The sequence below is a fragment of the Cricetulus griseus genome, chromosome 3, assembly GCF_003668045.3.
Source record: "Cricetulus griseus strain 17A/GY chromosome 3, alternate assembly CriGri-PICRH-1.0, whole genome shotgun sequence".
In the NCBI taxonomy this organism is placed as follows: domain Eukaryota; kingdom Metazoa; phylum Chordata; class Mammalia; order Rodentia; family Cricetidae; genus Cricetulus; species Cricetulus griseus.
In genome coordinates this window covers 47,966,505-48,027,452 of record NC_048596.1, presented here as the reverse complement: position 1 = coordinate 48,027,452, position 60,948 = coordinate 47,966,505, and the positions used below count along the sequence as shown (strand labels likewise).

Below are 60,948 nucleotides of genomic sequence, written 5' to 3'. Positions count from 1 at the left end.
TGGCACACATTCATTTCAGATGGGAAGAGATCAAACCCATGGATAATCAGGAGATATGAATGCCAGAGGCATACCAGGATCCTTATCCATAAGTGGTAGAGGGAAACTATCAAATCTTCCATTACCCAGCAGGAAGAAGGACGCATGACACCTGGTAGATTTTGGGTCAGTGAGGGAGAAGGAATGTGAGTATCATTCAAGTGATATATTTGAGTTTTTCCCCTTACTCTTTTGACCATATTTGGTAGCTCATTGACAGTTGCATTCACTTCTGCCTCAGAAAAGCATGACACACAGGGTCTCAGACAGCCAAGAAAGGGAGACTTTGGTCATGACTCCATGGCCAATGCCAGCCTTGGGAGACGTGCTAGATAAAGGGTGAGGGAAATGGAGTGGGTAGCAGTTAAGAGATGCAACTGAAATAAGAACCCATGATCATGTCACTGGATATAGAAAAGCATTTGGCAAGACTAAACACTAGTTCACAAGCACTCTCGGCAAAGTAGAAATAGAAGTTAATTTTTTAGGTTGATAAAGAGCTTAAAAAACTCTACATCTATTGTGATAATTAATGGTAGGGAACCTAAATGCCTTCCTGTTGAGATCAAAACAAGGCAGTAATGTTTACTTCCACCACTCCAATTTAATGTCATACTAGAAGTCCTAGCTGGTGTAATACAAGAGAAAGAAACAAATAACACATGGATTAAAAAGGATCTTTTGCAGAATTCATGGTTGTTTATGTAGCTTTTTGAAAAAGTCCTAAATAGTAAATAACAGTCACAAAAATATCCCTTGGACTAACGATTAATGATTTAGTTCATTCTTGCTGGTATAACAAAGTACTTTAGGCTGGTGTACTTTTAAACTGGTCTTTGGTTTTAATGTGTATGGGATTGGAGTTGCATTTGTGAGCAGCAGCCTTGTGGATTCTGAGAATTGAACCTGGGTCCTCTAAAGAGCAGACATCTCTCCTGTCCTGGTATGCATTATGTTCAAATAGTAGAAACCTTGTTACTTACAGCTGTGAAGGCTAAGAAATCCAAGGTCTAAGGACTGATTTTTGTCTCTGGTGAATCCTCAATGCTTCCAAGATGATTCCTTTGAACAAAAGGGCCAGACCATTTGGGGAGCACTAAAGTCACTCATGACAGCTCAGCCTATTACATTGAGTCTTAGGTACCAACATATTAGTTCTGGAGAGATACAGACATTCAGCACACAGTGGAAATTAGAGTAATTATAGAGTTAACAGGTAACAAAACATTTATTTCTTACTTACCAGCAATGAATAATGGGAATTTGATTTTAAAACAATGTTGTTTATTCTAAATTAGTCATATTTACAATACCCCAATATGGCTTATCAATACAGTTTGTGAATCATGAGTATATACTATGGATAGGTGGGCGAACACATAAATCAATGGAATGGGATAGAGTAACCGGTAAAAGGTTCACAGGAATATGTCCAGTTGACTTGATAAAGAAATTTGACTAAAGAAATTCGGAGGAAACTTTTCAGTAAATCACACTGGAGCATAAGTCCTCAAAGCCACGACAGAAGAAGAAGGGAGGGAGGGGGATCTTTTTCATTTAATTAATTTAAAATGTATCATTGATCTACATAAAAATTGTAAAATCATAAACCTTGTGAGAGAAAAAGGGAAAGGCATCAAGTCTAAGAGACAGCCAAACAATTCTTATGGAAAATGGAAGGCAGAAAGTTGCAAAAAAACAAAAACAAAAACAACCCCCCCAACAAACCAAACTTATGAAGGATGTTGTGAAGTTACAGCTTGACAGAAGATATTTTCAAGCCATTTATCCAAAGATTTTTATTGGGAATATTTTTAAAGTTCTCAGACTTCAGTTTTAAAAGTAGCCAAACATATGAGCAAACATTTTGCAAAGAAGATATGAAGATGGAACTCATCACCTAGGAAAATGTTAAACATCACTATCTTCAACACATGATATGTGCATATGTGCGCATGAAAAGCACAAGAAATTATCATCACACCACTATTAGGAACACTAAAATAAAGTATACTGGCAACAGTGTTCACAAGATGTCAGTGGCAATGGAGCTTGCCACTCAAGCCAGAGTCTGCATGATGGAAAAAGAGAACCGACTTTACGAAGTTGTTCTCCCATCTCCACACACCCCATGGTGTGTGCCTCCTCATAGTGATAATAATATGACAATATATAAAATGTCAAGTTTTACTCACGAGAAGGTAGAGACTAGATGTTGAGTACATTGCTAAGTGAAAGGGAAAAATGGCACAACCACACTGGAAAACTGACCCAATCAGTAGCTGGGGAGGTCCCAGGGTAGAAGCTGCCATGGCTATTTCCTAAACAATCTTGTGGTCAAAATTCCTTCTAAGTATTCATGTTTATGCCCCTAGACCTAGGTAGAAGCTTTTGTTTGTTTAAGTGGGTATTAATCAATGTAGAGACACATGCTTGGTCAACGTGTTGAGAATAAATGGAGTTCTCAGTCCTAAATGGGACATCTTTATCGACACCCCTATCAAGTTCTGGAGAGTAACGTAGAGATATGAGATTACATGTAATATTTTGGAGATTCTGTGGGACAGTTCCTAATGAAGTAACTCCATACTGGGTACTAAGCTTTTTGTTTGATAGATAATAGTGTTCGGGGGGGGGTAGCTCCCTTTAAACCACCTTTATAAACGTACACATATTATACAAAATCCGGGTGGATACAGAAAATGGGGTCTATTTCTTTGTTTCATATTTTTTTCAAGCAGCTAGTACAACTCAGACTCTTTAGATTCTACATAGAATAAAATGTATACCATAAAAGCATGCATCCTTTGGCATTGGCTCTCAATGGTTCCAAGTGTGTGGCTTTTGACTTGCACGTGAGGACTCTGACCAGCAGGAGGCGTAGAAGCTCTAGGGCGCTGGTGCAAGGGACGAGGGGGCGTGGCTTCTGCATCCTTGATGGACAGCTAAGGAAGGATTGCATGCGAGGATGAGGCAATAGCGGGCGGAATGAGGAGTGCTAAAGGCTGTGCGTGCGTGTGCGCGAGTGTGGGTGTTCCAGTGCGTGAGCGAGACAAGAGCTTCGAAGCAGGCGCCGCTGACTAGACCGGCTCACAACAGACAGACGCTGCAAAAGTGTGACGCTGCCGGGGAGGGGCGACTCCTTCTGGAAGCCACTGAGCAGAGCCGCAGGCAGGGGGAGCTGTGTCGCCGCGGTCGCCGCGCTCAGTACGGAGAGAGAGGGCGGAGGGCGTGACCGTGCGGTGCGATCCACGCGGACGCCCGCGGAGCCCGAGGCGCAACTGGTGCGAGGCGGCTGCAGCGTCGCTCGGGCGGGCCGCGCGCCCCCGGGTGGCTTTGCAAGGCGGGACGGCGAGTGCGCGGGGCCGGGCCTTTGCATGAAGCGGCTGGACCCTTCGGAGCAGCAGCGGCAGCAGCGGCGGAGCCCGGCGGCGCGCGATCGGAGGCGGGCGGCCCCGGGGTCCGCGTCCCGGTGCCTGCGCGGCTGCGGACTCCCCCATGGGCAGCAGCTGAGGCTGCCCGCGCGGCGGCGGCGGCGGCGGCGGCGGTGGCGGCGGTGGCGGCGGGGCGCGGGGCAGGGGGCGCGGTCCAGGCCCGGAGGCGGCGGCGCCGGAGGAAGCGCAGGAGGCCCGGCCCGGGAGGCGGGCAGTGCTGCGCCACAGCCCCGGGCTCGCCATGCTCCTGGCCTCGGCCGTGGTGGTGTGGGAATGGCTGAACGAGCACGGCCGCTGGCGTCCCTACAGCCCGGCCGTGAGCCACCACATCGAGGCGGTGGTGCGCGCGGGTCCCCGCGCCGGGGGCAGCGTGGTACTGGGTCAGGTGGACAGCCGGCTCGCACCCTACATCATCGACCTGCAGTCCATGAACCAGTTCCGTCAAGACACGGGTGAGCAGCCCACATCCCTTGTGTCTCCCGGGTGCTACCGCCCTCGTGCTCGTGGGTTGTGGGCAGTTTGTCTTACTGGGGTCAGCGATCGGTGTTGAGGGCAGGTGCCTCCTTCCTTAGGTCCCCTCAGGGTCCCATGATCACCTCCAAATAAATGTCCTTCCTAGTATTTGAAAGTGTCTTGATTATGCAAATCCAGCTACAGTCTAGCAGCAGGAGACCCCTTAATACCTCCTTTCGGTCCCTAGTGACTCTTTGTGCAGGAACTCTAGGGTTTTGCAGCCCCCAAGTGATGCTTAGCAAGCAAGACATTGCTGGTGCCCCTTGTCTGCTCACACCTCGGCTGATCCTGCTTTGTCCCAAGCACACTTGGGGCTACCACATGTCCCCCTTTTAATCTTTCTGTCTCTGGCTCTCTTCAATGGATCCAGCTTTCCCAATGTCTCCTCCTGGGTGTGAGACTTGGGGAGGCAGAGGGATCCCCTGGCTCTAATTGCAGTCTAGTGTGTGAAAGTGCTGTAACGTTACTGGGTAGAGAGAGAATGGAGCCAGGGCTTCCACATCATCCTGGCTGTGGTGGCATCCACAGATGCCTCTGCTTGTAGACTCCAATCACTGAAGCAACAGGCCAGAGCAGATGGAGAGAGGAGGGGGGAGGACTGGGCTCTGGAATGCCTGCCTGGCAGGGAAGGGCTCCCTTTGTTCCCAGAGCAGGGCACAGACAACAGAGTGAACAGACAGACTTCGGAAGAATGTCAGGGCTGGGCATTGGCATCTAGAATAAACCCCAACATGGCCCGCCAATAAATTGGCTAATGAAAGGAACAGAGATTCTCAAAAAGAAGAAACACAAATGGACAACAAAGATTTTTTAAAAATAGCATTCTTAGTTACCAGGGGAATGCAGCTAAGCTACTCTTTAGTGTGTACCCAAAGTATTGCATATCCTACCACAGAGGTACCTGCACGTCCACATTCATTGATGCTTTATTTACAGTAGTAAAGGAACAGAACCAACCTAGATGGTACCAACAGATGAATGCATAATGACAATGTGGTACATATATACGATGGAATTTTATTCAGCTATAAAGAAAAATGAAATCATGTAATTTACAGGAAAATGAATGAATATGGGAATTAGCAAAACAACAACCCCCCCCCAAAAAAACCCCACAAAAAACCGAAATCCAGGTTTAGGCAGAAAGCATGCATTCTCATCTTGGGGATCCTAGCTTATGAAGTGTGTCTGCATGTATGTAAGTTGAGGGGAGTGTGTCCAGGAAGCAGGGAAAAGCACAGTGGACACGAATGTGAACTTCATGAAGTTCATGTTCAGGGTTTGTGTAAGGGTACAGTGAGAGGGGCACGGGAATAAGGGGCGGGGGGGGGGTAATGAGGATGAGAGGCAGGTGAGGAGAATCACAGTTTATCTGGAAATGGCATAATAAAACCTAACTCTGTGTACCAATTATTAATTAAAAAATAAAGCTCCAAAAATTGACAAGTATATACAAGATGCCTCTCATGTTGTCCTTTTTTAAAAAAAGATAGTAGTAAGACTTTGGAAGCATCCTAAATTTCCAAATCAGAAAAATGGTTGAATAAATCATGGAATTTCCGTGTCATAATTCTGACTATTATGCTAGCATTAAAGTTAAGTTTACAATATTTTTTCTTTCCCTACTTCCTCATCTTTCCTTCCCAGTCCTGTCCTGCCCCCCCCCCTTGAGACATAGTTACAAGGTTCTCAGATACCTCAATACCCAGACTTCTTGCTAGACATCATTATTCAATGGCTTCACTTAAGGGGTAACAGCATCAAATTTTGAACCCAGAGGCATCAAGTTCAAGTTTTGTTTTTTTTTTTTTTGTGCTTCAGTGGAATTTTTATAGTGTTCATAATAATGTGTAAAAGTACAATTGGAATACCATCCAAACTTTGCTCTGCTAAAGACCACAAGGCAAGTGAAGCATGGAAATTGCTGTGTAACCTTTGGTTTCTGGATCCTGCCTGGCACTACAAAGATGAGCAGTTTTCAAAGCACTGACCGGCAAAACATTGGCTAAAGTTGCTTAGCTAAGACTTTATACTTGAGAGATGGTTGCTGGTAGAGTGCTTGCTGTGTAATTATGAGGACTTAAGTTCTAGTCTCCAGCACCCAGCTAAATTCCAGACACAAGCTATGCATGTTTGCTATCCCAGTGCTGGGAAGAGGGAGACAGGAGGAGCTCTGGAGCTAGCTGCCCAGCCAGTCTCATCAAATTGGAAAGTTCCAGATTTTTTTTTTTTTTTAAAAAAAAAAAGGTAGGGAGCCATTGCAGAAGACATTCAACACTGACCTCTGGTTTCCATATGTATACACATGGGCATAGGCACTTCCTTATATGCAAAGGAACACACACACACACACACACACACACACACACACACACACACACACCTATTTATATTAAGTAACAATGATCACCTTCAGCTACTCTGAGAAAAAACAAAATGTATTTGTATGAAGCTAATAAAAAATACAATGATAGAGATTCACAGACAGGAATATAACCTGATCTCTGAGAAAAGGAATAGATTATTCTTTGTTTTCTCTCTATATACATACAGTATGTGTACATGTGCACACACACATACATGTGTATATGGGTACATACATATGCATTCACATATATCTAAACATATATTGTGGTACAGTCTGTATAACATTGTCTTAATTATTGTAAGTGTGCACTGTAGTAGTGTTAAATATACCCACAGTATCTTGCAACTGTCCCCAATATCTATGCCCCAGCCTATATCATTATTCCCCAAAGTGAACTCTGTGCCTCCTAAACAATAACTTTCCACCTCCTCAGCTCTTGGCAACCTCTATTTTCTACCTTCTGTGTCTGTGAATTTGCCTACTGTACACAGATCTCCTAAGTGGGATCAAATGATATTTCTCACCTGTATCTAGCTTATTTCAATTAGTAAATGTAGTCAAAATTCATCCACATTATAGCACATATCCAACTTTTATGCCTTTATGACCAAATAATATACTGCTGCATGTGTATACCCACACATCCTCTAGCTCCTGGTAGGCTGACTTCAGTTTCCAAGTGACAGTGAGGTTTCTGGGAGCAGAAAGTTGCTCAGTCTTTTGGAAAAGAGCCCCAAATGTACATTGCTAACTTCCCAGTTACAGAGTGGATTCTGGAACAAGGACCACAGAGGGAGGGGCCTGATCTCATGCTGTTTTGAGTTTGCATAGCTTGGTACACATGTTCTAAGAACTTCAGCTCAACAGCTTCCTAGAAACTGGATCAAAGCACCCCATAGTCCATGTACTCTGATGGTAAATTCTCATCGCCACAACCTACTGCTCCTGCTGCGTTTCCGGGGGACTTCTGTGGAGGCTGAAAGAGGAGACAGCTTTGCAGGTGAGGACAAGGAGAAGCTGACACCTGGGGACTCCCCAGCTCCCTTTGGCTCTCTACTTGAAGGGGATGCATCAGATATTCCTTTGGGTGTGGATAGAAATTGTTAGTACTCATAGGTGATGAAAAGTATGTCTGGGGAGAAAGGAAGTTTTTCATTTAGTAAAACTTAGGCAGCTGACACAGCAATTTGCTAGGATCTGTAAGAAATTCTTGATTGAATGGCTTATGAATTGGTAAATGCAAAGAGACTGAAAGCTTGCTATTTGTAGATCTGTGACAGAAAATATAGTTGAGACTGGGAGGAAGTGTGCTAATTCAGGTGGTATTTATTTGAGACAAGATATATACATATATGTATGTGTCTACATGGAAATATTATTTTGTAACACACTAAGGTAGTCAGATTCTTTGGACTACTAATACGAGTGAGTCTCCCTGTTAAAAATCACCATGAAAAATATGCAAACACTTAGAAAATGTGAATTTCTTATTCAAAACCATAAACACATGTGTTTACAAACCCTCATCTATAATGCAACTATATTCACAAGGATTTCTAATTTAAAAATATTTTGTGTCATATATATGAATGTACATAAAGGGTGACATGTCTGTATTTTGTACAGTTTTTCATAGAAAATTCTTCTTCATTTTTTTTTTTTTTGGATAAATCCCAAACATTGAAGCGGTTTCGTAAGCAGTTTCCAAATACCATTTACAAGAGGACTTTACCCATGACCAGAACTGTCAGGTCACCAATGTGTGCCTGTCCCCCTTTTCCCTGAACTAGTTGATAATGTGTTTCTGTTTCAGGGTGCAGGCGCACACATGCTGAAGCTGGTTCCAAATGTGCTAGGCAATACTCACTATTATCCCTGCTGTACTCTGGCACCAAACTCCACCTTCTTCTTCTTCTTCTTCTTCTTCCTTCTTCCTCCTCTCCTCCTCCTCCTCCTCCTCCTCTTCTTCTTCTTCTTCTTCTTCTTCTTCTTCTTCTCCTGGAACTAGCTCTTGTAGACCAGGCTGGTCTCGAACTCACAGAGATCCGACTCTGCCTCCCGAGTGCTGGGGCTAAAGGCGTGCGCCACCACCGCCCAGCCCACTTCGCTTCTTATTTGCATGAAATTTCTGAGGTGCTTCTAGCTGAAATGTCAAATTGGCCTCTTGGAATGTTACTGTTCTATTTTCATGCATCTCTCTGGGACTTGGAAAAAGATGCTGTTTGGTAAAAATCTCCACACTCCTCAATATTTGGCTACTTTGTCTTAGACTCTTTGAGCTGCTCAAACCAAATTCCATAAGAGAGTACACTCATCAACAGCAACAGCTGCACTTTTGACTGTTCTGGATGCTGGAAGGTGCACGATCAAAGAGGCAACCTGTTTCCTGATTCAGGGACGGTGTCTTCTTTGTGTGTCTGTAAAAGAAATGTCCATGAGACCTAGTACCAAAGTCTCATCACTCAGTATATAAGCAGTGGCTGTTAGAATTTCAACTTATAGATTGAGGGAGGTCATAAATATTCATGTTGAATGAAGAATGAATCCTTACACCAAGTGAAATGAGCAAACCAATGTTTGGATTAATATAAATACTTCATAGTTCTCTCATTTAATAGACTTCGACAGCTGTCAACTAAATAAAAATTTGTGTTTTTGTGATTTATTCAACTTCTTATATTCATGATTTCTAAGTAGTATTTCTGAAGTCAAAAGCTAATAGTCAGAGAAATAATATCCTGTATAGTATATGGTTATCATAGGTCTATCCAGTTACTAACCCTGAAATGTTGACACATTATAAAAAATTCACAATCTGATTACATACTACACTGTCAGCTCATGTTAGTAATGGCAACATTTATAGAGCACTACAGTGTTCCAGGTACTGTTCTCACGCACCACAGACATTAACTCATTAAATCAGGTACTATGATTATCTCTTATCCACGAGGAACATGGGGTACAGAGAAGTCATATAATTGTGCAGTCATCCAGCTGCCAGTTTGTTAAACCTGGACCTCAACTCCAGTTATTCAGAATTTTCTCTTAGGAACTGTGCTATTCTGAAGAGATGTCAATTTTTATCTGACAATGTGGTGGACATTTAGGATAAGAATAAACAATTTGAGGATATAACCAGAAGAGTTCCCAGCAGTGAAGGGCAACTATACTCCATTGTCACAAGGTTTGAATATCCTCATCCCTTACCACAGCCCCCATAGTAATCAACTTTTGACAGTATCTCCTCTTTCAAGATGGCATTCAGACACTGTTCTCCAAGTCTCATTTGACAGAGAAGTCACTGCCTCCTACAAACTCGTAACTGGATTTGAATTCAGTGAGGACTACTAGTTTGTCCGCAAGATGGAACTGCCTGTCTCCCACCTGGTTCTTTTGGAAGTGGCTTCTATAGCACAAATAATAAAAACCCAGAGACAGATATTGGGGTTCAAGGTGAAAGATCAGATGCAAAGCAGCTAGCCAGTAGCTCTTACCTCTATCAAGGCTTGGGGAGATCCTGTTCTCAATGTGATTGGAAACTAAATCTCAGATCCAGGATGAGATGCTGGGCTCCTGTCTTTTAGATACCTGTCTAGTGCTGGGATTAAAGGCATGAGCTCTGTTTCTCTTTTAGACTGATTCTCTCTCATGTAGCACTGGGTGGCCTTGAACTCACAGAGATCCATCTGTCTCTGTCTCCTGAGTCCTGGAATTAAGGGTTTGTGCCACCACTGTCCAGCTTCTATGGATGTGGCTAGGTTTGCGATCTGATCCTTCAGGCAAGCTTTATTAAATTTAAATGTATTACCACAGCCTTATTCTTTCCTGCTATCAGGGATCTGTTCATCTGTAGCAGTGTTCTTGCTTCTAATCAATGATCATCCATTTCCATCTCTGACTGTTCAGGTTTCCTTTCACATTCTCTGAATTTCCAAAGGTCTTTCTATCTTTGGTATCTTTTCTTACTCTGATTTTCTCTTTTACCAGCTTATACTGAACCACCTTACCTAGAAATTCAAAACAAGGCATTGAAGATAGTGTTAAATTAATAAAATGAAGAAAAGTCAGGGGTGCTACAGCATGGTGTTGTGTTAAAGAGATTTCCATGGAGTATTCTGTGTGGGAAAGAGATCATAGATATGATTAATAGACCCAAACTTAGTGATTAAAAATTACTTTGAAGCCGTGCAGATATATTTATGCTATGAAACTCACATACAAAGCCCTGGGCTCTGTTACCAGCACTGAAAAAGAGTACAAGACTAAGTGAATTCTCCCGAGCCTACCTTTAGATATGACTCTGCTTCAGTGGTTCTGGTCGAGACTTTCTGTGGTTGGAGTGTACTGTATGAGAGAGGAGTTAAAAAACAAAAGACTTTTCTACACAGAGAACTCAAGAATAAGTTCAATTGGTTAAGAACTTGCTGCAGAAGCATGAGGTCTTCATGTAAGAAGCCAGACACAACAGTGGAGCCTGCCATCCTATTGCAGGGAAGGAAAAAGTAGGAGGATCCCTGGGGCTCATAGCTGAATTGATAAACTTCATTATAGAGCTTGCCTCAAAAAAAAAAAAAAAAAGTCAAGGTCCAGGAGCTGGAGAAATGGATCAGTGGATAAAGTACTAACAATTCAAGCAAGAGGACCAGAGTTCAGGTCCCCAGGATTCACAAAGCAGGAATTGTAATCCCAGCATGCCAAATGGAGAAATGAGGGGAGGAGACAAGAGACCCCAGAAGCTCACAAGGCTAGCCTGGCAGATGCAACAGGAAGGAGCAAGAAACCCTGCCTCAAACAAGGTTGTCCTGTGATCTCCACAGACACTTGTGCTTGTACTTATACATATACACAAACACAAATGTGAGCATCCACACACAGTGCTCACATGTGTACTCACACATATGGAAAGAAAGAAAGTAAGATTGAGAAAAGTTGCAGAAGATACTCATTATCAATCTCTGGTCTCCACAGGTACTCTCTCTCTCTCTCTCTCTCTCTCTCTCTCTCTCTCTCTCTCTCTCTCGTCTGTGATCTACTCTAATTATAAAACTTCATGGAAGGAAGGGGTTTTCAAAATAGTTTTATTCATCCTCCAAAAGTTGACTCCTTACAAAAGCAATCACTAAGTTTTCATCCATGATTTATTATATGAAAGGATGAACATGGCAGACACCTGGGTTCTTATGCTAGTCCCAGGTAAACTTATAATGGGGCTGTAGCTTTTTTTTTTTTTTTTAAGAAGAAGATGAAGAAATAATTCAAGGCTTAGGTAAGGAGAGGAGAATTGTTATACAAAGGATTATTACAAAACAATTTGCAGGAGGTTGGGACGATTGTGATAGAGATGTCGCAGACCCTATGATCTGCAAATATCCAAACATCTGAGAGGCGGGAAAGAAGTGTTCTCTCTGACAGTAGTGAAAGCCAGCCTATGAAGAGTCCTCACGGCATGGAGGAGGCTTCTCTGCGGGAGTGTTGGCTCAGGCTGAGCGTGGGTGAAAGTTCAGTCATGTGATCAGGGCAATATTAACTGAAGTTGGGTCAGGTTGGCTAACACAGACTTTGTTCTTATAGATTGATGTGGGTCAACAGTTTAGTTGTTTATGGCAAAGAAATAAGCAAAGCCATAGAGAACTTTGTGCAGAGACATGGACCAAGCAACAGTGTCTGTTAGGGGTCAGGGAACATTTCACCTGAGTTCAGTTTATTTTGGTGGAAGCTGTTGGGGGAAGGGGTACTGTATGCTGAGCAGGGGTAAGTTGACAAATTTGATCTGTGTAGTTAACAATTACTTTCTAGGTGATTAATGAGTTCAGCTCATCATTAATGAAGCAAAATATGGGGATTTTGAAGGTCTGCATTTATCACTGTCCTGGGTGAACAAGAAGGGCTCATTCAAGACCCATGTGAGCTGGGGAGGATGGTCCTTCTCGTGGGTTGTTTACCAAATACAAATTAGGTTGGAAGGATTTCTTTTTTCATTTTCTTTTAAGAAATTAATAAATAAATAAATTAATTAATTAATTTTACATCTAGACTGTAGCCTCCCCCTTCTTCTTTTCTTACCACCTCCCCGATCTTCCTTCTGCCCCTCCCCATGCATCCATCCATCCATACTAATCTGTATTAGGAGAATTTCTTCAACCACTCTTTTTGCTGATTCACAGTGTTTGGGTAAAATCCAGCATTGCCAATCCTGTGGAAAGTTGATCTGTTGAAATATATGTTGGCCTTAGCCTTTTGATCTGCCTTAGTAATGAGCCCTGTGTTTTTTTTTTCCATGAGGATTTGAGGCTCCAGACACTGCATTAATGGTTCCTGATTATGGCTGCATAGACAAGTGTTGATTATTTTAGAGAAGAGCCAATGAGACTTTCATATGATACAATGACTATGAAAGATTATGCATTCACTTTGGAAAAAAGATAAGCAATTACTTACAAAGTCAAGGGCATACCATGTAGTTCTGGAAATAAAAAACATTCTCATGAATGTGTACTTTTACTAGCATAAGAATTTTATGAACAACTGCCTATAAACTGTAACAGACCAAGTGTCCATAAGAAGATTAAAGGATAAAGAAATGCTCTGATTCATGCATACATGAATTCTATCCACTGATTAAAAAACATAAGAAATAAATTTTCTGTTGAAGTATAAAAAAATTTGGGTTTAATTATTTAAAAATCCAGTGTCAAAATATTTAATATATCATATATTAAAAATACAACACAATTTCAGTATAGACTTAATATATAAGTATATATTAAATAATTCCATTTGATTGGCATTTTTGTTGAAGGACGATTATAGAGTCAGAAAACTACTGATGATTTCTTGGGTCAGAGAGTCAGATAAAGAGATTGGTGGAATCAAACATTTTGAGTGTGTGGAAATGGTCTGCATTATTATCATAGTACTAGTTAAACAAATATAGACATTTACCAACACTCATAAAATTATTTAAAATTGGTGAGTTTTATTATACATAAATTATTGCTAATCCTTCTATGTAGAAAATAAATGATCAAGGTTAAAGAATATTTATCGAATATCTTTCTATTAACCACCTACTCATCCATCCATCCATTTATCCATCTACCTATTAATCTGCTTATTTATGTGCAAAATTCTCATTCTAACACACTGTCACCTTTGGTAATGATGTATGTACTATAGCATTATTATAATCTACATGGAAGAGCTCAGAAGAAACACCTTTTGTTTTTCTTTTTTGTTGCCAGTATCAATAAACAATTCCCTTCATTTAGGTATTAAGATAGGTTGGCAAATAATGAGCAACCATAGAGTTAGGTGCTTTGTGGTAGACTTAAAGGCTACTATCTCATTTACCATGACCTCATTTACCATGTGCCAGCGACACAGATAACCCATCCATCCCAATTCTTTTCAGTTTGTTTCAAATTCACAAGTGTTTGTATAGAAGAAAAGTCAGTGGACTTATCAGTGTATGTATCTCAGTGGTTGAATACTTGCTTACTATAACACACACAAACACATACACCCCTATCAAAAGTTGCCCATATATGCTTCGACCATAGATTTGTTAACTTCATACACCCTTTATTTTTAGAATTGTAGATGTTATGAAATGAAAGCAAAATCTTCAGAAATATTTTCAAAGTTTGAGAAATTATGTTCGTGATCATTTCACACAGTGGCACCTATTCCTTCTTCCACTTAGTGAAAAGTTTAGTATAGGAGGTACCCATGAAACAGCAGGAATATAACTCAGGTTATGAACTAGAACTGCCCATTCTGTCTGCTTGTCTCCTAGCTTTTCTCAGTCTTTGACCCTTCTTTTTGAATTTTTTGAAAATTACTTATATGAGTACTATATTTGCATCATCGTTTCCTCTCCCTCTTCTTCTTCCAACTCCTCTGCTCCATCCCAACTCTTTCTAAATTCATCACTTTTACTCTTCGATTATTATTACATGTATACATGCACACATGAAAATGTATAATTACAACTTGCTGAGTTTATTTAGTGCTGATTATGGCTGTTTAGGGCTGACATAACTCATTACTGGGGAAGACTAATTCCTCCGCTGTCAGCATCAATGATCATCTTTAGAGCATCATCTGGGGGAGAAGCCTTGTGAGAATTCCCCTATCTACACTGGCATGTCAGCTGACACTGTCAGTTTTTCAGGTCTTATTTTTGTAACCATGTTGTTGAGATGTCCTGGGTATAGCTTTCCTGTTATAGATTGTCTTATTCAGTGCTCTTTTGCTGTGAAGAGACACCACAACATGGCAGCTCTTATAAAGGAAAATATTTAATTGGGTCTTGCCTACAGTTTCAGAGATTTAGTCCATTGCGATCACAGTAGGGAACATGGTACTATGCAGACAGTCATGGTGCTGGAGAAGCAGCTGAGAGTTCTACAACCAGATCCACAGACAGCAGGAAGAGGAAGAGCAAGACATTAGGCCTGGCTTAGGCTTTTGAAACTCCAAAGCCCATCTCCAGTGGCCTACTTCCTCCAACAGGGCCACACTTCCCAATCCTTTTCAGTAGTGCCACGCTCTGATGACTAAGCATTCAAATATATGAGCCTATGCTGTCCATTCTTATTCAAGGCATCAAATATATAGAAGATACCATCTCCCAGCAGATATCTTAGACTTTTCTTAATCCTTTCTTTAGGACAAGGCGGCTGCCAAGATGCTCCATTTGCGAAATCCACAGATGTTGCAGATGTTGGAGAAATCCTTAAGGAAACACCTTCCTGAGTCTTTAAAGGTGAACATGGAACATTCTCGTGGAAAGGGGACTATTAAGTGTCTAAGAAAAAGGTGGGAAAGAGAAGGAACATTTACTGAGCTGTGTCCTGGGACAGGTATTCTCTTTGTGGCCTAATATTTAGTTGATATCACCCTGAGGCAAGGGGGCACATACCATACACATTTAACTGAAGAGGGAATGAAAGCCTCATTAGATCACACCGTAGTGAGTGGCAATGTGATAATTTGTTCCAGGTGATATTTGTTGACTCAGGAACATTCTCTTGAGTTTACACAGGAATTGTTTTATATAACACTGGGTGTTTCCAATTTGCCCTTTAGCTCATCATCACCCTGCCTCCATCCCAAGTACGTACATTACAGGTGTAAATCACTACCCTTAGCTTGATCTTCAATAATAGGTACAGAAAGATGTGTGATAAAATGTAATAGTCTTGACAAATATGAAATTCAGCAAAGTAGGAAAAAAGAATTTACTCAATTTGACAAAAAGTGTAGGTACGATGTACAATTAAGATCTTTCTATATAGCAAAGAAATGGAATATTTTGCTTAAGATGGATAACTAAGCAATGATATCCACTTTCCCTAATCCTATTTAATGAAATATTTGGTGACCTAACCAATATATAAGTTAAGAAAGATAAATTAAGGTAATATATATGGTGGGTGGTGCAGAGAGGAAGTAAAATGTAGCATGTTCTCAGAGGTCATGATTGCCTAGAATCCACAAAACAATCTTCTGGAAATAAATTTAACAAGGTTAAAGGATTCATGATCAGTATACAAGTAGCACAACTCAATTCCATTTTTACAAATTAACAATTAATAACTGGAATAAAAAATTTAAAATTGTTACCATTTACAATAGCACAAACTAACAAACAAAAACCAACCAACAACCAACCAACCAACCAACCAACCAAAACCCCCCACCAAACCCCAAGTTCCCAAAATATTAGGTAGAGACTCCTGTTGGTTTACATTTTCTTTTGTTAACCACTGGTATACCTGGATTCTTCTGTACAACAGGAAGAAAATGTATTTACTTTTTATTACTATGATTGTAAGGGTGAGAAATATGAATTGTATAATATTCTATTAACTTTCCCAGATTCTCTGACAACCTGTACATCTGTCATTCATAGACTAAAACATGAGTTTCCTGTAATTCTGTCTCTGCTCCTTCTGATGAGACAGGGTAGGTATCTGTCAAGATAGAGTCTATGGTCCAGGTTTAAAATTCTTTGATCAAAAAATTCATTGGGCGACACTTCAGCAGTTAAATAATTCCCGGAGCTGGTGTGCTTGCATACAAAGTGAGTAGAAGAATCAAGAAGTCAGTATTTTTGCAGTCATTGCCAATAAATATTCACTAAAGTTTCAGGTAGCAGAAAGATGAGTGTATTATAGTTAGAAACAAAGTCTCTCTCTAAACAATGAGTATTGAATAGTTTATCACACATGCCAACTTTAATTCATCCCAAATATTAACTATTAGGCAGTTATAAAACACTGTCATGTAAATTTCTGTTTTTGACATGGAGATAAGTCTTTGTACAGTATATGTGAAATTCATATACATTAGGGAATTTCATTATTTATATAATTATATGGGCATATGCTTATTGGCAGAAAATGGAAATGTATAGGACAAAATTCTATGACGTGAGACTGAGTGATCACTAATCTAAAGTATCTGCATATTTACATATTATAATAGTTTCTCGATTTTGTCTAAAAATCTACCTACTTTGGAGTAGTAAAATATTATATCAAGATTGGGCTAGATATTGTATGACTTACACACACTAATTTCGTAGAAATTAACTTCATTCTGGTCACAAAATCAAGGCTTTTACTGTTCCCATGTAATGAGCTGACCTTTCAATGTGTTGAAATACTTAGGTTTATGGGACTGTCTTCCACATGAACCAGGGAAACCCATTCAAGCTCAAGGCCCTGGTGGACAAGTGGCCTGACTTTAATACAGTGATTGTCCGTCCTCAAGAGGTAAGTTATATCATGGAATGAATATAATTCTAGGTTTACAATTGCTGTGTATCTAATGTGCACCCGGAAATATGTAGGCTCCAAAGTAACAGAGATAAACTCTGGTGATGCCAGGGTCCCTGTTCTTGATGGAAACAGGATAAGCACATTTACTCTAAACTGAAAAACCACAAAGAGAGATAAGAGATGAAAACAGCATCAGATCAAAACCCAAAAGAAGAAATAAATAACAAACTGTCAGCAATACACTCTTATTTTATAATCATCTCAAATGTACATGGATTAAAAATACACTGGATACGAACAGATATAAAAATAGCCCATGGGTATGAATTCTTAGACATATAGTTAAGAATTTTCACAAGGATCAAGATGTCTATTATTTGATGATCATTTAAACAAATACTCACTTAGAATTGAATACTAGAAACATAAAAAGCAAATATTAACAAACACAACGAGAATAATAGATACCAATTCAACAACTGTAAAAGACATCGATAACCCACTTTCAACAAGGAGTAGAGAGGTCAACAAGGCACAAAATCACTAAGAAAACACCATATTTGGATTAAATTTTAGACACAGCAGACCTGACACACCACAGTTTCCCCCAGCAATAGCAGAACATGTTTCTTCTACAAGTGAAAACACTTCTCCAGAATAAACCACACACTAATAAACAAGTCTGAGCAAGCATAGGCACATTGAAATCATATGGTGCCCTGAAAAAAGAAGTTCAGAACAAAGATAATTCTGTGTGGGGAATGATGATCCCAAATAAATAGTTAACATTACATCTCAAGACACTAGAACATACTAGATACAAAGTTAGATGTAGGAAAGAAATAACAAATATAAGAAAAGAAATAGATTGAGAGAATAAAGAAGAGTTCATTTTCTGAAAATAAATTTGCAAATTCTTAACTAGTTTAAGGAAAAAGGAGAAGATACAAGTGAATAAAATAAAAATGAAAGCAAAGATACTATAGTAGACTTCATAAATGAACTGAGCCATAAGAAGCTAATATACATATTTATATGCCCAAGACTGGGTAATCAAGAGTATATATAAAAGTGTTTGGAAAGATCCATCTTACAAAGATTGAATGAGAAACAAATAGGCTGAAGAGACCAATAGCAAATAGAAACTGAAGGAGCAATGAAAACCTCCAAATGTCCTCATCAAAGAGGAGGCAGAAAGATTGTAAGAGCCAGAGGTGGTGGATGACTCCAAGGAAACAGCATTTTCTCTGGACAACAGGACTGACACACATATGAACTCACTGAGACTATGGCAGCACACACAAGACCTGTACAAGTTCAAACCAGTGAAAACCCCGGAACAGAGATGGAGAGCTCTCTCTCTCTCTCTCTCTCTCTCTCTCTCTCTCTCTCTCTCTCTCTCTCTCTCTCTCTCTCTCTCTCTCTCTGTTTTTTGAGACAGGGGTTTCTCTGTGTAGCCCTGTAGCCCTGGCTGTCCTGAAACTAGCTTCTGTAGACCAGGCTGTCCTCAAACTCATAGAGATCTGTCTGCTTCTGCCTCTCAAATGCTAGGATTAAAGGTATGTACCACCACTGCCTGGCTTGTTATCTTGTTTTTTTTTTCTTGTTCATTTGTTTTGATTTTCATTCTTTTGTTTGGCTTCTGTTTTTCTTTTGAGGCAGAGAAATAATGTGCAGTTAGGAGAAAATCTGGAAGGAGAAAGAATGTAATCAAAATATATTGTATGTAAACATTCACAAAAATCAAACAGGCCAAAGCCCAGGACCAAATGGCTTAATACTGAGTACTACAAACATTCCAAGAAGGATCAGAACTAGTATTCCTTTTTCTGTTTTGCTTTGTTAATGTGTTTCAGATAGCATCTTGCTACCTAGCCATTGTGGCCTGGAATTCATTCTGTAGCACAGGCTGTCCCAAATTCTTGATCCTCCTCTATCAGCTTCCCAGATTCTGGAATTACAGACATGTATCACCATACCTAGATTATTACTGCTTATTACAAACTATAGACTTAGAAGATTTTTTCTACATATATTTTATAAGACCACTATCACTTTCACACTAAGCCATTAAAGATAAGAAAACCATTAGTAATTTTCTCTACTGATATTAATGCACAACGAATAAAATATTATGAAGCAAGTTCAATGACATATCAAAAGACTATACTCCATGGTCAAGTGAAGTGACTCACTATCATGCCAGGCTGTCTTGTCATGTGCAATCCAGCAGGTGTGGTTCATCAAAGCTCCACAGGGCCATGTCAATGGATGAGAAAAAATTATTTGATAAAATCTAATACTCTTTTTTTTGACAAAACTTAACAGTCTACATGTAGGAGGAAAGCACCTCCATACAAAAATAGAACTGTTATTTGATCCTGTAATCCCTCTTCTAGGCATGTATAGAAATATTAAAAAATCAGTGCTGCAAGTACCTATATAGCCATATTTATTGCAGAATTTATAAAACCTAAGAAATAACCCTGGAACCCACAGACAGATGAATGGGAAACAGGTATCTGTATAAAATGAAATATTAGCAGTAAAAGAAAGATATCCTATTATCTTCTAAAATATAGATTAACTTGAAAGACATGGTGGTGAGGTAAATGGACAGTCACAGAACAAAAATTATAATCTCACTTACATGTGAATTAAAAAATTCTATGTATCTGAAAAAGTTTTTCTACATATCTGAGCAAAACTAAAACCTATGTAACTGATGGCGATGAGCCAGGAGTTACATACATGCCTAAGACATCAATGATATGTAGACTAAACAAGCCAAAATATCTAATGTTCAATGTGCAATTTTACTGTGTTTACTGCTAAATTAAGTTCTTGCTACTGTTTCCAAAGAAAGAAAGGTAATTACGTGAGACAACAGGTCTGCCAATTGGCTTCAGTATATTAAACATTACTATTGTTATTATGTATGTGCTTCATCATAGCACATGCGCCTTAAACATACACAATAGCATTCATTAAAAACTCATCAAACAACATACAGTCAACTAAATTTTAATATACTTTAAACATAAAAGTGAAGAATATCTGCTTTTCAATTGTCCTGATTAGATGGATTGTCAGTTGTAGTTTTGCCTATCTGCAAGGGCATTTCTGTGCAGTATTTTCTGGCTAGCCTGCCTTAGCTGAATACTTTTCCTTCAGTCCTTCCCTTTATCTGTGAATTTCCCAGCTGTCATTTATTAACTTTGAAAGGAGCTTTTGAACAAATTATGCTATGATTTTGCCAGAAATACACATTTTTTTTGAAGAGTGGTGCTTTGTACTTTGCAGTTTAAAGACATGTTTTGTTTTTGTATGGCCTTATCGTGTATATGGACTGACAGCTGGGGAACCTGCATGGGACCAAACTAGACCCTCTGAATGTGGGTGACAGTTATCTGGCTTGATCTGTTGCGGGGGGGTGGGGGGGGATTCAGGCAGTAGCACCAGGACCTATCTGAGGGGGCATGAACTAGATTTTTGGAGCCCATTCCCTATGGTGGGATACTTTTGTCAGCCTTGATACAGGGAGGAGGGCCTTGGCCCTGCCTCAAGTTGATATGCCAGACTTGGTTGACTCACCAAGGAAGGCCTTATACCCTATGAGGACTGGGGGTGTGTGATGATATCTTATTTATGATTTATTAAAGTTTGCCTGAGGATTTATAAAGCAGAGTCAGCCGCAAGCTATGCAGATCAGGCAGTGGTGTCACACACCATTAATCCCAGGACTCAGGAGACAAAGGCAAATGGATCTCTCTGAGTTCAAGGCCACCAAGGGCTACAGGAGATTGAATCAGTGGAAAAAAGTAATGGAGCTCACACATTTAGTTTCAACATTAAAGAGATAAAAAAGATAGGAGCAAGGTCTTCAGAAGTAACTCTCAGGATTCTCCAGTCACATTGAGAAGAGCATAGCAGTTTGGGATTGCAGTTTGAGATTTGGTGAAACCTGGATCGCCTTTCAGTCTGAGGTAGAGGTAAGAACTAGTGGCTGGCTTTTCTGATGTCCAGCATAAATCCTGAATGTCACCGCCCCCTCCACCCCCACAAGAAAACAGTCTCTGAGTCTTTTATTTATTAGTGCTACTGATAGGGGCATAGGGAGGGGGAGGCATGGGGGAGCAGGAGAAGGGGAAGGAGTGGGAACTGGGGATGGTATGTAAAATAAATGAATTTTTAAGTAAAATATTCAAATACAAGTTCATCTTGTCAATTTTAATAATGTTGTGTTAAAAATATATCTATGGGCTGAAGAGATTTTGCTGTGCAAATTTGAGGACCTGGATTCATATCTCTAGAAGGTCCATAAAGCTCTATAAAACAGTGCATGTGTGTAATCCCAGCATTCTTATAGAGGTGGGACTTGGAAGACAAAGGAATTTCTGGAAGTTTGACAGGTAGCAAATAAGAGTCCTGTCTCAAATAAGGTGAAAGATAAGAACTGACATTCAAAGATGTATTCTAACCTCCATACACACCCCACATCCATGCACAAACACTCTACACACCGGGAGAAAGAAAAAACACGTTTGTTTTGAGGCTGTTTGGAACAAGAAGAGTTATTCTTATAGGGCCTTTTTGACAGTATCACTTTTCTTCTTTTTCCTGAGTACTACTAACTTAGGGAAGAATGCTTCATAAACCATCTTTAATTGAATTTAAATTGTAATGGTACCTATATATGAAATTTAATAAAGTTTAATACAAATTTTCCATAAATAGAGTGGAGTTTTTGACTGGGGTTCATGATGTTAATAATTAAGAGGTGCTGCTGACGTTGGAAGAAAACATCTCTGCTTAGATTTGATAAATGAGTTTGAAAATTCCAGCAAGGATGGGAAAGGAGTTCCTGAACTCCCAGCGCTGACTAAAGCTAGTGGCTGCTGAGAGAAGGAGAACCACTTTTTGTTTTTGTGGACAGTGACCATTGGCAGGTTGCCCATGTTCTGGTGGGTGACCCCAAATCCATATACATCTGGACATCACTAATTGGACTCAATGGTTATTTAAAAAAAGACAAAGTGAAATTGGAAAGGAGATATATTGGGAGTGGTCTTGAGTTTGAGGAAGGGAGTGGGGTGAATATGACCAAATGTGTTGTATATACCTATGAAGTTTTCAAAGACTAAGTTTTAAAATAATAGGAAAAAGAGTGTAATGAAAAATATTGAAATTATATGGAATAATCAATTGCATTTATTCTATGTTGCCCAACCAAATAGATGGCAGATGACCTTGATCCCCATACCAACACTTACCAACTCTATTCTAAGGATCCTAAGAACTGTTTGGAATTCCTTGGCACACCAGAGGCTATCAACTGGAAACAACATCTGCAGATCCAAAGTAAGGGGGCAGGAGTATGCGTCAGCTGCTGGGACCTCCTGCATGAACATCTGGAGGATCACTCTCCACCCTGCAACATTTTTTCTTTCTGTAAACTTCAGAATCCCAATCTAGTGCACATTCCATGGTCTGGCTTCCACTACCTCTATGGCAAAAGCAATTTCAAATATTGCAGGCTATGGTGTTAATAGAAGAAGCAGTGCTAGGTGGTTTTTTGTTAGCTGAATGTATTTTGAAGACACATTCACGAGTCCTTGGAACAACTAGATGGGAGACAGAGCTTGGCCTCTGACCTTCTGTTCCTGGAGCAACAATGGCAGCTTACTGTGACAAGAAGCACTTGCCAGGCCACCAAGGTTTATATCCAGTGTGGTTACAGATGTGCCCTCTGGAGTTAAAGCCACAGAGAACTTCCCAGCTCTGTCTCCAAGTTGTGATTCTTGAGCAAATGACTTTTCCATTGCTCCATGTTCTCATGTGTAAAAATTCTGATTCTAAAAGTTCCTAAAACAGAATCAATGAGAAGATTGATAATGCCAGGGTGAATAACAAGTAGAACAAGATTGGCTATTATTTAAGTATGCTCCTGTTCATAGAGACATGATTTGTAGTATTCTGCTGGACACCAGAGACATGTTAAGGGAATAACTTAAAGATGAACACACAGGAACCATTCACATGAGGCAAGGTTTTCTGACTAAATCTTGTATACATCTTTGGACTACTTCTTTGACCTAGATGGACAGTTACTTATTCCCTGTTTCACTCTCTTCTAGGTTCACAATCCAACCTGAATGAAGTGATAATGGGCCTTGCAGCTGCTAAGCTGGTCAAAGTCAAGAGAACACAGTGCATTCTCTACATGATGCCCCAAACAGCAAAAAAACTGGTTCCTTTTCTGATGGCGGATACAGAGAACTCACATAATAAATCTGGTAGACCTCGGCCCATGTGAGTTGGATTGACAATCCTCTGTTCCCTTCCAATCTCTCCCTACAGCAGCTCTCTAACTTCTCTACACAGGATAATTGTTTTAAAAACATAACATGGACTATGTGTGACCTATCTCTTCAAATGTCACAGTTTGGTAATTGTTTTTAGTTCTTTTGTCTGTGCATGTATGTATGGGCTGATGTGTTTGTAAGTATGTGTACACACATTCGGAGGCCAAAGGATAACTTCAAGGGCTGTTTCCCTTTGGGCACCATCCATTTACTGGTTTTGTTTGTTTGCCTTTTGAAATGGGGACTGTCACTGGGATTTGTCTGATTAGGACAGGTTGCCTGGCCAGCTTGGTCCAGGAATCCACCTGTCTCCTGCTCCCCAGAGCTACGATTTCAGACTTGTACTGCTGTAGCCAGTTTTAAACAAACACGGTCTATGGGGAGCAGATCAAAGACCTCATGTTCTCTGTGCAGTAGGCACTTAAAGGACTGAACTATTCCCTAATCCAGTCACCAATTAATTCTTAGCACATTTTAAATGAAGTTGAAACTCACTTTGGTCCCCATAAGACAAGCAATCATCCCTTGTTGAACATGATCTTGTCCCTGTTTCTCTCCCACCAGCAGCTCTGGCCTTCTGCTAATTGATTCTTATATGTTCACACATGCCTCTGGGGCACTGCATTTGCTTTTTGCTTGTCTGAAATGTCCTTCCTTCTGGTCTTCACAATATTCTCTCTCTCTCTCTCTCTCTCTCTCTCTCTCTCTCTCTCTCTCTCTCTCTCTCTCTCACACACACACACACACACACACACACTATTGTTTTTCATAGTCTCATTTTTATTTCCACTGACACTTCTTTTCAGAACACCCCATCAAAAGCCACTCACAGTTACTATGAAAACTATATTTTATTTCCTTTATTGTAGTTTCATTAGCTTAAATCAGCTTATTTTTAAAGATATATCTACTTGTGTGTTGCTAAAAGGCTGTCACAATATTTAGATGCCCATAGGGGTGAGAATATTGAGTGTGTGAGATGTCTCAGTGGGCAAAGGCATTTGCTTCAAAGCTGATGACCTGAGTTCAATCCTTGGGACCCACATGGTGGAAGGAGACAACCTACTATCACAGGTTGTCATATGACCTTCACAGGTGTGTCCTAACAATAAATAAATAAATGAATAAATAAATGTAAATTCTTTTTAAAAAGAGCAAGAATCCTTTTTGTGTTGTTCAGAGAAAGAGAGAGATCCTCAATAGGCAGAAGAGTACCTGGCATTTAGTAAATTCTGGTTTTAGAAATTAAAGTATAGTTATGTTATTTACACCTTTTCATCTTATGCCTCCCTTGCTCCTAAAATTTATGGACTCTTTTCCTTTAACTGTTATTTTTACACATGTGTGTGTATATGCACACACACACACACACACACACACACACACACACACACACACACCATGCTCAGCCTGTTTAATGTTACTTGTATGTATATGATTTCATGGCTGACCAATATGGTTGGCTAACCAGTTAGGAAGCTCATCCCTAGGGAAGACTATTTCTCCTGCTCTCAACATTGTTAGTTTCCTGTAGTTCTTTATAAGTATGGCTCAATGAAAACTTTCCCCTTCCATGTTAGCATGTCATGTTTATGTTGATTCTTAATAACTATGTGTTTAATCAATCCATTTCACAGAGAAAATGTTTTCCAATTAAGAACATTTAGGCAAATTAATGTGTTTTCTTCCACGGATTTGCAGGGTAGCACAGAGCAGCACTGAAAACCGATGGGAACTTGATGTGCCCATGCTCAATCGGGGGGCCTTCCCTCTGGCTCAGGGTGCCTGGAAGAACTTTGCTCACACTGCAAAGCACATTAGAACTCAGAGAGCACCTTCTCACCCAGAGTAGCACTGGCTCCACTTCTCAGGGGACAGTCAGGACAGGAGGCATTTTTTTTTTTTTTGTGGTTCACAGCAGAAAATAGTCTCTGATGGTGGAGTGGCTCTGATGAGGATAATGAAGGGGGTGGTTGTGACAAGACTCTGGATCCTCTGGTTATGCACCCTGAGAAAAAAATACAGGAGTCTTTTCACTATAGTGTTCATAGAAGGCACTGTTATACGCCATGCTGTTAACCCTTTGAACATCTACCTTATCTTGCAGTCAATATGGCAGCCAAGGACTCTCAGATACCAGCATGGACGATTTCATGATACGAGGGTCAGGAAGAAGGCTTAGTCTATAAAGTGCCTCCCATGCATGCCCGAAGAGTTAAGATCCCTAGAATATTCAAAAGAAGCCAGATGTAATAATGTGCCTGTTATCCTGTTGCTGATAGAGTAGAGTCAAGAGGATCATAGGGGAATTACTGGACAGCTAGTGAATGGATGATGCCAGGTTCAGTGAGTGAGGCTGAGCAAGACTGAGGAAACCAACCAACGTCTTACACACACACACACACACACACACACACACACACACACAGAGAGAGAGAGAGAGAGAGAGAGAGAGAGAGAGAGAGAGAGAGAGAGAGAGAGAGGCGATTCTATGATTTTAAAGTCTTGCTTTGCTGCTTGTTAGTGTATGCTTTTGAGTACTTATTCTTTATTTGTCCATTTTTCTTATCTATATGATGTCATCTGCTCTATTTTCTGTGGGTGCGTGGGTTACAGCTATGTTGAGAAGAGCACTGAGTTTGTGAAGATTTAGTTGTTTATGTTGCACAGCCCCAGGTATTTGTAAGACAAAAGCTCTTATACCACTAATTTCTGTCTTCTGATAGAATAACTATTAACTCATCCCTTCTAAAGAGGACAACAGGGGGACAGAGGGGCATTAAGTTAGCTGCCTGCTGTCACACGGCTAGCCATCACTGCATACCATCACTGCAGGTCTCACACCTCACGGTAGAGTTGTGTGGGAAGGGACAAATATTTCACTGTGCATGATATTTAGGCTGCTCTTTTTCTTTTTTCTTCGACAGCAACCAAGAGATGTTTAAACTCTCATCACTAGATGTTACCCATGCTGCCTTGGTGGATAAATACTGGCATTTTGGGGGCAACGAGAGGAGCCAGAGATTCATTGAGCACTGTATCCAGACCTTTCCTAGCTCATGTCTTCTGGGACCTGAAGGGACCCCTGTATCCTGGGCTCTGATGGACCAAACTGGAGAAATGCGAATGGCAGGCACTGTGCCTGATTACCGGGCACAAGGTCTCATCTCTCACATCATTCATACTCAGACCCTGGTTATGGATGAACTTGGCTACCCTGTGTATAATCATGCAGACAGAGCCAACAAAACCATACAGAAAATGAGTTATACTCTGCAGCACGTTCCTATGCCCTGTGACTGGAATCAGTGGAATTGTGTACCTCTGTAACTCTGGTACAGAATATTAGGCTGTGTTGGGTAGGCTATAATAAAGCTGGAGGAGTGGGTGGTGGAGATAGAGAAAATACATATTGTAATGAACGATAAAGGTGTGGGCACTGTTTGGGTTCTGGGGAAGCAGTGTGAATGACCAACAGTATACCACAGTCCCCACCCTCATACTGCCTTTCAGATACAGCAGATGAAGCATGGCCAGACCTCTCCACTCAGCCACCGACTTTGTTTAGTTCTTCACAATCTGGGTGCCAGTGACACTTCTATTCAGCTTCATATTAGTGTCCTCGTGTGGATTACTGCCCATGATCAGTTGTGTCAGGGTATGGTGCTGACTTGTGAATAGTGTATGCTTTCCTCTCGCACTCTTTCCTTTGTTTAGGAGCTGGAGTGTTCTTCATCAACTGGTACTTTGAACTGATTGCTTCACTTGTAGACCTTTGATTCCTATTTAATAACCATGCTAAATATTACATGAATAAATAAATGATTGTAGTTGGATATCGTTTTTTTTGGGGGGGGGATTTCGAGGCAGGGTTTCTCTGTGGCTTTGGAGGTTGTCCTGGAACTAGCTCTGTAGACCAGGCTGGTCTCGAACTCTCAGAGATCCTCCTGCCTCTACCTCCCGAGTGCTGGGATTAAAGGCGTGCGCCACCACCACCCGGCAGGAAGACTAATTTTTAAGAAAATTTATTGTGTGTGTTAAATGTGTACAACATGAGGCTTTGGGGATAAAAATAGACAGTAACAATGTTTTCTATAGTGAAACAAATTCTCACATCCATCACCTCACATATTTACTTTATTTTGATTTCACCTGAGTGTCTAAAAATCTCATTTAGTATGACTCTCATATACAGTTCAATGTCACTATGATATTCATGCTATAAGTAGATCTCTAGATCTTCTTATTAATATATGGGGAATTTTGTAATCCTCTGATACACATAATATATTTCTCACCTCATCACTAACCTTGGTAACTAGCATTTTGTTCTCTAGTTGTGTTTTTAAATTCCATATCTAAGTGAATTTATGTGTTAGTTTTTCTCTGCCTAGCTTATCTCACGCAGTATTTGCCCAAGTTCATTCACTTTATGGAAAATAGTAAGAACTTATTCTTGTAAAGGATAACATTGTGATATGTATTTTTTCATGCCAGAGTTTCTGCTTTCATTTGTCCATCAGCGGACATTTAAGTTATTTCCCTATCTTGGCAACTTATGAATAATCCCCCAAAGAGTTTGCCTTAATGAAGTAAAGACAGTGGTCTTAATTGTATTATACGTCTCAAAGAAGGACTCACAGAACAGAAAGGACTTACAGATAACATGATAGTTCTTTTTTTAATTTCTTTTAAAGTATCCATATAATTTTCCACAATTTTCACAAGTAAGTAGGCTGAAGAAGACAGAACTTGAGGGGTCTGCTTCTGTAATTGGGGTAAAGGAGGACCCCACTCCTTTGTTGTAGTCAGCCTTTGTGATTTTTGGAATCCATAGGTTTACTCTGTTGATGGTAACAAAACAATTCAGTGGAGTTTTGTTGTGGAGAAAGTCAAGGCTAATCACATTGGCTTCAAACAAGTGATGGGAATGAGAATCAATGTGCCAAGAACACACAGAATTCTAAAGGAAGATAGAGAAAAATATGTGCTATCTTGCACAGTGTTAGTCCATTGACTGTAAGAACACACAAACTCTTTTGCCTTTCTGTGTAGGTAATAGCTGCTAGTTTCTCTGGTGTCCTAGTTTGAGCATCTTTTCTTTCCTTAGCAAAACACACGACTAGCTGGGAAAATGGTATTGATCACAAGAATCTGGAGACCTTCCTTAGTTGTTTCACACAGTGAAGTTGAGACTGAAAAATAAGTTCTCAATTAGTCTTGTCTGTTTTTAGAAAGGTGGATCAAATGTTAATGTGTATTGGAAGTTTAGAAAGAAAAGCCTCTGCTACCAGGAAAATGTAAATCAAAGTTACATTGTAATTCTTTCTTACCCCAGTCAAAATGGCTAGCCTTAAGAACTCAAACAGAAAATGCTGGCAACAATGAAGTGGAGAAGGAACTCTTATACACTGCTTGTGGCAATGTAAACATTCAGTCACCATAGAACTCAATGTGGATGTTTGCCAAAGAAATTAAAAACAATGCCATGTGTTCCATCCATACTAGAGACATACTCAGAGAAATCAAAGCTTACTATAGAGATGCCCACATACCTATACTTGCCACTATGCTATCCACAATAGCCAAGGTATGAATCAGGATAGGTAGCCATCAGTGGATGAATGGATGAAGGGAATGTGTTATACACACACAGCAGAGCTTTGTTCAGTGATAAAGAAGAATGAAATTACATTACTTACAGGAAAATGTACAGAACTGGATGAGATCATCAGTGCAACACGCAGGCTCACAGACATAAGTACAAGTATTTTCTGTCATGTGGAAGACAGTTATGAGAGAAAAGAAAGAGAAGTATTATAAGAGATTCAGATGAGGAAAGAGGGTAAGGGGAAGGGAGATAAGAAAGATTAATGGAGGAGGCAAATATAGAATACCATTTACTGTTGTGGAAAGTCAAAATGTATCTTACACATTATGGGAATATCATAATGCAGCTCCTTTGTGGAATTTAAAAAAAAGAATAAAACATCTCTGGACCGAATACTTTCTTATCTTAACCACAGAAGCCATCTCCATAAAATGAGATTAAGAGTTCTCTTCAATGACTTCCTGTCTCTACTGTTTCTTTTTGGGGAGGTAGGTGCGAGTAGGGGGAAAGAGAATGTCACAGAAGTGTCTCTCATTCTCAAGTATGAGTCTGCGATAATAGATACCACTGAAAAAACTTCCTTAACATTTACAGTCAATGGCAGCATGGATCATGAACTTCTACATGGTTTCTGGTGATAGCATAGGGACCATAGACATCCACACGACCTCCAGCATCCATTAGCATGAGACATGAACCTCAGCATGGTCTCTGGCAGCAGTTCAGACCACAGACATCAAAACAACTCTTGGCCACAGCATAGACCACAGGCACCATTATGGCCCTTGGCCACAGTACAGGCCATGGACATTGACATGGCCTCCAGTGGCAACACAGGCCATGGACATCAACCTGACTTCAGGTAGCAGCACAAACCATGGGCATCCACATGGCCTTTGGTCGTAATCCAGACTGTGGACATCCATATGGCCTCCTGAGGGAGCACAGACCAAGAACCACCCACATGGTCTTCAGTGGCAGCAAGGGCCATGGAAAAAGGGATATTTACTGTTCTAACACTGCAGGCAAGTCATTTCCCTTTATGTTATTCATGAAAAAGAGATATGATATTGAGCTCTATGAATCAGGCCTCCTGTCATGTGCTGTTACTGATATTTGATGGTGAAAATGGGGAGGAAGAAGGTATTGATTCCCTAAGTGTCCCTTTCCACTCTGGTGGCTTACTGTACCTTTGTTTGGCATACTAATGTCAAGTCGGGCAAAGAGCAAGGTGATGTTTAGAAGAGGGCAAATGTTAGCCTCATCTTGCAGAGCCAGTTCCCACAGCATGAGATCATTGAAGGAGGGAAGGGTTAGCTTTCACTAGAGCTGACAACAAGAAGTTTTTGTCAACGTGCTTAGTGCAAGGTCCATATTTTCAGCCTCAGCTCAGTTAATTTCTGAAGAGACACACCAAAGTCCACTCACTCTTCAGGTTCCCACTGAGCCTGCTGCATCAGAAGGAACATTCTCCTCCCAGAAGTCCATTTTTCCAAAGATTGCTTGTGGAGGCAGCTTTCCAGGTGAGGATTTATATCAGAGTATCAGACCTGTCAGATGAGTCTGGAGGCCAAAGGAACAACATAAGAACTTTAGGTCATAAAATGATTGTGTGGGATGCATAGGCAATGAGTAGGTTTTAGCTATTTATTAAAATCTATCAAAAAGCTATCTATCTATCTATCTATCTATCTATCTATCTATCTATCTATCTATCTGTTATCTCTCATTTATCTATCTACTATCTCTCACTATTGATATTGGAGGCATATGGATCACAGCCCTCTTGTGAAGGACAGTGGACAACTCTGTAGAGTTGATTCTCTCCTTTCACCTTTATGTGGGTTTTGGAGATCAGTCATTGGTCACCAGGCTTGTGTAGTAAGCACATCTGTCTGCTGACTCATCTTCCCAGCCCATGGTGTCATCTGTGTTCACCAAATAAACAAACAAAATCTCAATACCTATTGACATAATGGACAATGTTAATTGCTTCAGTCTGGCAGCATACAAACATACACAGTACCCACAAATTTAATATAAAGCTATGCACTCTGTGTGTGTTCTATAAGACCATATGGTTTACCTTAAATATACAAAGCAACATGGTTTGTAAAAGGTCATTATTGCTTTTTAACATTTTCTTCCTTGTGGTGATATATTATTTATGATTTAATAAAGCTTTCCTGGGGGTTCAGAATGCAAAGCTAACTACGGACATAGAGGCCAGGCAGTGGTGGTACACACCTTTAATCCCAGGACTCAGGAGACAGAGGCAGATGAATTTGTCTGTTAGTTCAAGGCCACACAGAGCTACACTAAAGAGAACAAAATGCTCACACAAAGGTGATCTCAGCACTTGGGATCACATGTCTTTAATCCAAGCACTGGGGAGGTGGAGACAGGAGCAATATGGCTAGGTTGTGAGAAGAACATAAGATGAAGGAGACCACTCAGAGGACTGCAGTTTGAGGCTTTTTGGAGGCATTGTACTCTTAGGATTTGTGGAGACAGGATCACCCGTTTACGCCTGAGGTAGAGGTAAGAGATAGAGTGGCTTGGCTGCTTCGCTTCTCTGATCTTCAACTTGAACCCCAATGTTTGTCTCTGTGTTTTTTCTTAACCATCTTACACCTCCTCTCAAGTGAATAATATCAAAATGATCATAATGAGTGATGTACCAAAAATACCCATGGGAAAAATAGTAATTTCACTTGAAGCAACATATCACACGCATGTATTCTGTAAAAGCTAGTTTGTCGAATATAGTGAAAAGTTCTCAGATATTGCTTCTAGTAAATGAGGAAATAGTTTGTGGTTTTTGGAAGTGGGTGAATACAGAACCTACTGTGTAGAGGTACTACACCACTGCGCTCAGTCTTCCCAGTTGTATTACAGGATAGGTGGGTTTCTCTGCCCACTACTGGTAAGAGGGTTGTTGACCTTAAAGTTAGAAAGATAGCAAGAATATACAGTGATGTTACTTATTACTCAGATAGCAAGCAAAAGTTGCAGCTATAGACTACTACCACAGTCTAACTTTTAATTTACCTATGGTTTCTTTTAAACTCTTTCTTTGCATGTTACTTAAAAGCTATTTTATGCCCTGTATGTTCTGATTGTACTTTAATGCTTTTCCCCACACCCACATTCACTGTTCATCATGCCTGTAGTCATGGCGTTAATGATTTAGAGTTATTGTACTTTGCTATTTACATTTCCTTTCCCTATTCACAAACATTGGAGTCCTATTTAGCATGTACCTGTGTTTGCATAGCTTTGTAAAATTCTGTTCGGTTCTTTTAAATTGCCTTTGTCAGATTAATTTCCATTCCTGGCATGGCAGGGTCAGCAACTCCAGAGTTCACTTAGAAATTGCTCAGTGCTACTGGATATAGTGTGTCACAGGCTTCCTGGAAAAATCTCACAATAGATAGCTTTGAATCTGTCTTGTTTATTGGGCACCATGCTTGTTTGTTAGTTTCTGTACATCCTAAAAAGTGGTTCTAAACTACACCATTCAAGAAACTTGGCAATTTGGCACATATCTTTTTAACATACAGCTATTTTATTTATTTAACATACATAACATTTTATTCTCACGTAACTCCTGATGTGACCAGCAGTGCTGATGGAACACATGAAAAGGAGGTAATGCCAAGATTTGGGTGAAAGTGAATAGCCGGACCTGATTCTTTAGTGACTAAGTATGTCAGAAACTTCTAGCCTTTGACTACCGGGAACATAATCTGCAATCTGATAAAACTGGGTTTCCTCTCTGTCCCCATAAGATAAACAGCCAGCCATGACGGAACCCAGTCTGCCTTAGCAAGTGTGTGAGGAGGGCTTGAGGTTAGAGCTTTGGAGCAGCAATCAAGGGGACTGCTATGCCTCCAGGTTGTGCCCTGCCAGAACTCAGGTTGATTCTGTCTAATACATTTCTTCATGAATCAGGAGAGTTATAGAAGTAATAACTGCCTGTGAACTGAGTTGCCAGACACAAGACTGTTGGCTACTTTTACAGATTATGACTTATTTGGTCTATGCTTAAGCTCGAATATTGGATAGGATGTTAGGTTTGTTCTGTTCTTGGTCTGACTCCATTATGGCCGTTTACTGGCCTTGTCTGATCTTACTTGTCTGTTAAAGCATTATGTTTTCTCAAATTTTTAAATATGATAACTGCTGTTGTCAACTTGGCAGAATCTAGAATCATGTGGGAGATAGGTCTCGGAGTATGCCTGTGGGAATTATCTTGATGATGCTAATTAATGTGGGAAGACTTACCTTAACTGTGTATGGGACCATTTCTCCTAGGCAGAGAATCCTAGGAAGTACACACGGAGAAAGAGCTGAGCACTGTGCATTTTTTTCCCCTTCTCTGCTTCTTAAGTGTAACTGCAATGAGATCAACTGCTTCAAGCTTTTACTGTCATGACTTCCCCAGAATGATGGACTGTGCCTTGAACAGTGAGCCCATACAAACCCTTTCTTCCTTCAGTTACTTTTGTCTGGATAGTTTATTGTAGTGACAGGAAAAGAATCTAAGACAACAAATTATGGAAAATAAAACAGGAATCTTTGTTTAGATAAGCGACCCAGGAGACAGAAACAAGTATTAGGGCAAATAGATTTAGTCTTTCCTAAAACCCACAGTGGGAAATTTATCACTGCCTGAGCCTAACAGTAGTCACCCTTCCTGCTGAAGAATAGCAGTCTGCACCAGCTTCTAAGAAGTTTAGTGTCGCACCTCCACCAAATTGCTTAGATGTCTTCATAGAAAACCAAGTGACCACATTGACCATGAAAAACACAGCTGTCATCTCAAAGGGAATAAAAGGAAACTTATTCTTGAGTCATATATATATCCACAACCTGGGAACATGGATTCAGGCTACCCCAGAACACGTTCCAACATGGAAATGACTTCATGAAGTTCTAAAGTCATACACCAAAAGGAGGTCATAAATTAAGGTAATTCCAAGTGGGTGGAAACCTCAGGGAGGTTGGTCACAGCAAAGCTATAGGTCTTATGGCAACCTTAGCTTTTGGGTTGGTAGATGTTAGTTGTCTCCTAAGTTAATATATCCCCAAAGGTTTTCCTGACAGCTGAAACATCAAAAGAATCTTAGATACAATATAAAGGTGAGAAATATGTGGCTATCAAGGGTTCTGAAGATAGCTAGTGATAATTTTGGCTCTAAGTTCTTCACAACCACAGAGTTCCGATTAGTCATCCAGCCTTGTAGAGTTTTTAATATAGTCATGGCTTTTTTCTTGGAACTTTGGTACACAACTGTCCAGTCTGTTCTGGACTTTTGATTTTGTCACATGTATCTATTTGTTTATTCTTATGCCAAGTCACTCTGTCTTGATAACTTTAGCTTTCTATTAATAGTAAGGTTTACACTTAGGTGACTTTCCTCATCAGTTGTGTCCCTTCCCACAAATGGAATCTGAACTGTTTCATGACTGATTTCATCAGTTTGTAGATAAGTAACATTTTATTTATTTATTTTCACTGAGATGTGTTTGTTTATGTGCCACATGAGTCTGGGTCCATGGAGGTCAAAGAAAGGAGTCAGATCCCCTGGAGCTGGGAGTTACAGGCAATTGTGAGCTGATGAGTGCTGGAAACTTGGATTCGGGTTCTATGGAAAAGCAGCAAGTGTTCTTAATTGCTGAACCATCTTTCTAATCCCTATCTTAACAATTAGGATCTTGTGACATCCCCCCCTCACCATGTGCTCCACTGTGGATACTTCTGACACTCTGTCTTCATTGGTATTTCTCTCTCACTGTTTAATCTTCAGGTGATCACATACTGTGTGTTGTTTATGCTAAATATTGCATTGTTTTCATTTCCATGAGTACTATATTGGTCTTTTAAAAATATCTTTTTTTTTTTTACTCCAGGTTGGTTTTTGTTTGCTGTTTCAGCTAATGTTCTCTCTCTTTCTCCCATTTTCTTTCCTCTGTCTCTGTGCTTCTGTGTCTGTTTTGTCTTTGTCTCTGTCTCCCTGTCTCTGTCTCTCTGTCTCTTACACACACACAAACACACACACTACTTTGACCTCCTCAGTCTCCAATCTTTGTATACTCAAAGCTGAGATGCTTTGCTCTCCTCTGTTTCCATCACCCATTGGCTCAAACTGGAGACTTCCTTCAAAAATTAAGCTGATGGCAGTTGGTTGTGGGGATGGATCCCAGGGCCTGGAACATGGTAGACAAGAGGTTTTGCCAGTGAAACCATTTTTTTCTAGCCTCTTGTTCTTTCCTCTCTCCAAGACCAGAGCCTTACTGGAAACTTATGTGTCCTAGTTCCCCTTCACTGTCAACTTCACACAGCCTAAAGCAATCTCAGGGAGAAATTGCCTAGATCAGATTGGGCTGTGAGCATGTCTATGGTAAATTATATTTGTTGATTGATGAAGCAGGGCATCTTTCTGTGGGCAGCACCCACTGGTCTTGGGCTGGATAAGAAAGCATGAGCCTGTTAGCAAAACAGCAAATAGTGTTTTTCCATGGTTTCTGCTTCAAGTTCTTGCTTGAGTTTCTGCCCTGACTTCCCTCAGCTATTGACTGCCACTTGGAAGCTGAAACAAAACCTTTCATTGCTTAAGTTACTTTTGTTTGGAGTGTTTTTATCACAATGACCCACATCAGACTAGAACAATATGAAAACTGTGATTATTTTAGGTGGGTAGATAAATCCAGACACTATTGCCCAGAAGCAGAAAATCTTTCCCCTGTTTTTAAAAAGCACACAGTTGCCTTGCTCTGGCTTGGAGCAGGACATCTCATACATGGCTAGGCCAGTTTCAGTGCTAATCCTTTCCAGAGCACCGTCTTTTTTTTCCTAACTCAGAAATTATTTTTCTCCATTCTGAATATCACTATTTGATAACAGAACAAGGTGACAGACTTTTCTCTTTGCATAGTTGGGTTGCTATGGAAGATTTAGGTGGGACCAACATGACGTACTGAGTCCATTTTTAAAATGCTACTTTTACTACCTGGTAATTTAAAAAAGTTACATGAGTTAATTTGTGTGTGTGTGTGTGTGTGTGTGTGTGTGTGTGTGTGTGTGTGTGTGTGTGTTATGCACAACCTGACATCAGATTGAAGTAAAAGGAGAACTTGCTTGTGGGAATTGGTTCTCTTGTTTTCTACCATGTGGATCCTGGGGATCAAACTTAAATTATCAGGCTTGACAGCAAGCGTCTTTTCTCAATGACAATCTTTCAGGACCTTACATAGTATTTTCTAATGTGTAACATAGACTCAAGAATGATGCTTAGAGAGGGAACTAAACAAGAAAGCCACAAAACGATGATAGGGTGAGAGTAGTAGCTGGAATGTTATTTGGTTATAAAGGTTTATTGTTTATATCTAAAACATGTCAAAGCACCTTATAATAAAACAGTTGCATCAAAACATCATGCAATATTAACTCACATGAGGAGAAGGAAGAGGAGAAACATTAGCAATAAAATAAACAATACAGTTGAGTATTGTTTATATGACCAACACTCTATCAAACATGCTGCATGTTAGTCAATCATTTCAGCCCTACAGACATTCTATGAGCCAGATGGTGCTCATTATCCCCTCTACCTTTTATGAAACCAAGGCACAGAGGCTAGGCAACTTCCTGTGAAACACCATTACTAGAGATGCCAGGAGAGACACCAGCATACATGAAACTCAAAAGAATAAGATGCACTTGTTCATGTAAGGTGAGTCCATTGGTGAGAAGGAGAACCAAGAAGCTCAGAGAGAAGTCTTGCGTTTTCTCAGAGCTGGTGAGGATGTTAGTGAAGGGGAAGTTTGGCTAATCAATCATATACAACCGGCTACTTTTGTTTCTGTTATTGATGAATATCCATTTATTATTTCTCTAGGCTAAAGTGTCCTCATGATTGTCCAACTGCAAGGTGCACAGATGCTGCAGATGCTGGAGAAATCTTTGAGGAAGTATCTTCCTGAATCCTTAAAGGTGATCTCAGAAAATTCTGAGGGCAGCAAGGAGAAAATGGATGTGAAAAAGTGACTAGCATTTATGCCTCACTCTTTTTGTGTATGTGTGCATGCGTGCGTGCCTGCATGTGTGTGTGTGTGTGTGTGTGTGTGTGTGTGCTGTATACATGTATGAATAGAATATATACATGCATGAAGAGGCCTGAGGTTGATGTTCTGTGTCTTCCTTGATCACTCTTCACCTTATATATTGAGACAGGGTCTCTTGTTGAACTTGGAGCTCACATATTCAGCTAGTATAGCTAGTCAGGTTGTCCAGGAAGCTCCCTTGGCTGTGCCTCCCAAACAATGGTTTTGCCAACAGGCTGTCAGCACCCCTCTGTGGTGAAGTATTATTTATGATTTGTTAATCTTGCCTGAGTATTCAGAAAGCAGAGTCAGCCTTAAGCTATAGAGATCAGACAGTGGTGACACACACCTTTAATTCCAGGAGCCAGAAGATAGGAGGTGGTGGTACAGACCTTTAATCCTAGGGCTCAGGATTAACAGGTAGACAAATCACTGTGAGTCCAGGGCCACCCAGATCTACACAAGATTGATCCAGTCCTAAAGAGAAAACACAAAGGTGATCTCAGCACCTGGGATCACATGTCTTTAATCCCAACACTATAAAGGTTGGGATTTCAGGGTCTTCAGTAGTCAGTATCAGGCATTCATTCTCCAGCCATATTGAGTATAGGAAGACATTCAGTCTTAGGATTCTCTATAGACACACTGAGGAGAGGCAGCAGTTTGAGGCCTGGTGAAAAGTTGGTGGATCAGCCCTTTCAGCCTGAGCTAGAGGTGAGAACTAGTGGCTGGTTGCTTTGCTTTTCTGATCATCTACTTGGTTTGAACCCCAATATCTGTCTCTGGGTTTTTTATTTATCATGTTACACTTCTGTATGGGTACTGAGGATCAGAACTCTGTGTAGTAAGTGCTTTATCTACTGAGCCATCTTTCCAGCCCCTATGTGGCATTATTTCGAGCCAATCCATATTTCATATTTCTATTATTTAATTTACATCACCTCTTTACATTATTTGCCACTACATCTGTGTCATTGGTCAAGAATATGGAGATAGTCAGGTGTGGTAGTGCATACTTTAATCTCTGCACTTGGAAGTCAAGAGGCAGGTGGTTCTGTGTGAGTTCAAGGCCATCCAGTCTACATAGTGAGTTCCGGCCCAGCTAGGGATACATAGTGAGATTTTACCTCTATAAAAAAAGAATGTGGAGATATAAAGAAGTAATTAAAACATTATGGTAGGCAAGACTGCTCAGGAGACAGGTGCTTGTCTGCAAGCCTGACAGCCTGGATCTGATCTCCAGATACCACATGGTGGCAGGAAAGAACTAACTCCTAAGAGTTATTATCTGATCTCCACACACACGTTGTTTGTGTATTTCTCCGTATGTTTGTGCCCATGTTAGTGTGTGAAGGTATGAATGTTTGTGTTTGTGTGCATACATGAGTGTGCCTTACAGGAAAAATATTTTCAGATTTGTGCCATTCCACAAGTTTTCTACAAAATGAATTTAAGATAAGATTAGTAGATTCGGTTCTTTCTTTCTCTAGCAGATTTGCTACTCCATTTTTATAAAAAAGAAAAATGTTTGCATCCTTTTATTTGTATATTGCTTCGTTTATTAATAATAAGCTAATTAGGGATCAAATCCTATCTATAATTTACCATCCAAATAAATCTGTTTCAACTCAAACTAAAATCCAAAATCCTAGTAAAGTCCACTGATATAAGACAAGACATTCTATGTAAGCCGGTAATGCACAAGAGTCAGGAAATCTCCCGGGCAGGAAACAATTTCGTTCCTGGGAATAATATCATTTGGCACTCTATGGACAACTAGCTTGAGTTGTTTTCATTTTCATTTTATTCTTTATTTGAATTAGAAACAAGATTGTTTTACATGACAATCCCAGTTCCCTCTCCCTCCCCTCCTTTCCTACCACCCCCAACTAAAACCCTACCTATCATATATCCTTTGTGCTCGCCATAGGGGTCATCAGAGTCTATCATATGTTTTGGGATAGGGCCTAGGCCCACCCCCATATGTTTTGGCTCAGGGAGTGTCCCTCGCTGTGGAATGGACTCCCAAAGTCCATACCTATGCTAGGGATAAGTACTGAACTACTACAGGAGGTCCCGTAGATTTTTGAGGTCTCCTCACTGAAACCCATGTTCCTGGGGTCTGGATCTGTCCCATGCTGGTATCCCAGCTATCAGTCTGGGGAGCAAGAGTTCCCCATTGTTCAAGTCAGCTGTTTCTGTGGGTTTCACCAGCCTGGTCTGGACCCCTTTGCTCGTCACTCGTCCTTCTCTGCAACTGGATTCTAATTCAGTTCAGTGATTAGTTGTGGGTGTCCACTTCTGCTTCCACCAGCTGCTGGATTAAGGCTATAGGATGGCATATAAATAAGTCATCAATCTCATTATCAGGGGAGGGCATTTAAGGTAGCCTCTCCTCTGTTGCTTAGATTGTTAGTTGGTGTCATCTTTGTAGATCTCCAGACATTTCCCTAGTGCCTGATTTCTCTTTAAACCTAAAATGTCTCCCTCTATTATGGTATCTCCTTTCTTGTTTTCTTCTATTCTTCCCCTGACTCAACCTTTCTGCTCCCTCATGTCCTCCTCACCCCTCCTCTTCTCCCCTTCTCATTCTCCTAGCTCCCTCCCCCCTCTCCCTTGCTCCCAATTTGCTCAGGGGATCTTGACCCTTTCCCCTTCTCCAGGGGACCATGTATGTCTCTCTTAGGGTCCTCCTTGTTTACTAGCTTCTCTGGCAGTGTGGATTGTAGGCTGGTAATCCTTTAATCCATGTCTAAAATCCACATATGAGTGAGTACATACCATGTTTGTCTTTTTGTGATTGGGTTACCTCGCTCAGAATGGTTTCTTCTAGTTCCATCCATTTTCCTGCAAATTTCAAGATTCCATTGTTTTTTTTTCCTGCTGAGTAGTACTCCATTGTGTAAATGTACCACATTTTCTCTATCCATTCTTCAGTTGAGGGGCATCTAGGTTGCTTCCAGTTTCTGGCTATTACAAATAGTGCTGCTATGAACATCATTGAACAGATGTCCTTGTTGTATGAATGTGCTTCTTTTGGGTATATGCCTAAGAGTGGAATTGCTGGATCTTGTGGTAGACTCATTCCCATTTTTCCATACTGATTTCCAAAGTGGCTGTACAAGTTGGCACTCTCATCAGCAGTGGAGGAGTATTCCCCTTTCTTCACATCCTCTCCAGCATAAACTATCATTGGTGTTTTTGATTTTAGCCATTCTAACAGGAGTAAAATGGTATCTCAGAGTTGTTTTGATTTGCATTTCCCTGATGGCTAAGAATGTTGAACACTTTCTTATGTGCCTTTGAGCCATTTTAGATTCCTCTATTGAGAATTGTCTAGTTCTGTAACCTACTTTTTAATTGGATTGTTTGGTGTTTTGGAGACTCGCTTCTTGAGTTCTTTGTATATTTTGGAAATTAGCCCTCTGTTCGATGTGGGGTTGGTGAATATCTTTTCCCAGTCTGTGGGATGCTGTATTGTCTTAGCTTTACAGAAGCTTCTCAGTTTCAGGAGGTCCCTTTTATCAGTTGTTGATCTCGGTGTCTGTGCTATTGGTGTAATGTTCAGGAAGCAGTCTCCTGTACCAATTAATTCAAGGGTGTTTCCCACTTTGTCTTTTAAGAGGTTCAGTGTGGCTGGATTTACGTTGAGGTCTTTGATCCATTTGGACTTAACTTTTGTGCATGGTGATAGACATGGATCTATCTGCAGTCTTCTACATGTCCACATCCAGTTATGCCAGCACCATTTGTTGAAGATGATTTCTTTTTTCCATCATATAAATTTAGCTTCTTTGTCAAAAACCAAGTGTTGGTAAGTGTGTGGGTTAATATCGGTGTTTTTAACTCTATTTCATTGGTCTACCTTTCTATTGTTATGCCAATACCAAGCTGTTATCAGAACTATAGCTTCGTAATAGAACTTGAAGTCAGGGATGGTGATGTATCCAGAAGTTCCTTTATTGTACAGGGTTATTTTGGCTATCCTGGGTCTTTTGTTTTTCCACATAAATTTGAGAATTGTTCTTTCAAGGTCTGTGAAGAATTGTGCTGGGATTTCAATGGGGATTGCATTGAATCTGTAGATTGCTTTTGGCAAGATTGCCATTTTTACTATGTTGACCCTACCTATCCAAGAACATGGGAGATCCTTCCATTTTCTAGTATCTTCTTTAATTTCTTTCTTTAGAGAATCAAAATTCTTATGGTACAGGTCTTTTTCTTTTTTTGGTTAGCATTACCCCAAAGTATTTTATGTTGTTTATGGTGATTGTAAAGGGTGATGTTTCTCTGATTTCTTTTTCTGCAAATGTATCATCTGTATATAGTAGGGCTGCTCATTTTTTTTGAGTTAATTTTGTATCCTTCCACTTTGCTGAAGGCGTTTATCAGCTGTTCCCTGGTAGAGTTTTTTTGGGTCACTTATCATATCATCTGTAAATAGTGAATGTTTGACTTCTTCCTTTCTGATTGGTATCCCCTTGATCTCCTTTTGTTGTTTTATCGCTCTAGGTAGAACTTCAAGGACAATATTGATGAGGTATGGAGAGAGTGGACAGTCTTGTCCCCGATTTTAGAGGAATTTCATTGAGTTTCTCTCCATTTAATTTGATGTTGGCTGTCAGCTTGCTGTATATTGCTTTTATTGTGTTAATGTATGTTCCTGTTATCCCTGATCTTTCAAAGACCTTTATCATGAAGGTATGTTGGATTTTGTCAAAGACTTTTTCCTCATCTAGTGAGATGATCATGTGGTTTTTTTTTCTCAGTCTGTTTATATGGTGGATTACATTGATGGATTTTTGAATGTTGAACCATCTTTGTATCCCTGGGATGACGCCTACTTGATCATGGTGGATGATTTCTCTGATATGTTTTTGGATTCGATTTGCCAGTGTTTTATTGAGTATTTTTGCATGAATATTCATGAGGAATATTGGTCTGTAGTTCTCTTTCTTAGCTGTGTCTTTGTGTGTCTTGGGTATCAAGGTTATTGAAGCCTTGAAAAAAGAGTTTGGCAATGACCCTTCTGCTTCTATTGTGTGCAATACTTTGAGGAGAATTAGTGTTAGATGTTCCTTGCATTTCTGATAGAATTCTGCACTGAAGCCATCTGGTCCTGGGCTTTTTTTGGTTCGGAGACTTTTGATGACTGCTTCAATTTCATTAGGGGTTATAGGTCTATTTAAGTTGCTTATCTGTTCTGGTTTTAATTTTGGTAAGTGAAATCTGTCCAGAAAATTGTTCATCTCCTTTAGATTTTCTCATTTTGAAGAATATAGGTTTTTGAAGTATGACCTGATGATTTTCTGGATTTCCTCTGTGTCTCTTGTTATGCACCCCTTTTCATTCCTGATGTTATTAATTTGCATGTTCACTCTCTGCTGTTTGGCAAGTTTGGATAAAGGTTTGTCTATCTTGTTGATCTTCTCAAAGAACCAACTCTTTGCTTCATTGATTCTTTGTATTGTTCTCCTAGTTTCCACTTTATTGATTTCAGCCCTCAATTTGATTATTTCCTGGTGTCTACTCTTCTGGGGTGTATTGGCTCCTTTGTGTTCTAGAGCTTTCAGTTGTGCTGTTAATTCTCTAGTGTGATTATTCTCCTGTTTCTTCATGTGGGCACTTAGAACTATGAATATTCCTCTTAGCACTGCTTTCAAAGTGTCCCATAAGTTTGGGTATGTTGTGTCTCCATTCTCATTGAATTCTAGGAAATTTTTAATTTTTTTTTATTTCTGCCTCGACCCAGGAGTTGTGTAATTTGGCATTACTTAATGTCCATGAGTTTGTAGATTTTCTGCAATTCGTGTTGTTATTGAATTCTAACTTTAAAGCATGGTGGTCTGATAAGATACAGGGGTTATCTCAATTTTTTTGTACCTGTTGAGGTTTTCTATGTTGCCGAGTATGTGGTCGATTTTAGAGAAGGTTCCATGTAGCGTTGAGACAAAAGTATATTGTTTTGTGTTTGGATGGAATGTTCTATACATGTCTGTTAAGCCCAATTGGGCCAAAACTTCTATTAGTTCCTTTGTTTCTTTGTTAAGTTTCTGTCTGGTCTTCCTGTCCAGTGGTGAGAGTGGGGTGTTGAAGTTTCCCACTATAAGTATATGTGGTTTTATGTGTAATTTCAGTTTTAGTAATGTTTGTTTTACCAATGTGGATGCCTTTGTATTTGGGGCATAAATGTTCAGTAATAAGACTTCATCCTGATGGATTTCTCCTAGGATGAGTAGGAAGTGACCTCCTTCATCTCTTTTGATTGATTTTCGTTTAAAGTCCAATTTGTTAGATACTAGAAAAGCTACCCCAGCTCATTTCTTGGGTCTATTTGATTGGAAAATCTTTCCCAATCTTTAATTCTTAGGTACCATCTGTCTTTGAAGTTGAGGTGTGTTTCTTGTATGCAGCAGAAGGATAGATTTTGTTTTCTTATCCCTTCTGCTATACTGTGTCTTTTTATGGGCTAGTTAAGACCACTATCATTGAGGGATATTAATGACCATTGATTGTTCATTCTTGTTTGTTTTGGATTTGGTGGTGGTGGGGAAATTATGTGTGGGTTTCCATCCCTTTTTTCTTTTGGCTGTTGGTAAAGTGGGGTTATCTATTGCCTACATTTTTTCTGGTTGTATTGAACTACTTTGGGTTGGAGTTTTCCTTCCAGTACTTTCTGTAGGGCTGGATTGGTGGATATGTGTTGTTTAATCTAGTTTTGTCATGGAATATCTTGTTTTCTCCATCTATATTGATTGAAAGCTTTGCTGGGTATAGTAGTCTGGGCTGGCATCTGTGGTCTCTTAGTGTAGGTAGAATATCTATCCAGGACCTTCTGGCTTTTAGAGTTTTCATGGAAAAGTCAGGTGTAATTCTGATAGGCTTGCCTTTATATGTTACTTGACCTTTTTCCTTTGCTGCTCTTAATATTTTCTCTTTATTCTGTATGTTTGGTGTTTTGAATATCATGTGGAGAGGAGACCCTGTTTTTGGTCCAGTCTATTTGGTGTTCTGTAGGCTTCTTGTATTTTCATTGGCATGTCTTTCTTTAGTTTGGGGGAAGTTTTCTTCTATGATTTTGTTGAATATGTTTTCTGTGCCTTTGATTTGGATTTCTTCACTTTCTTCTAAACCTATTATTCTTAGGTTTGGTCTTTTCACAGTATCCCATATTAGAGATTTGTTGGACTTAAGATTTTCTTTGGTTGATGAGTCTATTTCTCCTCGTGTATCTTCAACTCCTGAGATTCTCTCTTCTATCTCTTGTATTCTGTTGGTTATGCTTGCTTCTGTAGCTCCTGATCATTTACCCATCTTTTCTATTTCCAGCATTCCCTCAGATTGTGCTTTCTTTATTGTCTCTATTTCAGTTTTTAGGTCTTGAACTGTCTCCTTGAAAGATTTGTTGATGTCTTGTATTTTTTGGTTTGTTTTTTCTTCCGTTATTTTAAGGGATTTTCTCATATCCTCTTTGAGGCCCTCTATCATTTTCATGAAGATGTGTTTAAGGTCATTTTTCTTCTGCTTCATCTGCATTGTGATGTTCAGGTCTTGCTGGTGTAGGGTCCCTAGTCTCTGGTGTTGTCATATTGGTTTTTCTGTTGTTGAATATGCTTTTATATTGTCTTCTTCCCATCCTTTTTTCCAGTGGGTGTAGTAGGAGTCTCTTCCTCTCCTGGTGGGTATGGGACCAAGGTTCCCTTCTGGTAGATGCAAACAGTTCCAATACTCTGATGTCAGTCCTCTTCTTGTGGATGGAGGCAGGAGTGTTACAGGGGCCTTGGCAGTCTCTGAGTGTGTTGCATCCTGCCGGCTGAGTTCAGATCCTATGAGCAGACCCCCAGTGTCTGGTGTCCCCAAGCAGGAACAAGTTATTTTTATTTTTTCTTGGAAATTAAATTATTTGACACTCTATGGACAACTAGCTTGAATTATTTTTATGTTGAACAACTATTCTCATAAATTCTGAAGGATAAAATGTTTTTTACATGCTCCGTGATACAGAATTTTAAAATGTATATTCCTCTATTCCTTACATTAAAAGTGAATGTCAAATATTTTGAGAAATCTCTGGGTATTTCCCAGCAGTTTTGTTGAGCCCATGGAGTGAGGTAAGGTGGCTCTCTCAGCTTCTCAGATTTTATAAGGAGATACTTAACTCTTTAGTCACTTACTAAAGCACACACTTTCTTCTAATGGAAGTCTGGAATAGTCATAAAGAAATCATTCATTTTCTTTGTCTGAACACTTTACTATGTATTCTATGGCTCATATTTGAAGACAAAACTTTCATCAATTGAGGTTGAAAAAAAGTATTGCCTGAGATTGTTTAGCCTAGATTCTTCCTTGGCTCTTTGTCTTCACCAACTGTCACAATTTCATAGCAATAAATCTCTGTCCTGATCACATAAGGCACGTTTCCATTCTTCTTAATAAACTCACCATCTCACTTCCTTGCAGGTTTATGGGACTGTCTATCACATGAACCATGGAAACCCATTCAACCTAAAAGCCCTAGTTGACAAGTGGCCTGAATTTAACACAGTGGTTGTCCGTCCCCAGGAACAGGTAAGAAGCCAGGGTGAACAAATATGATTCTATAGTCATTCATGTAGAATCTAAAAAATCTTACCCAGGTTATATTTTGTAATATACCTGTATATCCATATACATATGTACATGTTTTAACAATTAATGGGGAAAAGGCTGTGAATTTAAAATAGAGAAGGGAGAAATATATGGAGGTTTTGGAGGGAGGAAAGGGGAAAATGTAATTATAGAATAATTAAAAAAAAGAGTTGATCCCATAGAAGCCAAGAGTAGTTTCAAGAGATGATGGTGGTATGGGAAATTGGGGTAATACTCATGAAAGAGGCAAAATTACAGTTAAAGAGAAGTGTAAGTTAAAGAGATCTATTGCACAGCATAGTGACTAATTACATTTTATTCTGACATAGTGAGAGATGTAAAGTGTTCATACCAAAAGTTTCTCTACTGTATATTTTAATTAGCAAGTTTTATACATGTGACACATATATACATATATAGCCATATGTTACACATTGGCATATCAGTTTGTTATGGACCAAATATATGGAAATGGCCCCATAAAAACACATTGCGTATGCTGGGGCAGGACCTCAGTGGGTAAAGTGCTTGGTATGAAAGCATGAGGTCCAAAGTTTGAACTCTAGAGCTCACTTGAAAAAAATAACATGTGCTGTTGTGTGCTTGTAACTTTAGTGCTGAGGAGATGAGATAGATCTCTGGGGCTCATTAACCAGACAGCTAGCTTATTAGGCATGTTCCAAGCCAATGATAGACCTTGACTCAAGAGAAAAAGGTGGATGACACCTCAGGAAGGATGCCCAAATGCCCAAAGTTCTCCTTTGACCTGCACATGCAAACACACACATACACACACACACACACACACACACACACACACACACACACAAAGACACACACTCTCAGTATATCTCCTAATGGCATTGTAAACATTTCAGTTTGTGTAATCAGAGTCTATGATGGGCCAATGGTTAAGAGCACTGGCTGCTTTTCCAGAGGACCTGGGTTTAATTCTCAGGATGCACACGATGTCGTCATCATCTGTGACTCCAGTTCCAGAAGAACCAATGCCCTTTTCTGGCCTCCCTGAGACTAAGCATACATGAGGTACATAGTTAGTCATGCAAGCAAAACACCCATACACATAAAATGTTAAAATAATATGTAAAATATTAAAGTGTAACAGAACTAGCACTGCAATCATAAACAATAAACAATGAATATTATCTGTCCTTTCTCCATGCTAACAGGACATGGCAAATGACCTTGATCACTACACCAATACTTACCAAATCTTCTCTAAAGACCCCCAGAATTGTCAGAAGTTCCTGGACTCCCCAGAAGTCATCAACTGGAAACAGCATTTGCAGATTCAAAGTAAGAGCAATGGGAAGTGGGTTCAATCCCTTCTGTGTCTTGTCTCTCAAGATCTCTATGCTCCCCGCACTAAGTTCCACGTCCTCAGTCAGACATGACATCATTAAATCTACTTGTAAATAGAATAGTATGAAACACAGTTATTCAGAGGAACAGAACCTACAGAATACATGCATATTTACATACAATAAAAGGGTATTTATTAGCTTGGCTTATATAAAAGGGACTATGTAGACCAATAGTAGCTATATGCACATTGGAGAGGCAGAGATCTTGGTAACTACCTGGTCCACAAAGCTGTGCACTTTGGCAATCGCAGTTTGTTGCTGATAGACTGGACATTTCCTGGGGAGTTATGATATTGTGCTCACTCTGGAAGGTTGAAGAGACCAAATATGATATCAGCAGAGGATGGTAGCAGCAATGCTAGTCAATAGACAATTTGGGGAATTGCTTTTTGCTAACACCCTTCTTCATCTGGCCTGCCTATTGGACGGTGTGAACCAGTTTGAGGGCTGGTCTTCCTCCTTCAGTCAACCTTCTTCCAGAGGTATATCTCCTAGATGGTTAGAAATCCTGTCAAGTTGACAACTGAGACCAACCACTACAATAATCCCTAGTCCCAGAAATGTGTGGCACGTTTTATAGATGTATCCAGAATCCTTAGGAAAAGTGGTTGCAGGAGTGCAGCTTCACCTCTGGAACCTCATGTCTGTAATAGTACTGACAGTTCATGGTGTCACAGGGTACCTCTCAGGTTGCCAATAACAACATGTTGATAAGCATGGCCTTTGAGTAAGACTCCCTAAGTTGGTGTCTATCTGCTCCTCTCCATCTGATCCTTAAGAAGTGTATTGTCCTCTCTGAGATCATATTCTTTGCATATACATATCAACGCAATAGGAGTTCTTAAAATACGAGACACTGGAGTTTGAACAGGAAGAACCAAATTTAACTGGGTGTCCTGGTTATCCATAATTGCCAACTTGACACAAGCTAGAATCACTTGGGTAGAGTTGCCTCAGTTGGGTAATTGCCAAGATCAGATTGGCTTGGAAAGCATGTCTGTAGGGCATTGTTTTGATTGCTAATTAATAGAGACGGGGCTAGACCACTATAGTACTATCCCTAGATAATTGGTCCTGGACTATGTAAAAAAACTAGTCGAATGTGAGCATGTGAATGATCCAGAGAGTAAGCCAGCAAGCAGTTCTTTTGTAGCTCCTGACTGGAGTTCCTTCCATGATTTCCTTTAATGGTGGGATTGTGACCTGGAAGTAAACCCAAATAAACCCTTTGTCCCAAGTTGAATTTCATTATGGTGTTTTGTATCAGCAACTGTGTGAAACTAAAACAGAGGGGTAGTCAGTTAACATTTGCTGTAATAGAAAACTCATAATGAAGTGAACCAACAATTTGGCTCATTACTGGTCTCTATTAGATTTGTTCATGTATTATATGTTGATTGGAGAACTCAGTACATGTTGCTCTGCCATAGATTCCTTCACATGTGTAGATGATGGCTCTGTCTGTCAGTCAATGCCAGCTATTGGTGGTGATGATGGTGCCATGTGTCTCTGGTCAGCTAGCCTAGGCTACTTTATATGCAGTTGGTCTCAAGGTAACTAGAATTTAAAAAAAGTCTCAAGGTCTAACACTGTTAAGTCTCTCCTTGCATAAGTTTATATTCTCATTGGTCAGATAGGGTATATAAGGGAACTATTCCAGGGGACAGATACAAGGAATTTTGGTTAGATTCTAAATCATTGCTTCAATAATCTACCACATTGGAGACATGACTCAGAAGATGCTGACTACCATATTTTATAGCTTATCCTCTGATTTTCAAAACTACACAATTATACAGCGTAAAAAAACTTAGTTCCAGTCTTGGTCTACTCACAAAATGACTATGAATTATTCATTCCCTTACATGGTTTCATTTTTGTAAGACAGAGAGCATTATGCCAGCCATGACTGTATGGCTATTCACACAGAAGCATTAGCATGATCATGACCAAGCTTTTATCTTAAATGTCACACTTCCCACCCCATTGGAGAGCCCCCAGCCAGAAGATGTCTAACCATTACTTCTTTCCTTAGAAGTTCCCTATATGTTTCCTTATAAACCCGTCTAGGTTCCCAGTCCCGCCTGAATGAAGTGATACAAAATCTTGCAAGCATTCGGTCTTCCCAAGTCAACCATTCAGAAAACATCCTCTATGTAGCAGCAGAGACAATCAAGAACCTGTTCCCTTCCCTGCTGGATACAAAGAATTTATTGCCAGGTGGTGTCAAGCCAAAGGCCATGTGAGTTTGATAAGAGGCACCTCATCTCTTTGTCCTACAACCCCCACTTCCTGGCCCCGAGTTTACACTGGTCTTTAATGCCCACACTGTAGTAGATGAGCCCCACCCATGCTCATCCAAGCAACTGTAATAAAATTCAATCGGTCACACTACCAACACAATAGAAATGAAAGGAGAGGAACTTTGGGAGAAGAGGGCTACTAGAGTGGGAGGGAGGGTAGAATGAAGGTAGTTAAGAGTGTCTAAAACTAACATATGTGTCATATGTCCATTGAATTATTAAATAATAAGCTTTTAAAAGTTTGAATTGCAATAGTGCCAGCAAGATGGTCCATCAAGTAAGGGCTTTTATGGCCAAGACTGACCAACTGAGTTACTGAATTCAATACCCAGGACCAGCATGGCTAAAGGAGAGAGCCATCTCCACAGGTTCTTCTCTGATCCCCAGTGTGGGTATATCCAAAACCTCCTATTCACCACTCCTCAAAGTCATTAAATAAAATAAAAATGATCAGAATAATCTATAAGTATAACTCTGACCATATTCCTTGTTATTATTGTAAGATTGAAGTCCCCTGTTCACCACTTGACATTTATTCTTCTTCCTCATTTCCTCCAATCACACTGGCCTTCCTGCCCTTCCAGCATAAGCCCATCTATATTCCTGGACTTTGCATTTCTTGATGCCAACGTTCTGCCCCTCAAGATAATAGAGGTAGGAAAAAACATGCAGCCTTATACTCACAGACTTTGCTTTCTTCTTGGACCCTCTACAGCAATCAAGACGTGTTTAAACTTTCATCCTTGGATGTCACCCATGCTTCCTTGGTGAATGAATTCTGGCTTTTTGGTGGCAATGAATTGAGCCAGAGATTCATCGAACGCTGTATAAAGAAATTCCCAAGTTCCTGTGTCCTGGGTCCTGAGGGAACCCCTGCATCTTGGACCCTAATGGACCAAACCGGAGAGATTCGGATGGGAGGCACCATGCCTAAGTACCGAACCCAAGGTCTTGTCTCTTTCGTTGTCTATTCACAAGAGCAGCTTATGAGGAAACGTGGCTTTCCTATTTATTCTCACACAGACAAAAGCAATACTATTATGCAAAAAATGAGTCACTCATTGCAGCATTTCCGCATGCCCTGTGCCTGGAACCAATGGAAGTGTGTGCCTGTGTGAAGCTGGTCTTGCACACAAGATGGTGTTGGGTGGGCCTGAGGTTATAATTGGATGTCAGACAAGGAGTAGAAGTTACCAAAAATGAGAATAAATAGAAAGCAAATGCAAAGGAGTGGTGTTGTCTGTGCTCAGGGGAAGCAGGGTGAATGGCTGACAGATCTACCATAGTTCTTGTCGTCAGGTTGCTCTTAGACTCCCCTTAAGTTCCTGAGTTTGAAGCAGTCGTATGTTCTCCTGCACTGAACTCATGTAATTTAGTCCCTTCTCATCTCTGGGATCTGTATGGCACTCCCTTATCAACTGCACAAAGCTCCAAATGGTTCCCTTGGAAGTCCCAGTGCCTAACCTGGAGACTTCTGCTAACTTTGTTAGTGAGAGCATGACAATGTTTTCTGGCTACTGTGCCTTATTCCTCTCTATCTATGGCTTTTACTTCAGTAATCACCAAATGTATTCTCCTCATCAGGTCTTAAGAAAGTAGCCACCCCTCTGTTGGCTGCCTCATATATATTAAATACCTGGATCATATAGTTTATCAGATTAAACACAATATACATAAAATAGCAAAGGAAGATACTAAGGAAAAGCCTAACTTAGGTTTTTCCATTTCCTTCTTAGCAACAAGAGAAATGATGCAATGTGGCTTTCAAAGGCTTGGTTTCCCAGCCTATTGCAACTATGAAAGAGTAGATAGAGTATGTGGTTGTTTGTACAAGCATAAGCTATATGGCTCATACTAAGAAGAGCAGGTGATACGTTATGGAGAGTAAAATATGGATGCACTCAGGTAGTTGCTGAGGGCAGAAAAGCCCAGCCAGGACATTTACTGTTACATCTGTTCTTTTTTTCTAATTAAAAAAATATTTTTAATTTTACATACCAATCCAAGTTCCCCCTTCCTCCTCTTCTCCTGTGCCCCACCTCCCCCTTCCCACTCTCATCCACTCCTTAGAGGGGCTAAGACTTTTCTTGGGGAGTCAGCCAAGTCTGGCATACCAAGTTGAGGCAGGACCAAGCCCCTCCCCGCTGTATAAAGGCTGAGCAAGGTATCCCACCATAGGGATAGGCCCGCTAAAACCAGTTTATGCCCCTGGGTTAGGTCCTGGTGCCACTGCCAGGCCCCCCTCCCAACAGATCAAGTCAGATAACTGTAACCCACATTCAGAGGGTCTAGTTTGGTTCCATGAAGGTTCTCCAGCTGTCAGTCCATAGTCTATGAACTCTCACAATCTCAGGTCAGCTGTGTCTGTGGTTTTCCATGAACTCCCACTAGCTCAGGTCAACTGTCTCTGTGGTTTCCCCCATCATGGTCTTGACCCCTTTGTTCGTATGATCCTTCTTCCCTCTCTTCAACTGAATTCCAGGAGCTCAGCCCAGTGCTTGGCTATGAGTCACTGAAACTGCTTCTATCAGTTACTAGATGTAGGTTCTATGATGATGAAAATAAGAGCAGTCACTAATCTGATTAAAGGGGGAAGGACCATTCAGACACCTTCTCCACTATTGCTAGGAGTCTTAGCTGAGCTCATCATTGTGGATTCCCGAGAATTTCTCTAGCACTAGATTTTTCCCTAACCCAATAATGGCTCCCTCTATCAAGATATCTCTTTCATTGATCTCCCCTTCTGTCTCTCCCCCAACTCAGTCTTCTTGATCCCTCATGTTCCCATGCCCCATTCCCTCCCTTTTACCATGCCTCCTCACAGTTTACCCAGGCGATCTCAATTATATGTGTACCTCTTGGGGCCTCTCTTTTTACCTAGCTTCTCTGGAGTTGTGGATTGTAGCCTGGCTATCCTTAGCTTTACATCTAATATCCATTTGTGAGTGAATACATACCAGTCACATCTCTTCATATGCATTACTTCTGGTGCCTGAACTCTATTAAGAACAAGCAGTTACATTATGGGAAGGCATGCTGTTGACGGGAGCAGCAGGAAAGAGCTGCTGTGTTGGGACATGTTTGCTAGGACAGTTCTCTGTCCCAGTAGCAACACTGGACAGCATAGTGCTCTGTAATGAAGATGACATCCTTCCTTTTCATCTTTACTTTGGTGTTATGTTATAGAAATGGAGATCCAGTCCTACACCACCAAGTCCAAAGTAATGGCTGAGGTTTAATTCCTTGGGAAGTGAAGACACTGGAGTGTAGTGGTATCCGACTGGCACTGTAGTGATAGCAACTAGCCCTAACCACCTGCTGAGTGACACCTGGCCTAGCTCTGGTGAGCTAGCACCTAGCCTAATCCATCCTTTGACTGACCACCAGATACCTTTTGTTCCCTTATGTGAACTTTGCCTGGGACTTTCCCAAGAAGACAAAGGCCTATGCAAAAGTTGGTTCAGGAAACCCAGAAAACTGTGGTACCTTTGTAAGGATTCAGGCATTATGCAGGCCTGTCGCTGTCACCTAGCAAAATGCACTCAGGCAGTACTCTGGTCAGACCAGGGTTCCATGAGTGCTAGTCTGCATGCAGGTGCAAAGGACCCCTTTAAAAGAAAGACCCCCACCCACTTACACCCTCTTTCTGCTCTTCCCACCCTCCACACTCTCCCTGCTCTCTTTCCTGGACTTTCCCCGTCTCCTTCTTCTCTTCTTTCCTATCCCTGTCTCTGTGTCTCTTTACCTCTTTTCTCTTTCCTTCCCATTCCCTCCCCTTTCTAATAAAACTTCTCACTTAAGCTCTGTCTGCCGGGTGTGTTTGTCCCCCACCTCAGTCACCCTCGCCTGCCATGGAATCCGCCAAGGTCCCCTACGAAAGGTCCCCCTCAAGCTTTATTCTAACACCTATAGATCAAGTGTTTGCATGTGGCATTGTCTTTCTGAAAGCCTCATTCAAGTTGTTCTGGGCATATAGTAATCAACTGGCTAACGTGCAAATATAGAGAAAAATAAAAAAAAAAAAATGCCCTGTGTGTAGGGAATGTACTCCAGTCCCTCGAAGCTGGAGTCCCCTGTAGGAAGAGATCTTACTAGGTACCTGTGTTGCTGACCACACTTGTTTGGGCGTGGCCACAGGTGCATGGGCCTGTGAGATATAGGCCTGAGGAGAGGCAGGTCTGGTCTCTCTCAGGGTTCCGGTCAGGTCTTGGAGAGCAGTGGAGACTGGATGCTCAGAGCACTGACCCTGGGTTATCGATGTCTCATGTAAATGATTTCTCCCCAATAAAAATATCCTATGGCATCCTTATCCCATGGGTGGTAATCTTTATCTCACTTTTGACACCAGATATGGGATTACAGATTGCCCCTGAAAAAATACAAAGAGGAGATTCTATCAATTATTTAGGTTATGACAGGTCTACAAAAAATTAGATCACAAAAAATACAGATCAGGAGAGATTGTTACCAGACTCTTAATGATTTTCAAAAATTACTGGGAGAGATTTCTCAGCTGCAGACTATTATTGGAGTAGAAGGGCATGATTTGAAAAACTTAAAAATGACCCTAAAAGGGGACAAAGACTTAAATAGTCCACAAATTTTGTCAACTGAAGCTGAAAAGGAATTAAAATGGGTAGGAAAAAGAATACTAGAAGCACATGTGGAGGGCGTGAATCCAGAACTAGACTGTATTCTGATTATATTACCATCTAGAGAATACCTTTCAGAGATTCTGATATCTGAGGGAATCTCAGGGAATCTCTGAAGCAGAGGGAAGATATCATATTAGAATGGATATTTCTACCACATAAGCAGAATAAAAAACTAAAAACATATATAGAAAACAATCTCTGATTTGATGTTAAAAGGCAAATTAAGACTTTGTCAACTGGCAGGAAGGGACCCAGCAGAAATTATAGTACCTTTAACTAATGATGAAATTTCCTCTTTTTGGAAAGATAATGAATATTGGCAAGGAGCTTGTAGTACTTTTTGGGACGATTAGCAACAACTATCCGAAAACTGAGAGAATCAGATTCATAAAGAAAACAATTTGGATCCTTCCCTGTATTGTAAGAAAAACACCAATCTTTGGAATCCCTACATTCTACCCTGATGCAAACAAATCAGATAAGGCAGAATATAAATTGGGAAAAATAAGTAAAGTAGTTCAAAGCCCTTATAACTCTGTAGAAAAGGCAGAATTGAGAGATCTAATCACACTTTAAAGGAAATGCTCTCTAAACAGGCATGGGGAACAAAGACCCCCCAGGCACAGATTACATATGCTTTGCTAACATAAAACTTCCTTTTTTCTTTTCTTTTTGGTTTTTTTGAGACAGGGTTTCTTTGTGTAGCTTTGGAGCCTATCCTGGCACTCGCTCTGGAGACCAGGCTGGCCTCGAACTCACAGAGATCTGCCTGCCTCTGCCTCCCGAGTGCTGGGATTAAAGGTGTGTGCCACCAACACCCAGCAACATCAAACTTTCTTAATACTAATGAGAAAGGAAAAACAGCTGCAGAAAGACACTGGACAATAGAAAAAACTTCTGAACTAAATCAGCTGGTGTACTTCAAGGATGTATTGACCTCAGTATGGAACCCAGGATATGCATTACTTTGGGGTAGGGGTTTTGCCTTTCTTTCCACAGGAGAAGAAAAGCTTTGGATATCATCAAAGTTCATCAAGATTAGTTTTGAACAGGAGAAACCCCCTTGATTAGGAGAAATGATAGGTCATACACCAAGGTATATTCTACGAGTTGTATGGAGACCTGATAAAGGAAGGGGGAGGTTTTGTTCTTGTCTTAACAGGAAAACCCATCTTCAAAAAGCAAAAAATACACTGAATGTGTAAATGCCTAAAGAAGTGAGGATAGATATTCAAAAAGAACCATGTGGTAAACTCTAAAGCTATATCTATACAAAGATCTATTTCTCTTTACTTCCTAGTACTCTTTTAGTCCCAATTCACTTTAACCAATGCTGACTTTGGTTTTCTTCCTCTAAATCCAAGCATGTTGTTAAAATAAAATTCAGAGTTTCTGTATTATATAAAGAATCCAATTGATGTAAGACAGAAGAAAACAAAATCTAGGGACTGTCATTTGTCTAAACTTGGTTCTTTCTTTGAAAGCCTAATTTCCCTCATCTTTATTATCTTCCTTATTGTTGCCTTTCCCTGTAAGCGTACCTATAAAAGTTGAAATTTCTGTGTTGATATTAATGTTTAAGTCCTCCAGAGTGAACAAAGAATTTCCTAACAACGATCTTTGAACTCTCCTAAAAGAAAATGGGGCCCCACTTCATCGATTCCACTTGATCCAGTTGATGCCTTTGAACTCAAAATTACCACCCTAAAAAATGGTTTGGGACTATATTGCTCTAGACAACTCCAGACTAGCTAGCTGAAATGGTGCACCTTTTTATTACACTCTGTTTAGAGCTTCAGATAAGAACTTCAGTCAAGCATCTCCTGCCAAACAGAGGCTAGGTACAAATGTTACGGCTAGTCTGCTCCAGCCTTTCATTACTCTAAAATTTTCTTCCTACAGGATCCCATGAGGTTATCATCATCCTATTTCATCAGGAAGTAATTCTAAGAATACAACACCCCCTTTCCCTACTGTTGACACTAAGGGATAATTTACGCCTATTTAGGGTTGTTTTTCACTTGTTTAGGGTTGGGTTTGGAAGGAGGTGTTTAGACTTGGATATCTCTTTTAGGTAAGTTTAGGGTATGGATGGGAAAGGTATGGTTAGGATGGGATATAGGTAGATTAATATATCTTCTTGTGATTTACCTTAGTAATTATTAGCTATAGACAACTTACATTGTTATATATTCTCATATGATGTAACTTATATGATCAAGTTGTGTTCCTTTCTTGGATAATTTGTGTATTACATTTTGTCATACTGTGTAAAGTCTTCTTTCTATTTACATTGTTTGGTGCACAAATATCCTTATCATATTCTATGTATATATGCTTTTACATATGTTTAAGATATCTTGCATATTGACACAATTTAGTATATTTCTATCATGTTGCACTATATGGTTCTACCTCTGATTAAGACACTGAAACTCTACTGCTGTTTTAGAGATTCACATATATATATGTGTATATAGTTATATTGCTGTAATCTTGGTGCTTTCTAAATTATTTAGGAAGCTTAAGCCTTTGCATAACTAGGTTCCCAAGAATTACAGACATTTTCACCCACATTCTTATATCTATGAGATTAGGCAGACATAGCTTTTGATCTTCAAATACTTCATAGACCTGCAGAATATGGCATTTAAAAGTTTTAATATTAGTACTCGGCTGACTCGAGACACAATTGTTCCTGACAGCACCAAGCTATTCCTGAGAAAATGTTTGGCACTGATGTCACTCCTTCTGGAGTTCATTCTCTCCTCGGCTAATGGCCTCTTGTGCAAAGAATTGCCCCCACTTTGACTACTGACTTTGGACATGCTGTTCTACTGTATTTGCAGGAGATAATTTAGAAGACTGCTGAACCTTGCCAAGTCAAAGTAAGACAGCCTTTCTACCTCCCTGCTTCTGTGTTGGTCAGTCTGATACTGTAGGCCTTAGCCAAAACTGGTTGCCCCTATGCTGCTGTGAGACTTTGGTTGACTGTCCTTGTAGTCTGCTGTTTTTGTTTTCACTGCACCTTTGGAAGTTGCTTACCTGTGATTCCCGCTTACCCTAGTATTGTTATCTTCCTTCTCAGGTCTTTGATGAGGTTGAAGATTGGACTGTCATAATTATTGTTCTCTCTCCCTAGATAGAAATATTAGGTACAAGACTTAAACTTTCCAGCTTAGTATAGCTCTATAGCAATCTCTGTTATGCCTTTACCCTAGGACTGGATATTTACCATTTGCTCTTGTTGTTTTACTGGCTTTAGATCTTGAGGGTGTATGCTCACACTCTTCCTTTTCCTAATGCTTACTTGATTTTTGCCGTCTTTGTATATAGTTTTGTATCAAGTCTGAATCTTTTCTTTAGACTAAAAGGGGAATTTGTAGGGAGATATCTTACTGGTACCTACAGTACTGACCATGCCCATTTGGGCGTGACCACAGGTGTATATGGGGCATTTGGTATATAGGCCTGAGGACAGGCAGGCTCGGTCTCTCTCAGGGTTCCAGTCGGGTCTTGGAGAGAAGCAGAGACTGGATGCTCAGAGCCCTGACCCTGGATTATCAATTTCTCATGTAAGTGATTTCTCCCCAATAAAAATAACCTACGACATCCCTATCCCATGTATGGGAATCTTCATCCTACAGTCTCCTGCAGCCACAATAGCTAAAATTCATTCTTAAAATGTCTCTGAGTTTTCTTTGGATAGATCCACATCAACCTACACCCACACTGTGGCATCCGAGACCCTGAAGGCTCAATTGAGAGAAGGGTTTCTCAGTTTTGGCACCTTGGACAAGTATCACTGTATGATCCCATATTCTGGAGGCTGTTTGCCAAGTCCCTACCCATAAGGTGTGAGTAGCATGCTCCATCGCTCTTTTTTCTAGTCCCCCTCTCTCTCTCTCTCTCTCTCTCTCTCTCTCTCTCTCTCTCTCTCTCTGTGTGTGTGTGTGTGTGTGTGTGTGTGTGTGTGTGTGCGTGCACGCGTGTGCACACGTGGAGTGAGAGTGCCTTCTCTTGTACTCTACTCCACATTTTTTAGACTGCACATAGTCAATTCAGCTAGACTGACTGGGTTGCAAGCCCCCAGCATCCCTCTACCTCTGCTTCCCCAGCACTATGATTATAAGTAGGCACTGCTGTACCTGGCTTTTCACATGCGTCTTGGGGACCAAACTCAGGTCTTCATGCTTACACAGCAAGCACTTTATCAAGTGACCTCTCCCTCCATCCCACATCACCCCTTTGATAACTGGAAATATATGGCAATATTAATGTCCCTTGGAGACTAAGTGGTCACAGGTTGGGAAGCCAATGGCTGCTAGTTGTGGTCCTCCAAATTGAGCATGCTCCAGAAGCACCTGGCAGAATAGCCAGGTGTTCATGTATATCTATAGTCCTAGATACTCAGGGACCAAGACAGGGTACCTTGGAACTAGAAATTCAAGGTTAGTTTGGGAAGATGGAGACCCTGTCACAAATTAAGGGAAGAAAATAAGGAAAGAAGGGAGGAAGGGGAAGGGAGGGGGAGAAAAGGAAGGAGGGAGGAAAGAAGGGAGGGAGAGAGGAAGGAAGGGGGATGAGGGGAAGGGAGGAAGGAAAGAGGGGAAGGAAGGAAAAGGGAAGGAGGGAAGGAGGGAGGGAAGGAGGAAAGTTTTCTTATCAATCAGACAGTGGGATTCTTACCTACTGTCTGTGACTTAATGATCATGGTAAGAGCCCTAGATTTTATATTTCTAATGAGTTTTCCAGTGCTTCCGATGCTGTAAGTCTAGCAACCTGTTTTCAGAACAATTTGTTTCAATATGATGATATTCATATGACACTTTCCTTTGTAAAACTTATGTACATTTACCATCCTAAGGGTTGCTGAGTTTTTCATCACACTGAAATAAAGTCATTTACATCCTTTCTGTTTCTCATTTTGAGCTTCTTTGTATTGGTTCATTTTTTTGGTTGTTTTTTTCCCCCTTGTTCTTTTGAGGGCCTTGCATAGCCCAGGTTGACCACAAATGCACTGTGCAGTTAAGATGGCTTTCCATTAATGATAGTCCTGTCTCTACCTCTCAAGTGCTGAGGCTGCAGCAGTGCACCACTAATTCTGGTCCTCCAAAGCTTGTTTTGCTCTGGAAGTTTCCAGATCAAAGGTACAGACTTAGATCTGCTTTCCATTTACCCTGTGCCTATTCTCTATGTGAGGTACAAAATAGACACATAATATTTCTAATGTATTCATCAATGTTAGTCATTAATTGTCATTTTTATTCGTTTCCATAATCATGTGATGGGTGGAAATTCCTCCTGCACTCCTGCATTAATTTGATTGTCAGTAACACACAGAAAAAATGGATGTGGCAAAAGCAATACACTATTAGTGCATATTCCAAACACTTCTCTGACCTCACGATATATCAGTGTATAAAAGGATTTCTGTGGGATTTACATTCTACAGTCATTAAGATATGACCTCTGCAATTGAAACTTTACATCTCTGAAGGAAGAGACTTAGGATGACACTAGAAGATGCAAAGACATCCCATGCTTCTAGATTAGTGGACTTAACATTGTGAGAATGACCATCCTACCAAAAGCCACTTACAAATTCAGTGTAATCCCAATCCAAATCTCCATGACATTATTAAGAGATACAGAATCTAAAATTTGTAAGATTACATATTTTAAATGGTTCACAAAAGCCAGAGTTCATAAGATATATTTAAAGGGTGATGTAATGTCACCCTTTATCATAGCCACAAATATAAAATATCTTGTGGTAACACTAACCAAACAAGTGAAAGACTTGTATGACAAGAACTTTTAAAAAGACATCAAAAAGGATATCAGAAATGGAAAGATCTTTCATGCTCTTGGATTGGTAGGATCAATATAATAAAAATGACATTCCTACAAAATCTACAGATTCAATGAATTCCCCATCAAAATCCCAACACAATTTTTCACAGACCTTGAAAACAATAGGACTCAAGTTCATATGGAAAAACAAAAAACTCAGAATACCCAAAACAATTCTGTACCAGAAAGGAACTTTCAGAGGCATCACCATCCTGACGTCAAACTCTACTATAGAGCTATAATATTGCTATTGGCATAAAAACAGACATGTGGATCAATGGAATTGAGTCAAAGACCCTGATATCAATCCATATACTTATGAACACCTGATTTTTGACAAAGAAGCCAAAATGGTACAATGAAAAATGGAAAACCTCTTTAACAAATGGTTCTGGCATAACTGGATGTTAACACGTAAAAGACTGCAAATAGATTCATATCTATTACCATTCACAAAACTCAAATCCAAATGGATCAAGGACCTCAACATAAATCTAGATACATTGAACCTCACAGAAGAGATAGTGGGAAGTAGCCTGGAATGCATTGGCACAAGAGACCACTTCCTAAATTTAACACCAGTAGCATAGACACTGAGAGCAACAATGAATAAATGGGTCCTCCTGAAATGGGGAAACTTCTGAAAAGCAAAGGACACTGTCAATAAGATAAAACGGCACCCTACAGAATTGAGGTATTTGAGGGACTTTTAGTCAGGCAAGCTAATAGTTCAATGTCAAAAGTTACTACTGGACCCTGAAGTTGGGATTTTGAGGTCTTTCTGACCCTCAATTCTAGGTGAAGGAGGCTTTAGGTTAGCATCTCCATAACCCCTCTTCCTTCTGGGTTCATCCTACAGCATACCATATGAAGGTAAGAAATGACTAAACCA

General features: G+C 40.2%; 2 protein-coding genes across 6 annotated transcripts; both read left to right on the top strand.

The window, feature by feature from the left end:
* Nucleotides 1–3,786: 3,786 nt before the first annotated feature.
* Nucleotides 3,787–27,339, top strand: LOC100767729 (glycine N-acyltransferase-like protein). Of its 5 annotated transcripts, none has more exons than XM_027406609.2 (7): nt 3,787–3,925; nt 7,222–7,354; nt 15,029–15,124; nt 17,034–17,138; nt 22,382–22,505; nt 23,282–23,456; nt 26,437–27,339. In XM_027406609.2, exons 3-7 carry the CDS (start codon nt 15,047–15,049, stop codon nt 26,837–26,839), a joined length of 885 nt encoding a protein of 294 aa, XP_027262410.1. In that variant the 5' UTR covers nt 3,787–3,925; nt 7,222–7,354; nt 15,029–15,046; the 3' UTR covers nt 26,840–27,339. The 5 variants fall into 5 exon arrangements, with proteins under 5 accessions (XP_027262410.1, XP_027262411.1, XP_035297849.1 ...); XM_035441958.1 differs by having other exon boundaries at nt 3,807–3,925; nt 7,186–7,354; XM_027406610.2 differs by lacking the exon at nt 7,222–7,354 and having other exon boundaries at nt 3,804–3,925.
* Nucleotides 27,340–37,038: 9,699 nt separating this feature from the next.
* LOC100774725 (glycine N-acyltransferase) lies at nt 37,039–50,663 on the top strand. The gene is made up of 5 exons (XM_035443104.1): nt 37,039–37,119; nt 45,690–45,797; nt 47,048–47,174; nt 49,313–49,484; nt 50,261–50,663. The coding sequence occupies exons 1-5, from the start codon at nt 37,039–37,041 to the stop codon at nt 50,661–50,663; spliced, it is 891 nt and encodes a 296-aa protein (XP_035298995.1).
* The last annotated feature ends 10,285 nt before the right edge of the window (nt 50,664–60,948 follow it).

What these genes read in the sequence shown, in the direction of transcription:
- LOC100767729 (XM_027406609.2), top strand. Translation starts at nt 15,047, where the DNA reads ATGCTCCATTTGCGAAATCCACAGATGTTGCAGATGTTGGAGAAATCC. An exon ending in ACAACATCTGCAGATCCAAA is followed by an intron (nt 22,506 to 23,281) that starts GTAAGGGGGCAG and finishes ACTCTCTTCTAG; the next exon opens with GTTCACAATCCAACCTGAAT. An exon ending in TCTGGTAGACCTCGGCCCAT is followed by an intron (nt 23,457 to 26,436) that starts GTGAGTTGGATT and finishes TTTCTTCGACAG; the next exon opens with CAACCAAGAGATGTTTAAAC.
- LOC100774725 (XM_035443104.1), top strand. Translation starts at nt 37,039, where the DNA reads ATGATTGTCCAACTGCAAGGTGCACAGATGCTGCAGATGCTGGAGAAA. An exon ending in ATCTTCCTGAATCCTTAAAG is followed by an intron (nt 37,120 to 45,689) that starts GTGATCTCAGAA and finishes ACTTCCTTGCAG; the next exon opens with GTTTATGGGACTGTCTATCA. An exon ending in GGTGTCAAGCCAAAGGCCAT is followed by an intron (nt 49,485 to 50,260) that starts GTGAGTTTGATA and finishes GACCCTCTACAG; the next exon opens with CAATCAAGACGTGTTTAAAC.